The sequence below is a fragment of the Equus przewalskii genome, chromosome 1 (assembly GCF_037783145.1).
Source record: "Equus przewalskii isolate Varuska chromosome 1, EquPr2, whole genome shotgun sequence".
In the NCBI taxonomy this organism is placed as follows: Eukaryota; Metazoa; Chordata; class Mammalia; order Perissodactyla; family Equidae; genus Equus; species Equus przewalskii.
This window is the reverse complement of record NC_091831.1, coordinates 134988688-135058623: the sequence shown is the minus strand read 5'-3', so window position 1 is coordinate 135058623 and position 69936 is coordinate 134988688. Positions and strand designations below refer to the sequence as shown.

Here is a 69936-nt window from a genome sequence, read left to right as displayed (position 1 = left end):
ACATCATCCAGGCTAAGGGATTTATTCTGTTTGTTTGTTTGTTTATTTTGAGGAAAACTCCTGGGACTTGGATTCAGGTGAGTCTGTAGGATTAATGAGAGCACAATCTTACCTTTCTAGTCAGCCAGACTGGCCACCACAGATGGCTAAGAAACAATCCCAGGGGGCCAGCCCGGTGGCACAGTGGTTAACTTCGCACATTCTGCTTCTCTGCGGCCTGGGGTTCGTCAGTTCGGATCCCGGGTGTGGACATGGCACTGCTTGGCACACCATGCTGTGGTAGGCGTCCCACATATAAAGTAGAGGAAGATGGGCACGATGTTAGCTCAGGGCCAGGCTTCCTCAGCAAAAAGAGAAGGATTGGCAGTAGTTAGCTCAGGGCTAATCTTCCTCAAAAAAAAAAAGAAAGAAAGAAACAATCCCAGGACCCCGGCGCATCCTGTGACTGCTTCACAAAATGGTAAAGAATGACAATAACATTAAAAAAAGAAAAATCATATCATTTTAACATATGATTATAACACATGTTATGGATAGAAAAGTGAAAGTATTTCAGAAACACAACGTTAATAAGGAAAGATTCTTCAGCAGTAAAGCCAACTCAGCGGACACTCAGTATGTAATTTATCCAGCTGCCTTATAATAGATACGCAGAATAATGTTAGCAACCAAAAAGCAACATCAACACGAAAATACTAGGTGTAATGGATGCTGTGTCGTGTTGTCCAGATCTGTCTTCAGGTCTAAGAGCTTATTTTTCTCGATGCTGGGAGTGCTGTCAATAGACAGCCCTCAGCTATCAATCCTCTCCAGAAATTGCCCTTGGCTACAGAGCACCTGCTACAGAACTACTTTCCTCTGGATATAGGTAGGGCTGGTTGATTTACTGTGGTAGAAAAACAATCAGGAGGGACAGGAGCACTGGAGGTAGACTACCAAATTGTCAAGTCCTCATACTCAGGAAATTATACTGAGGATTGGGGACTGGAAATGGAAGTACATAGGGGAGAGAGAAATTAGGAAGTTGCTAGTCCCAATGGAATCCACACAGTTTTCCGTTAAGGCTGTAATCATCCAGCTTCCTATAGGCCTGATTTCCTCAAACGGCTCTGTCAAAGGCATTAGGGCATGGTGAAGAAAATGTAGTCTGACAATCATCTGCTTCCCTCTGCTTCTAGTCCCCTCTGCTCTTGGTCTGATCTCCCAGAAAATCTTTCTTCCCTAATCTCTCATTAGTCAATAGAGACATGCTGAGGGTATTTGAATTCAAGAGGGGGTGAAAACCTTTCAACCTAGAGGCATGAATCTGAATTACCAATGGAAGAATGTCAGACACTGTGAACTAGAGGAAGAAAGGAAGCTTAGGGCAGACAGCCTGCCCCGTGGCTAAGCCAGATACTGTCCCAGAACACCTTTAACAGGGTCTGTAATTAATCATGTTTCTGCTGAGATTATCCATCCACCTCTTGGTGACACCTTGGTAGTACAGTCTGCTTCACCATCAGTTTGAATTTCAACTCTGGATTTAACAATTCCTTCAACAGATAATTATTGAGAACCTACCAGGTGCCAGAGATCCAGCAGTAAACAAAGCAGACAAGGTCCCTGCCTGCTATGGGGCGGGGCGGAGCGGGGGGTCGGCGGGGGGGGGGGGGAGGGGGGAGACAGAGAAATAAACACAGAAACAAACATTACAATTTCACGTAATAACAAGAGCTGAGAGGAGAATAAAGCAAGGTTAGGACAGAGGACTGCTGAGGGGATAGGTGGTGGCCATTTTAGCTGTGAGAAGCCAGGTCAGTGAAGAATTTTGCGGAAAGGTAACATGAGCAGAGACCTGAATAGTAAGCATCAAACCCGTGAAGATTCAGGTGAAGAGCAGCCTAGGCAGAGCTGTACTCCACAAGCAGCAAAAGGATGTGTAGCAGGAGCAGAGCAAATGAAGGGGAGATGGAGAGCAGAGCTGGAGTAGCAGGAAGGGGCCAGATCATGAAGAATCCTGGAGGCCAGACGAAAGAGTTGGAACTTTGCTCTAAATATAATAGGAAGCCACTGGACAGATTTTTAAAGAGGGAGAAATGTGATATGATGCATGTTTTTAAGATTCCTCTATGAGCTGTGTGAAGAGAAGACTATAAGGGAGCAACAGCAGAGTCAGGGAGAACAGTTGGGAAGCCGTGGCTGCAGAGCAGGAGAAGGTTGAGCGGGGGTAGAGGTGATGGGGGAAGTGGTTGGGTCTAGAACATAACTTAGAAATAAAACTAATAGGACACGATAGTGGATTAGATGTGGGGAATGACAAAAAGAGGTGACTCAACGATAACTTCCAAGTTGTCTCTGCCAGCACAACTGGATGAACGATGATACCATCAACTGGGATGGGGAATACTGGTGAGGGATAGATTTAGAGGCCAGGAAATAACCAAGAATTCTATTTGGACCTTTTAAATTTGAGATGTCTCTATCCCACTGGAGATCTTCAAGAGGTAGTTGTATATGCAAGTCTATAGTTTAGAGAAGTTTGGGTTAGAAGTATAGATCTACATGTCACATGATAAGGATGCTATTGAAACCCATGGGAGTAGGAGCATAGCCAGCAATGGGAAGAGATGTAGGACTAAGCTCTGGGGAATGCTAATATTTGGAACAGTGGCTTACCACATCGGAAACATCGGAAAGGCTTTAAACAAACATTGAACCTGGACCCACTCCTCAAAGATTCTGATTTAATTGTCTGGGGTGCAGCTTGACTGTCAGGAGACTTAAAAGCTCCTGCTGATTCTAATGAGCAGCTAAGGTTGAGAACCATTGATTTAAAGATTGGGAACAGGAGGTTAAGCCAGAAAGAGTAGAATGAAAGAGGCCATCAGTGAGGTAGGAAGAAAACCAGGAGAGCAATGTCTTGGAAGTCAAATGAAGGGAGTGTTGCAAGAATGAAATGATCAACTGTGTCAAATGCTGAGGAGAAGTTAAGTAAAATGAGAGAGGGGAGACAAGGGCAAGAAGGGTAGGGGTGAGCTAAATGTGAAAAGTTCTACGAGGTTGTGGCAATGAAGGCCTACTCGGCATGCGTTAGAGATTCTAGATGGTGTGGAAGTAGAGACAGCCGCTGTCTCCTGTGTCCCCTCTGCCCCTGACCAGGGCCACCCAAGTGCTGGTCTCAGATGCAGAGAATCCAGCTGCCCCCTGTCCAGCAGCTTGGATATCCAGTGCCCCTCAAATATTACCATCTCAACTACTTACTCATAAAGCAAGTCAACATTTACTCCACAAACTCATTTAATACATGTTGAGCGCTCGTATGTGCTAGTGATTGTTAGGGGGTGGGGATTTAAAGTCAAATAAGATACACTTCTTGCTTTCATGGAATTTTCAGTCCATTGAGGAAGAGGATCACAAACAATTACGACAAAATAGTAATCCTGATTCTATATCCACAGTGTCAATCTACTTTCGATTCCCATTCCCACTAACCTAGTTTAGGGATTGGAAATGAATAATAGTGTGCTCACCAGTCTCCCTGTATCCAGTCTCTCCCTTCTTGCTGATCTGGTTTAAACCTTGCTGCCAGATTCCTCTTCCTACAGCACAGCTCTGTTCATGTCATTCATTAATTGAGGAAGCAGTAATTTAGCACCTAATGAATACGAAAAGAAATATAGTTTTCCCTCCTATGATGTAGGGTCAACTTCTGGTTCAAAAATCCACATGATTGTGTAATCTCAATCAGAAGTAACCTTAGCAGTTATCCAGTGAGTGCATGAATCCTCTTAAGAACCTCTAAAATCATAAGTGGATAGCTGGATAGCTGTATCCAATCGGTACTTAAAGCTCCAAGGATGGAGAATTCACTTTTTTAAAAGGAGTTCAATGTATGTTCAAGAAACTGGAGATTTTTGCAAGTTCTTCCTTCATAGTGCTTCCTGCTTTCCAGTTTGAGTGTGAGCTTCTTGGCTGGCATTCAAGGTCTGATATAATTTGAACCTAAGGCCTTCCAGTCGTAGCTTCTAATATTCTCCTTCACATTTCCTTCCCTGAATGTGCTTTCACACCACCACACTTTCCCCCTATGTCCCAATATCACATCCTTCAATATCGGATTCAGGTGCCACCCTCTCCATAAAACCACCAGGAGTCCCTCAGCTGACCCCCTCTCTCCCTCCCCTGAGATCCCTCAGGCTAATTTATGCCTTGCTTGTGGGTTTCCACCTTTGGTGACTGGGGCACACGCCCTGCTTTTCACTCCTCACTGAAAGGTCTGTGAGAGCTGGGCCCATCTCTCAGAGGCCTCTGTCTCTCCCACAGCACCCTGCACGGAAACTTGAAGTTTCACTAAGCGCCTGTGGAATGAATACAGCAGCAGTTCTCTGGATCTGTTTCCCGTTTTGCGAAAGGAGGAAGCTATATTGGCTTTTCCACTGACTCTCATACTCTGATTCTCAAATTTAAACTAAGTATTAGACTCTTATTGCATGCCTGATATTGCGTCTTTCCCATTTCAAAGTAAAGGACACAATTGTGATTTGGGGGGCGGTGGGGAGACAACACACATGAAACAATTATTTTATAAACTGAATATAATAAAATGTTAGTTGTAAGCAACAGCAAATATCAAAGGTGCTCATAGCGGGAGGAGATGCATGTGGTCAAGAGTCACCATGGAGGGTTTAGAGGAGGAGAAGTTAGCTGAACTGGGCTTTGAATCCCCATTTAACAGTTTTTAAGTCCGGGGCATGTGAAGCCTGAAACAAAGGCTGAGCCAGGGACACTAGAGGGAGCCAAGGCCCGCGAGCTGGAGAGAAAGGCTCAAACATTTGCTAAGTAGATTGAGAACAATACTCATTATCGCACATTCAAATGCATCCACAGATCAATTTCTAAAACGAAAAGTCTTTTTGAGTCTGTCTTCAGGTTTTACTTGTGGTAAGCCTCTTTTAAGGAGATAAATATTAAGAATTTAATGTCTGTATTTCAAGTTATTTTGCCAGGGAGTATCTCCTGAATCCGAACTGTGAGCTAATCTAAGACATTTAACAACCCCTCATGAGTGTGCTGGGGGTGAAGTGGAGAAGGGTCAGGCAGGACACTGTTCCAGGGATCTGCTGTCCACTCAGCCTGGCTGGAGCTGGCCGGCTCTATGACCACCGGTGCTGTCACATTGTCAGACTGGGAGTCCAGAGGTTGCTGCCTACACTTTCAAATACCAGGCCTCTGGGACTGATTACCTCACTGAGGTCACCGCTCTCGTCTTTTCATGTGGTCCAAAATCCACAGGAAGTCCTAAGGAAAGGAGTGTTTAAAAGTACCTGGAAGTTCTGGGGCAGCAGCGTGAGCTCCCTCCAGCCAACATCAGCACTGCCGGCACCTGCCTGACGGATGATGACCAAGGCCGAGGCTTCCATCCACAGGCAGGGGACAAGGGTGAGGAGTAGCTGAAGGTGGGAGAAAGTAAACCGGGTACAGCCCTGATCTATTGCCCCCCCTCACATAGGCTGACATTGAACAATGAGAAATTGCACATCTACTAAAGGATTAGAACTGGATCACCTATTTTCGCCATATATAAATGTTTACTTGTACTAAATTTGGGGATTCAGGAAGTTACAAAATAAAAGGTAAAAGGGATATCACAATTCTAAAGCAATAGTTAGAGCGTGCCCAGGCCTAAGGGAGAAGAAGCCTCAGGGCCAAGAGGAAGGACACTCCAGCTACCCTGGCTTTGAGGGTCTTTCCCGCACGACCTACCTCCTGTGCCACAGACAGAGCCTAAGGAATCAGAAGGCAGGAGGGTTTCACCAGCCGCTGGAGGGAACAAGAGGCCCCCTTTTCATTCAGATGTCCCTTTCAGAACTCCTATTTATGTGGCTGTCACCAGCTTCCAGTTAAATCGAGAGCAGGAGGCTGAAGACCCAGGTCTCGAGGGAAGAATTGTGGGGGCAGGCTTTTAGGAGGAGAGGCATGCCGTCCAGTCTCTCTCTGTGCCCCCTTCCCCATGCTGCTCTCCCGGCATCCTGATGCTTTCCCGCTCCCCCCACATTCAAAGGAAATAAGGAAAGGAAGACAAAAGCAAGCAAGCAGATGCGGAGGGTGGAGAATTGCTGTGGCCACTGGAGATGCCCAGTGAGAGTGAGCCAGCTGAGCAGAAGCAAGAACAAGGCTGAAGCTGCTACTCCTGTGGGTGGGGTAGGACAAAACCGAGTTCCAGGCAGGGTCAGGAGAGTGACCAAGAGAATCCTGACTTGGGCAAAGGACCCTTCTGTGAAGACAGGAGGGCTGTGGAGAGCCAACCTGCGGGAAGAGTGAGGGGGCAGGCGCGGGCCTGAGGGCAGAGGTCTAGAAACCCCTTGCCCATGAGGTCTGGGTTTGCTCAGCCACTCCTGGCCTCCCTCCGTGGGAGGTGCATACCAGGGAGCAGAGTGCAGGCAGAGCCGAGAGAGAAGTGGGCAGCTCTCTGTTCCGTCTCCAGGGGCGTGTTTGAACCCTGTGATAACCAGGGCCACGCCTGAGGCAGGGAGTGTAAATGCACACCGTGGGTGGGCAGTGAGGACCTGGGCCCCCAGGTGTGCCTTGCTCTAGCGTGCTGGGGTTGGTACCCACCAGATAGTGTCACAGCCACATCTCAGACCCGCCCTCTGCCAAAGGCGAGTCGAACTGCAAGCTTCCCTGCGCTTGACGGAGGGGGAGGGGAAGGAGGGGCAAGTAAAACTGAGAAGCAAGAGGAGAGAGACAGCCCTCTTTGCGTGTGGGGAGCTGGGGACGGTCACATCAATAGGAGCTCCGATTCTGGTGGGTGGAAGTGGCTCCTTCAGCAAACCTTCAGGAGGCTCTGCACGGATGGCAGCCACAATCACAGTTGTCCCAGCTGACTCCTGTGGTCTGGTTTGGAGTTGGATGCAGAGCTTGGTGAAGGGGAAATGCATTCACATCCGAGTACTCTTTCCCCCTTCCCGCAGAGCAAATCCTTCAAGTTGGGTTCAAGTGCCACCCTCGCTGACCCATTCTCCCCCTCCCCTGAGATCCCTCAGACTTTGTTTTTACCTTCCTTGTGGGCTTCCACCTTTGGGAACTGGGGCGCACATCCTGGTTTTCACACCTCACTGAAAGGTGCATGAAAGCTGGGTCCATGTCTTAGATGCTCTGTTTCCCTCTCAGCACCCAGCAAAGAAAGTTTGATTAGATACCTGCTGAAAGAATAAAGCGGCAATTCTGGATCTGTTTCCTATTCTGTGAAAGGAGGAAGCTCTACTAATGTTTCTACAAGTTCCTATTTTCCAATTCCCAATTAGATTTCGTATTGGACACTCGCTGCGTGTCTGATCCTGTGTGTCTCATTCCAAAGAAGGGAAAGGCCCAAATGTGACCTTGTGGTGGTAACACAACATACAAGGAACAATTAGATTCTGAGACTGAATATAATAAAATGCTAAACTGTACGTTGCAAGAGGAGCTCAGAGGAGCGAGAGACGCATGTGGTCCAGCAAGGAGGACCTATAGGGCTAAAACGGAGAGTCGTTGGTTGAACTAAGCTTTGAGGATGGGTGGATTTGCACAGGTCGGCAGCCCCACAGATGTTGCATCCCTTGCCCTTGATGTCCTGCCAGTGCAGGCTCTTCACTGCTGCTGTTATCACTGAGTAAACCAGAGGCAAGTTAGGAGCCCAGCAGAACAGGACACCATCTCCTCGGCTGTCCTGGCTTTTTGTTGATCTTCAAGCCTCCCAGGCAGAACTTGCAATCATTGTTGAGAAGGGCCAACCATCAGGACCCTTCTTGGATTTCTGCTACTCCAAACTTGGGAAAACACGGGTGAGGTGGCTGGGAGCCTTCCTTGACCTCATCCTCCTTCTCAGCTAGGTAGTCGTGAGCTTCGCTATAACACTTTCCGTATGGACCTTGCCCTGATCATCCAGGATGGAAGCCTCCGACTTCTTATGGGCTTTGCATACCCTTACCCTTGCAACAATGTAGGGGTGGGGCTGGGTGTGGGGGGTGAGGGCTTTTTCACAGTCCCATCTTCCAGGTATTGGGGAGTGCCTCTGATGCTCAGCTGGTGGTCACAGGAACACAGTTGTCCTCAGCTCAGGCATCTAAGATGCCTCTTAACCCCTGACCTGAGAGAGAAGCCTCTCCTTCGGCGTCTGGTCCGGGTCTGGTTTACCAGGTAGGAAGGAAGGTCGTGCACTTCAGGGTGCTTGTTGCCTTCTCTGTCAACATGAGACAGGGCAGGACAGAGCTGCCTAGAAGCCAGTCTTGGGCCCCAGTATTGCTTTTTCCTCCAGATATAACAATGGCTCCGGGATGACATGGTCTGCGAGTCCAACACACAGGCACACGCTAAATGCAGCACACGGGCTGGTGGTGTAACAGTGATGTGCTTTATGGCTTCCCCCAGAGCTTCACTACATTTCCTACCATGGCCGCCATTTTCCCTCCCTGTGTGTATCTTTAAGTCTCCAGTGCCTAGCACAGAGCCTGGCACTCAGAAGACTTCCTATAAATGATGCTGAATCCTGCAGGAGATGCTCAGCAGATGAATGACACTAGCTAATGCAGCCTTAAAGCTATGCTTTGACAAGATGATAAAAATAAATATCCTCTATCTCATTTTACAACAGTAAATCTGAAACCCCATCTTTCGAAAAAGCATTGTCTCCACCATGATGGCCACGTCAATGATCCTGCTTATCAAATTCTGTTGAGCGAGTGTGGAAGGAGCAGCTCTCTGTAATCTATTTACCTTAAGGAGCTCAGTCACGTGCTCAGCTCACAGCCCGTTTATCAGGATGAAGGATGCTCTCTGGAGAGAGCAGACAGCAGGACAGGCCGAGCTCGGATGACAGTCTGCCCTGTGGAGATTGACTTTAATGAAGCACAGAATAAACAGGAAGATTAAGAGGGTGCAAAAATCAGTGACAAGTTTTGAGCTCTCCTCTCTGCAGGAAATGAAAGGTTCTGCGTACAGCTGAGAGCTGTCTCTGGTTTATAGATGGTGGCATCTGTTTGGTCACTAATGATCCTATGCTATCTAAATCAGCCTCTGTGCAAGGAGAGAAAAGTTTTCCCTTAATTTACGGACCCACTTCTGTGCAATTTAAATTTACCCACAATGTAATTTGCTTTATAGTGACTAGAAAGATTGGAGTTATTAAAGGGTTTTAGAAATTATTTAATAGGCTAAAATGTTAGCCTGGTAAAGAGGGACTAAATATTTTTAGTATTTCTTTTTTTGGACAGTCCTTCCACTTTGTGTTGAGAAATCATGCTCTCTCAGAGGTTCGTGACTCAAAGATATGGTCAGTCCTGTGGGGGTGGCTCACCTTATGGAAGGGCTAAGTTCTTGGAAAAAGACAAAGACAAAAACTAGTCTTCCTCGTAAAACAGTGCCATTTCCATAGGAATTTAATGCCTTTCAGACATTTTATTGTGAATTGTTTCAATTCTTTATTTCATTTTGATTTTTTCAATAAATAGAAATAAGAGGTTACAAAATAGCCAGAAGACACAGTCTAGAATTCACACCCATCTTTTGGAGATGACAGTTTTATTTAGAGGATCCGAATGGGGATCTTTTTTTTATTTCATTGTCATTTATTTTTTGAAAAAATAGACCTTACTAAAGGTGGGAGCAAAGTGTTGATTTGATATAGCATATTCCTTATTCTTTAATCAAATTGTGAGAAATGTGTGTGTGTGTGTGTGTGTACGTGTATTGAAGGTGTTCGTTGGGAATGTGATCAGGTTGATAGTATTGTAGCACTTACACCAGTAGATGGCGCTCTGGTTCAAATTGCTATTCTAAGCTACCAGTTGTCCAGCCGTAACATTTATTGAGCGGTGACTGTGAGGAAGACGCTGTTCTAATCGGCTGGGATGTACCCAAGTGAAAATGCGTGGCAACACAAAAGTAACTCAAAACCATATTTGCAAACTATTTTAGGAAAGTTGACAGTACAAGGGTGTATGGCACAGTCATAATAGAGTGACCAGAATGGCTGGAACCCGATGGGATTAGTTGAGAACTCTCTGGATGGATTGAAGGACATGAGGCAGCAAGAAGCAGACATTCCAGGTGGGAGAAGTGGCCTGTAGAAAGGTTTCTTGGGAGCCAGAGAAGTGTGTACGAGGAATATGAAGCAGTTTGGGTCTACTTCGAGAAAGTAGTCTGGTGCAGGCGGTTAGCTAAGCTTCATATAACGAGAAGAAGGTGGCAGGGATGGGGGGTGGAGCAAGAGAAACATTCAGCTTTGCAAAAATAAACAAACAAAACATGGTCAGCCAAAGTTAGACTTGCATCCGATTTTCACTTTTGATTACTTTTCACAATAAATAAAATTCACATCAGCCGACTCAGCCAATACCTTTAATTTCTGGTTTTATATAAGCGTAAGTACTTACATTCGTATTTTATATTATGAATTCTGGAGATGGTGGAACTTGTACTGGTCAAATGTAAATGTTGAATTTGGTACCTAAATGTAGGAGTCTGAACTGTGTGTCTCCAGCACTTCCGAAAAGCCATCCATTAGACTGACTTTTTGTTACTTTAATAATTTACTGGGGCTGGCCCTGTGGCCAAGTGCTTAAGTTCATGCGCTTAGCTTAGGTGGCCCAGGGTTTTGCCAGTTCGTATTCTGGGCACAGACATGGCACCGCTCATCAGGCCATGCTGAGGCGGCGTCCCACATAGCACAACCAGAAGCACTCACAACTAGAATATACAACTAGGTACTGGGGGGCTTTGGGGAGGAGAAGAAGAAGAAAAAAAAGGGGGGGGGGAAGATTGGCAACAGATGTTAGCTCAGGTGCCAATGTTTAAAATAATAATATTGATAATAGTTTCCTGACCTGGCTGTCTCTTTCTGCATGTTTTTGTACGTTGTTTGTTTATTTGCCTAAGCTTAGGATAACAGAAAGGTCATAGGGTAAAGAGAGAGATGTATTTGTGGTTGGGATTTAGCTTGTATTTATTTTTAGAGCGTTTGAAGCAATGGAGGAATCTTAATTGGCGTTGTACATTCTAATGGAAATTCAAAGTTAAAGCAGTAAGGAGGTATTTTAAATAATTCAGCAGAAACTGCACCAAATGAACAGTTAGTTAAATCTCTTTAAGGTCTCGAGTATAGTAAACCATTAATGGGAACTATGTTGCTTAATCTACAGAAAGTGTTTGCCATTCACCATATGTCACCAGGACTATCTTTAAAATAGTAATTTATCATGAGGATGAGTCTTTAAAATGCTGTGCTGAGGCCCCGAGTTCTGGAACCACCGGCTAGGTCAGCACTTTGTGGTTTTAAGCAGTGGTGTGCCTTGGGTAAGAAAAAGAGAATGAGGCTCATAAATTCTTGATGTTTTTAAACACAGAAATACTATGCTTTTTTTTTTTTTCCTAGAAGGGGAAAGACCACCCTTAAACAAATAGGTTATTAAATACTCTGGTTGGTTAGTTCTCCTCAAGATTAATAATGTCTCCCCTCCAATGTGAACGAATGTTCCCGACAGGCTGTCATGGGGACAAGGCTTTGCAGTTGGCTGAAAGGAGGCAGGATTCGTGTGGTCCCTGCTGTGATCAGCATTCTGACCAAGGACCCAGTCTGCAGGAGGAGTAGGTGAAGTCTGCAGTCTGAGGAAATGCGGCCGGCATGCTGGGGGTCATGACCTGAGCCTGGTTAGCCCACCGCTCCCTTTAGCTCAGCCAGTCAGTCCCAGTCCGGCTGAGCTTCTCGGTGCTGCCGCCATTGTACTGCAGGTTTGCTGGCCTTGCTGTTGGAAGATACTCCACGGGTTCTAGTCCTTGAATGTGAAAATGCTTGTCCTGTTCAAGTAAGTTGTGTGACTGGAGGGAGGTGTGGAGCTGAATGAAGCAGGGTGAGTGGTAAAAGATTAATCTAGAAAGATAGGAAGGGAGAGGGCCGCATTGTGGAGGGGCTAGGACACCCAGCATCGGGTCTTTTAGAAGCAGTTCTGGGACTGAGGCCACACACGCTCTTACATTTAGTCCCAGTCGTTTATGAGACATTTGCCAATGCAGTTGCAACTTAAATTTTTTATTTCTAACCGTAACCCATGAAAAGAATCTTATAGCCCCTAAAATATTCATGTGATTGCGGCTGCATGTTCATGCTAGAATTGGAGGGCTTGCCTTCAGCTATACCTTAGCATAAAAGAAATCGTAGTAAAAATAATTGGCATAAAGCCATCAACTTGCTCATTTGCTCTCTTTCACTGTAAGACAATAAAGGAGTTAAATGATGTCTCATTTGGCTTTATACATTTGCATACTTAAATGTTTGGATACTTCCTTGCTAAGTAAATTGGGTGCGATCAGACAAGCTAGTAGTGGCTGAATACCTAAAATTTTCAAATGTATTAGTTCTTTCTTTGTGTGGATTACTAGTAATATTTTTATCGACTATTATACTATATCAATGACATATTGTTGCATGAATGAAGCATGTTAACAAAGCTGTATGCCACTTGTGAAAAAAATTATATACACGCTATATATGTTTTTCTAAATACGTATAATACAAACAAAAACACACACACATAGGAAAACCAGTATATCACCATTCTGTGAATACAAATTAAGTCATATTAACACAATTGGCAAAATACAATGGCCTGAGTCCTTCTCTTACTTGATTATCCAGTCTTTTAGGAAGTCTACTTCCGAAATATTTCTGAGAATCCCCAGGGGAGTTCATACGCATAAGAAAATATTAGTCTCAGGTCTGATGACCCCGTTAATGTGCAACCCCATCTACATTTCTGTTAAATTTGAGATTTGTTCACACAAGCAAGAACTATGAACAAAACTGGTTCCAATGTGATTCATTTAGGGGGGGCTTTTAAAAAAAAAACAGAATTACAAATATAAAATTAAGTATAAAAGGGAATATTTATTTAGAATAGAAAAAATCACAACAAATTACTGAAGATTTAGAGATTCTAGTCCCTTTCTTCCGAGATCTCTTTAGGCAATTTACCAGAAACACATACACAGTAGTCTCCCGTCATCTGTGGTTTTACTTTCCCCTGTTCTGGTTACCTGTGGTCAACCATAGTCTGGAAGCGGATAACCTTCTGACAATAGTAGCCTAATGCTACCTCACAATGCCAGCCACAACACACAGCTTTCTTGTTTCATCCAGGAAGCAGCAGTTTGAAGGTAACGGCAAAGTGTTCTCTCTCTTTGTGTTTCCCTACCATCCAAGATGTCCCAAAAGCAGTTTGGTGCCCAAGTGTTCCAGTTCATGAAAGGTACGCACATTCACGTACACGTGCACACATACACACATTACCTTTCTCCAGGCTGTAAGGCGTCCACAGGGCCCAAGTTGGAGCAGCGTTCTTTAATTCCCCCTCCACTGCAAGGAGGCAGTCAGCCAAACCTCATTTATTCCCTTCCTTCATTCCTCACTTCCACTCTTCTTACAACAGCTGTAAAAAAAAATACATGTCTCTCTAAGGATAAGTTATCATCATAGTACCCTCAAATTGGATACAGCGGGTAAAAAAAAAAATTCCTTCCCCATCACTCAGGTCATCTTATCTTGCTTCACTGACACTCACTGGACTCTGGATTAGGAGATTTTAAGTCCGTATGGCCAACTTTTGCTCAGATTTTTAAAAATCCCAAATATAAAGAAGATTTAAATAACAAACTTAAGAACTTGAGTCTATCTACCTGTCTATCATGTATCTATCATCTTTAAGAGAGAATACACTTCTTTTACAGCACCTATGAAACCTTTACACAAATCAACTGTGTAACAGGACACAGAGGAAGCCACAATAAATTCCAAAGGATCAAGTGATACAGTATTATCTGACCATATGCAATGAAACAAATCTGTAATCCATTAAAATGTACATGTCTGGAAACTAAAAAAGGTACCAAAACTGTTTGCTTAAAGACAAAACTCAAATGGTATTAAAAAGATAACAGTTGAGGGCCTGCCCCATGGCTCAGTGGTTGAGTTCGCATGTTCTGCTTGGGAAGCCCGGGGTTCACCAGTTCGAATCTTGGCTGGGGACCCACCCACCGCTTGTCAAGCCTTGCTGTGGCAGGCATCCCACATAAAAAAAAATAGAGGAAAATGGGCACGGATGTTAGCTCAGGACTAGTCTTCTTCAGCAATAAGAGGAGGATTGGCAGCAGATGTTAGCTCAGGGCTAATCTTCCTCAAGAAAAAGAAAAAAAAATATATCACAGTCAAAATTCATAAGACTCACTAAATCATTACTTAGAAGTAAATTTATAGATTTAATAAACTTATATTTATCAGAAAACAAGAAAGAATTAAAACTGCTGTGCTAAGTGCTTACCTCAGGAAGTTGGCAAATGAAGAGAAAAGCCCAAAGAAATACATAGGAAGAAAATTATAAATATCAGATGAGAAAGCAATAAAATACTGAACAACAGCAACACTAAAAAACAAAGAAATTTAGTTAAAACAAGACCTGAATATATATATATATATATATATATATATATAATTTTTTTTTTTTCCTGAGGAAGATTAGCCCTGAGCCAACATCTGCTGCCAACCCTCCTCTTTTTGCTGAGGAAGACTGGCCCTGAGCTAACATCCGCGCCCATCTTCCTCTACTTTACATGTGGGATGCCTGCCACAGCATGGCTGGCCAAGCAGTGCATAGGTCTGCACCTGGGATCTGAACCGGCAAAACCTGGGCCGCCGAAGTGGAATGTACAAACTTAACCACTGCGCCACTGGGCTGGCCCCTGAATATTTTTTTTTATAGAGCAATAAAATAGACAGTCATCTGGCAAGAATGATAAAGGGGGAAAAAGCGAGAGAGAGAAATTGCAAATAAACAAAATAGAGAAAGAAATTGGAAATTTAAAATCATACACACAGATGTACACACACACCAATATATTTGAAAACATAGACAAAATGAATAAATGTCTATAAAAATACACAAATGCCAAAACTGATGCAAGATGAAATCTAAAATGTGAATAGACTAAAACCATTAATGAAATTGTAAAAATAATGAAAAAATTCACCTCTCTGTAAAAAGAATAAAATTCATCCAGCCTCTTACTTTATACAAATAAATTCTACCGAATTTTCTAAAAATATGCAATTCCTACTACATACAAGTTGTTCCAGAAAGTAGGAAAAGAGAGAAAGTAACTGAACTCACTTTATGAAGTCAGTATAACCTGGATTCTAATACAAAATAATGGTAGTAAGAGAAAATTATACCCATTTCATGTATGGAAATGGATGTAAAATCCTAAAAAAGCAATAGCTAACTGAATCTAGCAGTGTTTTTCAAAAATAATATATCATAATAAAATAGGATTTATCCTGGGCATGAAAATTTGTTTAATAACAGAAAATCTGCCCATATTAATGAACTAAAAAGAAAAAAATTACACAGCTGTCTCATAGAAGCCTAAAAAGCATTTGAAAAACTTCAACAACTGTTGGTAATGTGAAAATATAAACTCTCAGATAACTAGGACAGGAAGGGGACTTGTGGAACTGGTTAAGGGCCCCACAGTGCCCTCTGCATCGAAGATCATCCTCACTAGAGAAACTTGAAGTGCAGCCGTTTTAAGATCAGGAACAAGGCAAGGAAACAGCAAGCACCACTACTGTTGGGCATAATTTTGGAAGTGCTGGCCAGGGCAGTAATACAGAAAAAGAAACAAGAAGTGTAAGTATTGAAGGGGAGGAGAATTTATTGTATCATTATTTGCTAATAACATGATTACCTACATGGAAAATTCTCAGAATCAACAACCTGTCAGAGCAAGAGGGGTAGTGTTTCATTACATTAACAACAACAAAGAGAAAATAGAATTTTAAAAATGACGCTATTCACAATAACAACAATGGCTATATAATTTCTAGGAATGAAATAATAAAGCATGCATAAAATCTCTCTGAAGAAAAATCTAAAACTTTTAAAGCTTATATAAAAAAGAATCTGAATAAATATAAAGATTTTTCGCATTAATGGAAGAAGTGATTTACATGTTTGAAAATATCAGTTCTGCTCAAATTAATTCACAAATGCAAAGGAATCCCAATTTAAATTTCAGTAGCAATTTGAGGAGCTTGACAAACAATCCAAAAGTTATATGGAAGAACACAAGTTTGTAGATAACATCATCAATTTTAAAAAAGAAGGACAGCATTAGGGGACATTTACCCTGTCAGAAACAAGAGATATCATAAAGCATTGAGATAATGCTATAGAAATAGGTAAATAGAACCGTGGAACAAAAGAGAGTCCTCAGAAATAGACCCATGGATGTATGGGTATTTGATAAATGAAAAAGCTGACACTAAATATCAGTGGGAAGAAATGGATTCTTTAGTAGATGGAGTTGGGGTAACATTCTCACTATTTAGAGAAAAACAAATCTAGATTCCTACCTTACACCGTACACAAAAGTGAACTTCAGATCAATGAGTCCTAAATATAAGTGAGTAAAACCATACAGGCAAAAGAAGAAAATGTAAGAGTGTCTTTTTCCATTTGGGACTTGCAGAGAACTTTTTTTTTTTTTTTTAAAGATTTTTATTTTTTCCTTTTTCTCCCCAAAGCCCCCCGGTACATAGTTGTGCATTCTTCGTTGTGGGTTCCTCCAGCTGTGGCATGTGGGACGCTGCCTCAGCGTGGTCTGACGAGCAGTGCCGTGTCCGCGCCCAGGATTCGAACCGACGAAACACTGGGCCGCCTGCAGCAGAGCGCGAACTTAACCACTCGGCCACGGGGCCAGCCCCGAGAACTTTTTTTTTTAATAGTTTTTTTGTTGGTTTGTTGGGTTTTTTTGAGGAAGATTAGTCCTGAGCTAACATCTGCCACCAATCCTCCTCTTTCTCCTCCTCTTTTCTGAGGAAGATTGGCCCTGAGCTAACATGTGTGCCCATCTTCCTCTATTTTATACGTGGGATGCCTGCCACAACATGACTTCATAAGTGGTGCGTAGGTCCACACCCAGGATCCGAACCAGCAAAGCCCAGGCCGCCAAAGCAGAGCATGCGAACTTAACCACTGCACCACAGGGCCCACCCCACCAGAGAACTTCTTAAACAAAACTTAAAAGGTATACGTCATAAGGTAAAGGAAAAAAACCTGATGATTTGGACTATCAAAATTGAGTATTTCCGTTTGATGAAGAAACTATGGATAGAATTAACAGGTGATACCCTGGGAAAAGATGTTTGCAATGATTAAAGAAGCCAAGGAATTAATATCTAAACACACAAGGACTATTGGCAAATAAATAAGAAAAATAAAGGAAACTCAACAGAAAAAATAGGAAAAGAATATAAATGAGAAATTCACATAAAGGGTAATCTGAACAGTTACGAAATCATTGAAGAGATGTTCAACCACATTAGCAGTCAGAGATATATGTATTAAAATGAGGTGCTGCTTGACGTACATAAGTTTGGTAAAATTACAAAGTCAGAAAACCCCATATGTTAGTGGGAATGAAGGGACTTGGTGCTTTCCTGTATTATTAGTTGGGATGTAAAGTGGTACAGCTGTTCTGGAGAGCAATCTGCCAGTAACTGGTAAACCAAGGAGTCACACAGCTCATAGCTGCAGCCCCAGTCTTGATTACATATCCTAAAGAAGTTCCTACCCAGATCCATAAGGGTACATACACGAGGATGTTGATTGCTACATTGTTCCAAAGGGTAGTGAACCTCTTGATCAACTTTAGGAGAAAGAACCAGAAAATCTGAATAGAGTCTGTGGAATATTACAAAGGAGTAGGAAGCAATAAATTAAATATACATAGAGCCACAAGATAGATCATCAAACATAGAGTTGAATGGAAAAAAGTTACATCACAATACTGTTTGTGTGAATTAAAAACACATACATGTGCAAAAGAGCACAGTTCAAGTAACAAGGACACATAAATATCTGAGGATATCTGCCAAATTCATCAGAGTGGATGCCTCTGTGGGGAGGAAGGGATAGGTGGGGGGATCATGGTTGAAGGGGGAAAATGAAATAAAATTAAAATATAATGACATAAATGAGGGGCTGTGCATAGACCCATGTCAATAGGGTGCCATGAAACAGAAGCGGGATTAACTCAGCTCTTGGCACCTGAGAAGCGAGCCCATAGAAAGGAAGAAAGGCAGAGAGCAGAGCGCTAACTTCACCTGAGATGAATCTCTATTGCTTCGCAGTCAAAAGGTGTCAGGAATTCCTCAGCCTCCCCATCACCTATAAAATAATACCCAAGCTCCTTAGCAATACCTTCAGAACTCTTCATCATCTGACCCCTGCTCCTTTCAACTTCATTGAACTTTTATCCATCTGCCCCCGAAGGAGGCACTAGACTGTCATTCCTCTGGGTCTTTGCACCTGCTACTTCCACTGCTTGGGATGCTTTTTTCCCCTCTTGTCCAGCCGGCAAACTCCTACTCATTCAACGCGGCCACCTCTGTGAACACCTTCCTTGACCTTTCCTCCTTCACCTGCTCTTTCCCCCATATACACGTCTGTCAGGGCATTCATCACATGGCATTGCAATTACTTGTTCACTTATCTCTCTCCTGAACTAGATCATGAACTCCTTGAGGACATGATTCTGTCTTATTTTGGCACCCTTAGGACATGCCTAGAATATACTGGTTGCCTGTATCTATTAACTGAATGAATGAACGCATGCTCAGTCATGAGAATTTGTAGAAATTTTTAATGAGTATCTCTTTATGCCCTCAGAACCTCTTAAAGAAGTGTTGGGAAAAACAGCTATGTGTAGTAATATGGAGACTGGAGTAGTGAGAGACGGAGGATCGTGAGGTTAAAGATGTAGGGAAGTTCCAACTTGTCAATGATCCTGCCGCCTCCCCCTCCTTTTTGTGGAATTCCATCTCTGTCACTCTATAAATCACAGCAGGCACAGAATTAGGAGCTACACTTTCTTAGCATGTATGGCCTCTCGATTTTCCCTCAGTGGGCTTTTGCTATGACTGCTGTCACCTTTGTGCCCTCGCACCCTGCCATTTTCCCTCAGTCGTGCAACTTTATCCTCATTAAACTTAAACTTGATATGTTGATACGCATGACCTGGGCTGGCTCATGACTTAGTCTAAGCAGGTATGATGTGAGGGGCTCTGACCTTTCAGTGCAGCTTTCTGCCCACCATGATCTCCCCCTGCTTCCATGATTGGATTTCTCTCCATTAGAGTGAGACAAGTCCCAGACTACCCAAACCCTCATTCTAGACGTTAAAGATAGTGCCTTATAGACACCAACATCTTTACGCCCATCTCAGATCATCACACTAGCATACCCACTACCTGGGCCAGGCATCCAGGAGAAATACATCCTAATGAAGATTAAGGAAATGGCAGACGGGAAAGGAAGGTTAGGGAAGGTGTCCCTGCACCAAGCATATTCTGGAGAATAGTAGAGGAAATGCCAAATGGGCAAAGGAAAGAGAGAGTGGGCATAGGATGGACCAAGGATGTATTCCCCACTTCTCAAATGTATTTCCTGTTTTCCACGGTTCTTCCATTGTTATTGTTCAGTTCTTACCTGGGCAGCCTTTGTGGGTATAATTTTTTCTTCTCTTTGGTCTACTTCCTCATTTTCGTAGACAAAGATTCTCCCCAAGGACGTCTTTTTACCTCTGTGCATGAGTTTTCATCATGAAACTCACTCTTCTCCCCACCTCCTCTATCTCCAATAAACTCTCCATGTAAAGTTAAACTGATTAGGCTAAAGGTCAGTCATGTTACATTTAAATAAGCATGGAGAATGTCAAAAACATCAGGAAACACGGTACAGATGTCTGCAGCTACACTTTGATAAGCCCAGCAGCTGTGGCCATTTGGACTCTCTCATGGGAATCAAGAAACTAAAATCCATAAAACAATCTTCAGGCAATAACATTGAGTCTGCCTCTCCACAGAGAACAGAAATCAGTGGAATAAGACTCAGCATCAGTGAGCGTGGTACCAAATTTAATTACTTTCTGGTGTGAGTTTGTTGTGGGAAATCAAACAATTGGTACTGACTTTTAAAGAGTTATGAACTTATTTATTATTTGACCTCGTTTAACAATGCATTTCCCAGTAAATATTATTGAGAATGAAGCCAAAAGTGGGGAAGGAGGGGGCAAGTTTTTTCTTGTCTGTTCGTTGCAAAAGGGACAAATGGAACTAACCTAAAACTATTGAATTGCTTATACATATCTGAAACCCACTTCTTTCTTGACGTGAATGATAGGGTCTAAATGGCAGTTTGGTCAATTAAAGTGGTGTGTTCTGCTGGTGTATTTATTCTTTGTCAACCGAGAATTATGATTTAAAAAATGGAAAGGCAAAAAAAAAAAAAGACAACTATATGTAATTCTTACCATAAATTGTACTTGAAGTCCAGTCCCAGCCAACCTATCACTGCTTTCCTCTGCTGGAGGTCACTTGGAAGGAGTGAAGAAACACAGACTAAGGTAGTGGAGACTTACGTAGGCACTGCCCGATTCAATCCAAGTTCAATTCTACTCGCTAAAACCCTCTACAAGAACACAGAGTTTACAAAACAGAGTTGTGACTATCCACTAATTTGACTGAAATAAAGACATTTTAGACTTCTGATCATCGCTTTAGCTATCAAAGTCCATTTATTGAGCATCTACTATATATCAGGCCCCATTCTAGGCAGTTGGATTTACATTACATATTATAAAGCTAATTTTAGAAATAATGAACATGAGACTCAGAAACGGTAAAGAACAAGTCCATGATTTCACAGCAGTTGAGAGGCAAAGCAGAGACGGGACTATGGTTCTGTAAGACCCTAAAGCATAAGTTCTTTCCTCTGCTCCACATGCTCTCTTTCAGAAGTGCCTCAGAGCCACCAGCACATGATTCTGACATCCTTGGGTAGGAAACTTTGTATTTTCAAAGGATATTGGATAGTAGCTACCCAGAGTCATTTGGAGCCCCATCTGTTGAGTAAGATGAGTGATCAATCCTGATTTGAATAAAAGATAAAAATAACTATTTAGGAAAGGGGCTGCCTTTCCAGTGTATCTTATAAAGCTGCCGCATTTTGCTTCTCTTTCCAATTGTAACAGGGGTAGTATTTTAAAAAAACAAATTAATGTGCTTTTCTCATTTGCTTCCCTGAATACAAACTTTCTCCCTAGTCTTGTACTTCCACTATAGGCGTTTGTGTGTGTTAGGCGGTGGTGGTGTCTCCAGAGGCATGTAAAAAGTGTGGGAGAGTCACTACTCAGCTTTGGATACTCAAAATAGAATTTTGCAGAAAGATGTTAGTCCCCAAACCAGATTATTTTCTGGAGACAAGGTTTTCAAAATTCCTTTATTTCCCATGGAACATATTAAGAACTAAGTCTAGAAGTACCAACTCAGTGAGTTCTCTCATGTTACAGAGAAGATACTCCTTCCACTATTGCAGCTAGGCCCTGAAGCTTCCTGTTCTATGGTAGGAGTAAGACTATGGTAGAAAAGAATAAAGGTCAGGAAAAAAAATCTGACCCTTCTGACCCTAAGGGGTAGCAAGAAGAAATAACCAGACACAGTGGGCTGCAGTTATTTTTTCTCTCTCTTCTTCAGGCAGAGCTTTAAGAAAACAGGATAGTTATGAAAACACCAACTAAACTGAGGGGCACACACAATGCAGGGAGAGGTACAATAGAAAGAAACGAGAGCCTTTGTTCCCCTGTGCCTTGGTTCTGAGTTTGGGGGCTTCAGGTTTTACCCTGGAATCGGGGGGTGATCTCACAGCTGATGCTGGGGGTGGACCTCTCAGACACGGCTCCAGATGGAGCCAGGTGGAGACCTGCATGGTAAGGATGCAGGAAGCAGGGCCTATGTAAGTGAGAGTGAGGGGAAGCTGAGTCAGCCAAGGAGTCTCTAGACCAGGGGTCAGCAAACTATGGTCCATGGGTCAAATCCAGCCCAGTGGCCTATTTTGTAAATAAAGTAAACACCCACTTGCTTACATGTTGTCTGTGGCTGTTTTCAGCTTCAGAGTTGAGTAACTGCAACAAAGACTGTAGGGTCCTCAAAGCCTGAAATGTTTACTATCTGGCCCTTTATGGACAAAGTTTGCCAACCTCCACCTTATGAAGCTGCAGGACAGGCTGCAATGAGGCAAACAAGAGCTGGTGCCTTAGAAAGCAGAGGAGCCAGGGGACACCAAAAAAATCCAAGGAGCTGGACTCCTTTCCTTAGTCATGAAGTCACGTAACATAAACCAGTCCCCTCCCTCCATACACCCAGAAGCTATCCTGGGGGAATCTGAAAAGGGGACTAAAGACTGAACTCAGAAATTCAAGAGGTTGAGTGTTTTTACATGGAAAAACTGAATATGATCTAAAGGGATAGTTCTAATAGTTCATTAGATTGGCCGGAATATAGTTTCTTTCCCCAAAGGGTTGAGATCCATGAGGAAGTCCAGATCAGTCATAGATAAAGAAATTATGTTCCTCTGAACATCACCTAATGTGACTTTACAACCCACCTACTGATTTAGAGATCATGAGACTTGATGGAAACCTTAGAGATACTTTAAACCTCTTCTCTCATTGTACAGAGAAGGAAACAGTGTCCCAGAAAGACCAGGTTCCTGTAATTAGGTAGAGGATGAACTGAGATGGGAACCCAAGACCCTGGATTCAGTGGTTCCAAATACCAGGTTTTCTGGGGGATTATTAGTGCTGTATCTTCAAGGTCTTGGTTGGAAAGAGCATAGTCAAATATCAAGGAAATGAAGAGAGTTTGATGGAGAAACTCCTTACAAAACTGTGGCCAGGGTTTAGGTATACCAACAGGGAGAGTGCAGTATGCCAGGGCTAGCAAGAGTGGGGAGCTCTTACCGTCCAGGGACTGGGGCCAGCGGAGGGGGCTACTCCAACAGAGAGTAGCTTAGGAGGGGAACATCATCAGGAGAGGAGGCATGAAGCTGACTCAAGGAAGCCACTGGGGAAAAGTCCAAGGAAATAAGTCTCCTGACTATACTCTCTGCACTTTCATCTTCCTGCTAGTATATTCCGTTAGCTGAATTCAGAACGTGCAGAATCCCTATAGAGACGTTCATAAAATTCAGCCTCCCAACACACAGGAAAGCGAGAAGATAGCATCTAGAGGAGAAAATAGAAAAAATGAGCACCATCATACAAAACAGTGCCTGGAAGTACACCTGGCATATGGTAGGCACTCAAATATTTTTTGAATGAATGAATTGATGAGTTAATTAACTGATTTTACTGTTGATCATGCCATCTTTATGAACTCTTGTGTGATTCTTGCCAAGTACAACATCCAGCCAACAAACCCTCCATCCCAGCAGGAAAGTTCTAGAGACATCTCTTCCCCACAACAGAACATGGAGTTCCCATAGCCGTGAGGGTTATCAGAGGTAGGCTGTGGATTTGTGGTTGTATTCATTTTCTGTTGCTGCGTAACAAATTACCACCAACTTAGTAGTTTAAAACAAGACACATTTATTCTCTCATAGTTTCTGTGGGTTAGGAGTCAAGGCATGGGTGAATGGAATTCTTTGCTCAGGATTTCACTGGGCTGAAATCAAGGTGTTGGCCGGGACTGGGTCTCCTCTGGAGGTTGGGGGCCTCTTCCAAGCTCATTCAGATCGTCAGCAGGACTTATTTCCTCACAACTGTAGGACGGAGGTTCCTGTTTCTTGTTGGCTCTCAGCTCCTAGAGGCTGCCCTCAGGTTTAGCTATAGAGCTCCCTCGTAAGCCTTCTCACACTTCGATCTCTCAGGTCGACCCACATAAACTCCTTTTCGATTAACTAAAAGTGGATTTATTAGTAAGCTAATATGTGATCTCCTGTGTTCACGAGTTCTGCCTGCACTCAAAGGGAGTGGATAGACAGGGTGCGCACTTGGGGGGCGGGGGCCCTGGGGGTCACTGGAGAATTCTGCCTGCCTCCGTGATTCAGGTTCTAGTGCTCTTCAGAGTTCCTAGGATTTTTTCAAGTCAACAATCGGTTTATTTTTGTTCTTCCGACCCAGAATCTTTAAAGTCTAGAGAGTTTTGTTTTGTTTTAACTTGGGAATATTACCAGGCCATTTGTATTTTCAGAGATGCATGTTGAGGAGGCTGGAGTATCAGTGGCATTTTAGAGCCATTTCTGACGAGGGAGTCTGGTGGATCGGATGCATTCACAAAAGAAAAAGGAATAGAGAATGGTGGCTTTACAGTGTGGAAATATGATTATTTGAAACTCCCTACAGGCTCTGATCATATTTCTTTGCATACTGAGCCACATTCATTTGGCTTCAAACCTTCACAAGCATGGTAGCCAGAGTCTACAAGAATTTGTAGACAAAACTATGAAGAGTTACGCCAACTGCGGACCATTTATAACCAAATCAAGATAGCACTAATAGATGGAATAATGTTTCCACTTAAACCAAAAATAAAAGTATTTTATATGCTTTCCTGATTGATGTCTGTGAAATGAAAGTATTCATGCAAATGGCCACATTAGAATTTTTTAAAGAAAGATTTTTTTCATTTAAAAATGAAGAAAAATTCCAATCAGTGAACACTTACAGGAATTCAGCTGCAGAATTTTGCCTTCTTTGTATCTTAAAAATCAACATGGGTCTTGGGTGAGACTCACTCAACAAGGTGAGATCATATTTGATTCTAGACTTTTTAGGACTGTAAGGAGGAATGTATATGGAAGACATATTATCTTCCATAAAAACTTTGCACATTCTCTTTGCTTTTTGTTTGGATATTATCAGAAAAGATTAGGAATTCTAATGTCCACTTAAGATTTTCTTTTAGAATCTTTGCTGTCCTGGTGAAGCTCAGGGAAGGAAGCAGAGGGGGCCGTGGGATGGTTTTGGAGTGTCCCCACTGGATCTACCATTGTGGCATGGGCCAACCTTGTTACTGCAATGATCACATTTTGAGAAAAGTCCACTAATGGATGCAGTTTGATCAGGGTGTGATGAGGTGAGGGGAGAAATTGCTCGATTATTTTATGAACTCCCTGCTCCTCCCATTTTCCAAATCTCTCACTACCTCTGTTCTCTGTAGTATCAAGCATGGGACCTGCAGCAGAGAGAAGAGAAGAGAAGAGGGAAAAGGGAGTGGAGAGGTACTTCAGGAAGAGCTGTGGAAATCAGTCAGAAATGGATTTTACCTCCTCATAAATGGAATCAAAAGAAAGTCTTCAAATACAGAACTGGAGAGTATTCTACTTGGTTCCACCTCTTCTCACATCCTAAGTTCAATCGTATTTCACCTGCCAAGTCAGAGAGTTACCATCACATAACGCTACCACAGACCACTAGGTTTAGCTAACATATTTAAGGATGTATGTGTACCAGAAAGGTAGATGACTTTTAGGCAGGAGATTCAGGGAGATTTCCCCTTACAATCTAGACAAACAATAGTTTTCCTGGAGGCCCCACCCTGTTCACTTTCTTGTGCATCTCATTAGGCAGAGCTGGACCACATGGCTACCCCTAGCTGCAAGAAACCGATATTTTAAAACACTGGCACATGGCTATCACAATCAAAATGGGGTTCTGTTAATATAAGATGGGGATCAGCAAACTTTATCTATAAAGGGCCATGGGGTAAACATCTTAGGCTTTGTAGGTCAGAAGGTGTGTGTTGCATCTGCTCACTTCTGCCCTTGGGCATGACAGCAGCCACAGGCCGTGCACGGCGAGGCGGTGTTCCTGTAACAGTTTATTTACACAAACAGGCAGCAGGCTGGATTTGGCCTGCAGACCGTAGTTTGCCCACTCTTGGCGTAGGAGAAAGATCTTAGGTGGCAACTAGCAGGGTCTCCAATCCCACCTGATTTTTCTTTTTTGGTTTTTTTTTTTTTTAGCAAATGAAAATTTATTTCAAGTGTACATGTCTTTTTTTTATACATAAAACAAACACTTCATTACCATCTGCAACCATAAATGATAATACACATGCTGTATAATACAATGCACCATTTAGGTGTACATCCAACTGAGTCTTGAAATGGCAGCCACCCACTGAAAATGGCCTTCCCATTCACAGACAAAAAGCACAATAGACAGATTTTTTTCAAGGTCTTATACTACTTTATACATGTAACTGTGTTTTGGCAATTTTATGCAAAACATATAATTGATATAGCTCATATACTTGTGGCAAGTGTTAATTCAATGGGAACACTATTTAGGCCATTTGCAAAGGGCCTGGTAATGGCTTAAACCTACCTTCTAGTTCAGATTCTTCATCCTTTCATTATAATACTAACTGTATACAGAGATATTACAGATTTGCATAAACATGAGATACTATTATCAGCATGACTAAAGTTCCACAAAAGTAGAAACATGTTCCTTTGGACACCATACCACCATTGCCACACAAGAACTGGTTTAGGCCTGTGACACTAATACTTCCAACCAGGTCCCAAGAGCTAATGGTCCTAGACATTCATACTAATCCAAACAAAGAAAAAGCCAGATTATTACTCTCCAGTGATCTTAGCATCAACAAAAATCATTCTAGAAATGGCTTTAACTGGTACAAAAAGGAAGGATGGGAAAGTGTCAAAACTCTGGTATAGAAAATGAAAATGTGTCATTAAGCCAACCCAAATGATACTTGGTATTAAAGAAAAAGCCGAGTGCAGCAACTGTGTTTCAATGCTGTGGTACAGCTAGCACATGACATAGGCAACCCTGTTTACTAAGGCATGGGGAAAGCATGGAAACCAGTGCACCAACTGTTAGAGTCTCACCAGTCTGTTTCTAAGAATCGCTCCTCACACCCCTTTCCCATCCTGCATTCTAGTTCTTGAACACACCAAGGATGCCTGTATGATCCGTAGATCAGCAAACATGGCATTTCACATTTGCAAAGGTCCAGCTTCTGGGCTGTCATAGGACTTGGTTTCTAATCCTCTCCTGACATAAGTGTCTGTGATTGTATGCAAAGTAGAAGACAGCTACTCTGGGATCTTAGTCATGTCATTTACTCAAGTGCAGTGGGGCCCCACAGCACCAGAGTCTAGAAGTTACAAGTAAAAGTGAAGAAGTGGCTGTCACAAGATGATGAATGGCCACCCTCTGAAGTTCTGATTTGGATTCTAAGTGACAAAACCAGACCAACCAAGGAAACTTGGTAATTTTCTCTGCTGCAGAGCAGCCACCTGGCGAATAGCACATTGCAACCACCAACCCTTGGCAGAGGTTTGAACAGCAGCTATAATTATAAAGAGCAGGGAGGAGACTAAAAATCCCTTCTGAGTGGCAAAAATTCTGAAAATCAAGATAATTACAACACTAGCTCATCCTGATTTGCGGGGCTATTTATAGATGAGGGAGAAGCTGATGCACTAAGAGCTTTCTCTCTTTTTTCTTCTTTTCTGTTTGCATTAAATCCTGTGTGGCTCCTCCTGAAATGTGTGCATATGCTGAGTCCATGTGAGGTGCCACCACTGGCACTTGTCATAAGAATTAAATCCCTCTCAAGCTTGTTTACAGCTCAGCACTTGTCATACTGCTCCCTTGAGCTTCATGGCTGGTTGGGTTCTTTTTTTCCCCAGCTCTGCGGAAGATTTAATTTCTTTATTGTTTATATGTGTACTTACCCTTGCAGGTGCAGGGAAGAAAAAATTGCTGTGCCCAGATGTTTCAAAGCTGCGGTAGCATACATACAACTCAGATTAAATAGAAAAATTGCATAGAATAAGGCAGGCACTTCAAGTACATTATTCTATAGGGTATTTAATAAACCTATCGTGTTTTCTTGACAATAAGATACTTGAATATAACTTTAGGATCGGAGGAATATTTCAGGGCATCACCAGCTCAATTCATTTATAGATGACTTTACAATGAGATTTGTCATTTTTGAGTGGGGCCTATTGCATTCACCCTATTTTCAACTTAGAAAATATCTTTCCAGAACGGAACAGTCTGGGAATTGGGTGGAACATCGCCTATCAAGCTGTCTCAGTTCATTACTGGATTAGTTAGACCTCAGGGATCTGAGGCCAGATTTCACCTCGGTTTTGGAACACAGCAAACATAAGCCAAGCACAAACAGCCCTCTTGCTGCTCGTTGAGCTCTGTGCTAATATGTGAAAGCCCTGCCCACATTGCAGACGGATAATGCTTCTGTGGCCCCTAGTTTGGATTGGCCCGTACCCAAGGCAATGGGTTAACCTGCTTTGTACATAGCAACTGTCAAATGAGGGGAGGAGTTTAGCTCAGGAGAAGAGACAATGCTCAAAATTCTCCAGACTCCACTTCACCAGCCTCCAACAATTGTTCACCATCACAGCGTGGAGGTAGCAACTAGCGGTTTTTAATATTCCCTCGCAGCCAAAGCCTAGGCTGTGATGCTTGTCGTGAAGGCCTGTGCAATGCACCCACCCATGCTTTGTGACATCGTCCCCTTGAGGGTCCCGGGAGCATGTTACTGTTTTTACCTTTCCCGGGAGGCGTAGAAGAGTTCCCAGCTGACCTGCTTAAGTTGTTGGTTTAAAAGAAAACCTCCATCTCCCTTTGCTCATGAAGCTAAAGACCCTCAGTAGGCTTAGGAAAGAGTGCCATAGGCCTCTGCTCGTTGCAGGGAGAAAAGAGGTCATGCAAAAAAGAGAAGCTCTCACATTTTAATTTGAATGCCAGTCCTGGATCCCCAGTAGGCAAAGCCTTTTATAGTCAATTCTTGGCCCAGCATTCTGCATCTGCAAGATCAGAACTTATTAGTATCTTCTCTTACTTCTGCCTCCCAACGCTGCCACCAGAGACTGTAAAATGCTTAGAAGATACACAGTGCAAGGCAAATGGCTCTTCCTTAACTGCCATAACGCAGGTTTTTGCTTGCACTGAATGACTTACACTCTCTTTATCCCAATATCCTCTAGAACCCCCACTTAGAACATAGAGGATATATTAGAAATCTGTTTCTCCTATAATGGTCTGTGTGAGAAAGATGGAACAGTAGGATCCAGGAAGCATCTTGGGTTTCAGAGACGATGACAGTGATGCTTCTGCTTGTAGGTCATTGATCACTTCTGGGAACAAAACCATCATATAATTTATAGCCTTGTCTATTTTTGTTTTCTCTCTTTAATTTGTTCAAAGCATTCCATTAAACACCAATTATTCTAAAGCAGGAAGCCTACAGATTCATCAAGATATAGTGGGACTTTGTGAATGAAATCTATGGTTGTGGTGGTTTTGTTAGTGTAAATACTTTACTACATCTTTAACAGGTGATGATTATAAATATTTTAAACATATGAACCTTGTCCATTAAAGCTCCATTCAAGCCCACCACCAGGCTACAGGTGATAGGACCACAACTACACCAGCCAATAAGATGGTAGTGGTTAGATGTGGCCAGCTCCTTACTCTCAGTGAAGTGTGAATACAAGTGATGACTTGAGCAGCCCCTAGAGCATCCACTCTCCTTCTCCCCCACAACCTTCACAAACACATGCACAAACACACATGCACCTACTTTCCAGACCCAAAAATTAATTTGTATAAAACATGGAACACGTCTGCTAAGAGTCAGGTGTATTGTGTTAAGAAGCTGGGGCTGGCCTGGTGGCGCAGCGACTAAGTGTGCATGTTCCGCTTCTCAGAGGCCTGGGGTTCACCGGTTCGGATCCCGGATGCGGACATGGCACCACTTGGCAAAAGCCATGCTGTGGTAGGCATCCCACGTATAAAGTAGAGGAAGATGGGAATGGATGTTAGCTCAGGGCCAGTCTTCCTCAGCAAAAAGAGGAAGATTGGCAGCAGTTAGCTCAGGGCTAGTCTTCGTAAAAATAAAGAAAAAAAAAACAAGAAGAAGTAGCACACTGAAGCTACTGTGTTTTTAATGTGTTTATCAGATTTCTTTGAACTGGAACAAAGTCATGAGGAAGGGCGTTTCTAGCTGGAGACTCTGTTAGATTACCAGAATGAAAGAAGCTGGAAAGGAATCTGGAGAGAGAGGGTATTCTTGAGAAGGATGGAGGGAAAGCAGAAGGGGAACAGAGGTTAAAATGGCCATCATCAAAAAGACAAATTTATCTGCTAGCTCAGTCATCTCTAAGGCAAAGTTTTGAAGCAAACGCAGTGCATACAGAATGTCCCTCTTGTTTTTGTTTCTTTTCCTTTTTTTCAGTTTTATTGAGAAATAATTGACATACATCATTGTATAAGTTTAAGATGTACAGCATGATGGTTTGATTTTACATATACTGTGAAAAGTTGACCACAACAGGTTCAGTTAGCATCCATCATACCATATAAATACAATGAAAAGAAAAAAATTTCCCCTTGCGATGAGAACTCTTAGGATCTACTCTCATAACAGCTGTCCTATATATCCTACAGCAGTGTTAACTTAGTCATCATGTTGTGTGTACATCCACCATATTTATTTATCTTATGACTGGAAGTTTGTACCTTTTGATTATCTTCCCCCAATTCCCCCTCCCTCACTCCCTGCCTCTGGTAACCATAAATCTGACCTCTTTTTCTATGAGTTTGGTGTTATGTTTTGTTCAGATTCCACATATAAGTGAAATCATACAGTATTTGTCTTTCTCTGTCTGACTTATTTCACTTAGCATAGTTCCTTCAAGGTCCATCAGTGTTTTTGCAAATGGCAGGATTTCCTCGTGTTTTAATGGCTAAAACACATTTCACTGTACTTATGTACCACAACTTCTTTATCCATTCATCCATCGATGGACACTGAGGCTGTTTCCATGTCTTGGCTATTTTGAAGAATGCTGCTGTGAACATGGAGAAGCAGATCTCTTTTTGAGTTAGCATTTTTGTTTCCTGTGGATATATTCCCAGAAGTGAGATTGCTGGATCATATGGTAGTTCCATTTTTAATGTTTTGAGGAACCTCCATACTATTTTCCATAGTGGTTGTACCAATTTACATTCCCAGCAGCAGTGCACAAGGGTTCCTTATCTGCACATCCATACCAGGTGGAAGCCAAGGTAGGGTTAACTAGAGGCAACCCCATTATCTCTGAACCCATAAGTTCAGAGGGGCTAAAGCTTTTAATGCAATTATTTGTTTCCTCTTTTCTATGTAGTACTCCCAACAGACCTTTCCAGTTCATCTCCTGCCACTCTAATCCTTACCTAGAGCTGGTCATCTTTCTTAAGTATTTCATGCAATTCTGCGCCTTTGTGTGTTGGCTCAAGCTATTTGCTCTGTTTGGAAAGCTCTTGGCCACCTTTCTCCATTTGAAAACTCCTGCCCATCTTTTAGAACCAAGCTCAAAGTTGTCATCTACTGTGACATCTTTCTCGGGCAGATCAGTCATTCCTCCACTGTTTCCAGTGTACGTCTTACGCATTTATTATTGCCTTGTATTGGGATTGTTTGAATGCTGCCCTCTCATCAGGATTGAACTCCCAGAGAGCAGTGATGGCATTTGATCATTATGCATCCTTAATGTTTAACCCACAGTAGGCACTCGAAATATGTTGAACGAATGAATGGGTGAATGAACAAACAACGCATTGCAATTTTTAAGAGAAGAAGAAAAGAGCATGAGGAATTAGCAGGTGAGAAACTTCCAAATGAGGTGCTACACAAAACTCCAGCCGCTTTCTTACATAGGTTCATCTTTCACTTCCAAACATTTGCTTCTCGATACTTCCATCCTTTCCAAATTGGAGCTGTAATCCACACAAGTATCAAGGCTTAGAAAAACCATGGGGAAAGTCTTGGGAGTCTGATAATTTGAAGACAGGTTTAAACTTCAGTGAAGCACCGACATTGCCTGCTTGTGTTATTTTTTTTACGCATTTAATAGAGTGCTTACCTCTCAAAACCCGGCTGTGGCTTGATCTTACATTTTCTTCATACTTGCTTCAACACCTGTTAACCACAACACTGAGGCTGCCGGTCCTGGCTTCATCTTGCTCTCTGACTGTTGCTATGACGGTGTAACCGCGGCTCTGCAGCTGTTAGGTTGGCAGCCATTCCAGGCACTGGGGGTGGCCTCTGGCCCCCGGGGTGCTTTAACAGTTACACGGGTTCTTGGTGCAATAAATGCCTCCCTCCTTCTTCTGGCTCCCACAGTCCTTTGCTCATCCTGCCCTTGTAAAGCCCATCACTTCAATGCAATCAGCTTATATGTATCTATCGGCCTCACTGGACCGCAAGTTCTGTAAGAGAAGGACCATGTCCTACTCATTACTGTTTCTCTCACACTTACTGGGGCCTAGCATTGGAAGGAAAGAATGAATAGTAAACAATGAGCGAACGAATGAATGAATGAATGAATGAAAATGTTCTCATTAAAATTCTTTGTTGGCACTTTAATTAAATCACTCATCATTCCCATCCGTTATTATTCCCCCCAAATGATACTTCTGATTTAGTGTAATTGGTTGCTTTTTTCTTCACCCTGGAAACAAGTAATCTTTCTTGATTATCAACAGCTATGCTGTAATACAAAAATAGAAAAGAAAAATCTAGACATGATGTAAACTTGCTAATGGCTTCCTCTCAGAGCTATCTTTGTACAGCTCTGAATCACACTTAATAATATTTGATTTCCTCAACCTCTCAGGCCAGTTGGACATGGTGTGCCCTGCTTATGTGGCTGAGTGTATCTGATTCCATTAGCGCCACAGATGCAATGACGCTGCATCTTAAAAATACTACTTATAATTTTTTCATTTGAAGAATAGGATATTTCTCCCTTTTTAGGTTTTGAGAGACGGGTCTCTTTGGAATCTTTGGGAAATTAAGCAATACACGGAAACTTTATCACACCTTCTGGTAATAACAATGCCAAACAGATGATTCTTCCCACTTGAATTATCTATGTTGACTCACCTAAATTTAATCTCTGTTTCTAAGTCAGAGAGCACTTATGGGCGTGGCGAAGTGGGAAATGAGGGCCTGGGCTCAGGATGGACTGAAGCTGACTGGTCAGCTCGGCCACAAATTATCAAAATCCTTTCTCTTCATGTCTGTAAAATAGGGATAATAATATTGACTGCACAAGGTTCTCGTGAAAAGTAAAGGAAAACATTGCCCGCATAATGCTCTCGGCCAAATTTTGTGCAGCAGCTCTTCCTCCATTGATGTTAGCAGCCTTCCTTGTCCAGCTGTCTACTCTCCACCAGTGCTTCTTTCCCAACAGAGTGCACTGTGGTGCCAATATACAGACATAGCTTCCTGCAGCAGACAGGAATCTGGAGGTGCGTGCTTCATACGGTTGTACAGTTGAAGCGAACGGCAAGAACAATTTTGCAATGTTTTGATTAAGGCACTCTGGGACCTTTCGGCTCTTCCCTAGTGACAGCGCCTTTTTTTCAGTCCAGAGATTTCTTTTCCAGGCCTAAGCTTTTGGGATGACTCATCTTCCTACTTCACCCACATTCCGTTTCTCCTGACCCTCCAAACCTCAGGAGCAGGGTCTTTGCTTCTCCATCAGCTGTGCCGGAAGTTACCTTTGTTGCCAGCTCGGCCCGAGTCTTCCCCGGGTTCTCCTCACAGGAAAATGCTCCAGCTTTTCTAGCCCAGACTCCGCTTCTCTGATCTGGGGCCTCCCCTCCAGGAGCACACCCCGAGTGCCATTCCTGTCAGCGCTGCCTGAGCAAACACTTCTGTCCTCAGATTTTAAGGCTCTTCTTCAAAGGGTATTCCTCCAACTTCTCTGGGTCATTTTGTTTAATTCTTTTCTGGACCTTCAGTTATCCTAAAAACACATCTTAGCTTGTCATAGTCACTCTTGTTCACCATTTCAGTCTTCTTAGACAAGTGGAAAAATCCCTGTCCTTCACAGGGGTAACAGAGATGACCACAATCAAAGGCACGTTTACAGCTGAAGAACACTCTTGCCTCTCGAAGTTGTTTGTCATCTTCCTCTATAAAAGTAAAACCAGTTCAGAGCGCATACTTATGTTTTGTTACATCTACCACTTCCACCTTCCACTAACTAGTTTCCTTTCAACTATCAGTTTGGCAGAAAAGAAGATTTTTAAATGTACACTGTTAGTTTTTCTTTTCTTTAAAAGTTTTTTATTGTCAAAAATGCAAAAAGTACAAATAAACAAAAAGAAGTTATAAGATACTATATAATCCCAAAACCCACACCTAACCACTGCCAACTGTTTTGATTCATACATCTTTCATATGTATCTGTGTATCTGTATCTATGCTACAAAATCTCCACACAAATTGGCTTTTGAAAATCTTTCAGATACTGAAAATGCCTGCCTTATGTTCAACTAAGTTTATCCCTTGACCACCTCTTGTCAGAGTGATTTCAAGAGATTTCTTTAAATAATGTGATAATGTGCATATAATAGTTGCTTAATTTATATAATCTCATTCATAATCAAACTAGATTAGGATTGGGGCCGAGTGGTTATGTTTGCGCGCTCAGCTTCGCCAGCCCAGGGTTTCGCCGGTTGGAATCCTGGGCGCGGACATGGCACTGCTCATCAAGCCACGCTGAGGGGGCGTCCCACATGCCACAACTAGAGGGACCCACAACTAAAAATACACAACTATGTATCGGGGGCCTTTGGGGAGAAAAAGGAAAAATAAAATCTTTAAAAACTAGATTGGGGGGGCTGGCCCTGTGGCCGAGAGGTTAAGTCCGCGTGCTCCGCTGCAGGCGGCCCAGTGTTTCGTTGGTTCGAATCCTGGGCGCGGACATGGCACTGCTCATCAAACCATGCTGAGGCAGTGTCCCACACGCCACAACTAGAAGGACCCACAACGAAGAATATGCAACTATGTACTGGGGGACTTTGGGGAGAAAAAGGAAAAAAATAAAAAATCTTCAAAAAAAAAACTAGATTGGGATTATATGACTTAATAAAATGGCTTTAATTGTGTTAAGGGTGCAACTTCAATGCAGTAGGTTTGTAGAAATGCAAACTATGCTATTAAGAAGCACTTAACAAAAGGTTCCACTCTTGCCATCATCATGTTTATTTTCATAGCCTTTATCCCTAAACTGGCTCATACTCATCAGTGATTAATGTAGCAGCACATTGTGTTAGTTTAACTATTTCAAACCTTAGCTTACGAATATACTTATCCTTTTTGAAAATAAGAAAAAACAGCTTCCCCAAGGAAGTTTCTACCCCATGTCCTTTATTGTCTCTTCAAGCGTTGGTCCCTCTCTCACTCTCGTCTTTTTACTGACTAATACTGATAAGGACTGTCCACACGAGCTGCCTTCACACCCTGACTCCCTAATCCCCCTTAACCTTGGACACTCTGGATTCCTCCCACACTGCTCTACTGACACTAGGTTCCTTATTGGTTAGGACAGAGGTTTTGGCTATTTTTAATTGGGTTGTTTATTCTTTTTCGATTGAGTTGTATGCCTTCTTTATATAATTTGAATATTAACCTCCTATCAGACATATGAGTTAAAAAATATTTTCTCCCATTCTGTAGGTTGCCTTTTCACTTTGTTGATGGTTTCCTTTGTGTTTGGAAGCTTTTTAGTTTGATGTAATCCCACTTGCTTATTTTTGTTTCTGTTACCTTTGCTTTTGGTGTCAGATCCAAAAAAAAATCATCATCAAGACCAAGGTCAAGGGGCTTACCCTCTATGTATTCTTCTAGGAGTTTTATGGCTTCAGGTCTTATGTTCAAGTCTTTAATCCATTTTGAGTTGATTTTTGTGTATGATGTACATATGTCCATTTTTAGATATATGATTTAAAAATATTTGTCCCAGTCTGTGGTTTGTCTTTTCATCTTTAAATGGTACCTTTTGAAGAGGAAAAGTTTTTAATTTTGGCAAAGGCCAATACACCATTTTTTAAATGGATTGTGCTTGTGGTGTAATATCTAATAAAACTTTGCCTAACCCAAAGTCATAACAATTTTTGCCTATATTTTTTTCTAGAAGTTTCACAGTTTTAGATTTTACACTTATGTCTATGATCCATTTTGAGCTAATTTTTGTGTATGGTGTGAGGTAAGGGTCTATGTTTTTTTTTCAAATGGATATACAATTATTCCAGCTTCATTTTTTAAAAAAAGACTATACTTTCCCACATTGAATTGTTTTAGAATCTTTGTCAAGAATTGACTGACCATAAATTCGTACATTTATTTTGGGATTTGCTGTTCTTTTACATTGATTTGAATGTCCATCTTAACAATGTTAACTCTTCCAGTTTATGAACATGGTATAATATCCCCGTTTATTTAGGCCTTTAATTTCTTCCAACGATGTGTAGTTCTTAGGGTATAGGTCTTGCCCTTTTATTAACTTTATTCCTAAGAAGTTTATTCTTTTCTGTGCTATTATGAGTGGTAATGTTTTCTTAATTTCATTATTGGATTGCTGTATTGATCTTGTATCATGTGGCCTTACTTTAAGTCTTTGGTTTGGTTTTGTTTTCAGTAGATTCCCTAGCGATCTTGCAGGGTGGAGGGCAGGAGACTCAGGCTTCTCCCTGGGAAAAAAGTCCCTCTCTCTCTCCCCAGGTCAGCCACAGCTCTGGTTCCATCTTTTTGATATGTTGAGGTTCAGCTTAAAAAACACTTGAATACAAATAATCTATTTTATTCCTCTTTCATTTTGCAGCTGGGGAAACTGATCTCAGAATCGCTGAGTGAATTGGACGCGTAGTTTAAAATGAAGTAAAAAATTACAAAGGAAAAATAATGTGTGACATGGATATAAAAAAGAATTGAATCCGTAAAACTGCAGCCAGTTTTGTTCCTAATGAAATATTTTATTCTCTCATTATAAATATTAATTCACGGCAGATACACCTCTTCAGCTTTATGCAAATTTCATAGAAGAAAAATATGTAGACTTGTCATTTTTCTTATCTTGAATTGAAGCTGCATTTGAAAAGGTTAAAAGGCTGCATAATTACACTGTTATTAAATGTCACGTGGACTGATATCGTGCAGGTTAGGCCAAGTGGCTCTGTAACTTGTGTGTTAATTCTTTGCAAACCTGCATATGGGAGGCCCCCAACGATATTGTTACTGAAGAAGCAGTCCTTCTCCCGACTTCGTTGCTGGTAGTGTCAGCAAAGCCGGTGAATCTCTGCCATGTCTTTCCTGTTTATTCATGGAGGGTATAGTGGTATTGCAGCAAGCTTCTTGCTTTTCATATATAATTGTTTCTCCTTTTAAATTTATATCTCATGTAACATTTTAATAATTCTCTTTATATGCATAGCTCACTTAAATTGTATAATAGCCAACTTGTTATTAACTCTTTTTGACAGAAAATAGTTAGTGAGAGCTGAACACTAACAAGCAGAGAAAGAAAGCCACTGAGACTCTCGATTATTAATAGAAGCAGGAGTTATACTCTGAGACTTTTTGACACAAGATACAGGTAGTTAAAGGTCTTATTTAAAAATGGCACGGGACTCTGACAGCAGAAATGCTCTGAAAATCCCAATGATGGAAACAAGAAAAGAGAATAATGAATACATTTTTAAAAATATTTAGAGAAGTCTGCCACTTAACCTTGGTAGAAAAACTAATCAAAGTTGTTGTACAGTAATTACAAACCATTACACTTTTGTCATTTACTTAACTATATTTACATACCATAAGCATTAAGTGTCTTCAGTCAGATAAGAACAGGACAAAATAGCTACTTGTTATGAAGTATAAAGTGAAGACTGCTGCCTTTAAATCTACCACTTTTTGTTGTTATGATCTCAGGAGGGTATCAGGGAGAAGCTGGAAAGGAGAAATTGGGTCGTTGCTATACAATGAGATACTAGAAATTTTCACACAGCATGACTATTTTCACTTAGAAACAGCTTTATGATTGGGGATTTGTATGCCTGGCAATATATAAAACTGTAACTCTCCATTGTATCTTAAAACAGAAAATGAATGCTCCAAGACCCAAAGATATTTTTATAAACATATTGCTCACACAGAGAATTACAACATATCTTAAAGTACAAATGTAGCATGTAAGGAATATAAATATAACTACATATTTTAAATTGATTGCAAAAAAATAATATTACCAGTCTTTTTTTAATTCAGAAGCTTTTTGGTAGTATTTGATGGCTCAGGGGTCATTTAATATCTATTGAGGTCATGTGCGCCTATGCCTTCCTTTTCTTCTGATCCATTTCCATACAGCAAGGAAAAGGTATACAAGATGGTTCCCTTGACCCTAAAGCTATGTTGAAAATTTATTTTATGACAACGGTGTTTTACTTATTAGTAAGCATTTTTTAAAGTATCTATTGTCTTTTGGTACCTGCCGTGGTAGAGAGGGCCACTGCCAAGCATTATACATTCACAATGGTGCCACCTCTGAAAAACAGCATGCTCCATCTCAGGGAGGTCAGGTGTCTGGGCCTGGGGGTCAGATCTTGGCTCTGTCTTTTATTAACATGTGAACTTGGGCGATTTACTTAATCTCCCCTAAACTTAGTTTCATTAGTTTCACTGGGATAACAACAGCAACCACAAGAGATTGCTTTGAGGATTAAAATGGATGTACATAAACGTAAGTCCTGGCTCCTAATAGCCACTAAAATGATAGCTATGTAGTAACAATGTTTTGCTCAGCCCTACCTCTGGACCAGGAGGTAAAAGCTTTGGTGGGAAGAGTAAAGAAATAATGAAAACCTTCTTCCTCTCTGTTTCTTGCTTGCCCTCTGTCCTCTTTGTATTTCTCTACTGTAGTAAGTAGTAGCACGGGGTAGAGAAGGCTCTGGAATGTTGAGAAGGGCCGGAGCCAGACTCCAGGCTTACCTGAGTGTTGGTTCCAGGATTTCAGTGGAAAGGGTGAAGCAGATCATTGAGTTTACTGTGCAGGTAAGCTCACCAGGGTTATACAGCAGACAAAGATGGAGCCTGAAGCTTTAGTGAGGAGTGTAGACCATGCCCTGGGCTGTAGTCTTTTGTGTTACATTTCTTAAGGAGTCTGAGAACAGCAATCTATGACAAGATGGGCTGCAGGTGCAGAATCCTAAACAACTCTTGTACCTATTAAATTAGCAAAGGTAATTTTTAAAAATTAAACGTCAAAAAAATTTTAAGTTGATACCCTCCTGATATCATAACAACAAAAATTGGTAGATGTAAAGACAGCAGTCTTCACTTTATACTTCATAACAAGTAGCTATTTTGTTCTGTTCTTATCTGACTGAAGACACTTAATGCTTACAATATGTAAATATATTTAAGTAAATGACAAAAGTGCAATGGTTTGTAATTACTAACATTATTAAAGATCGAGCTCTTGACCATTCAAGGCCCACATCCTACATTTCAAGATCCAGAGGAAAAAGAAAACTATCTTTCCCTCTTCAACTTGGGCATTGATTGGACGGACTTGGGTCACATGTCCTCCCACCAACAAACCAGTCACCGCCCAGAGGATTAGCAGACATTTGGTCCTGTCCAAAATGTCCATAAGACATTTGGTTTTGGACAGGACAAATCTCAAGGACCTTTTGTCATGGACCAAATGTCTTACGGATGTTTTGGACAGGACCAGATGTTCTGCAAAGGCCCAGAGGAATACAGAACAATGAGAGACTTACCAGTGAAGGTGGATACCATGAACAATCATGCTCTTCAGACTACTCTCCTCATGCATTCTCCAAAGGAAAGGGGATGATGGTACCAGATAATGGACAATGGGAAGATGTCCTAGACAAAATAAATAAAAGTCACTAGAATCCAATATTCTGATCATGCCCTTTGCTATGACAATATTATTCCTGAGAATATATCTCAAGAAGTAAGTTGAAATGAGGGTAGGGGATGGGAGCCAACATATCATAGCTGTCCACATTTTTAACTTAAAATCAAAACAACACCCAATCTGGAAATGGCCCAAATGCTCCAATACTGAGAAATGGTAAAGGTACTTTGGTGCATTGTAATAATAAGCCATCTTATCCAATTCAATTTATTAAAGATTGAGAGTGTACTTTGTTCAACAGTTAGATAGTGGGAACGCAAGGATGGATAAGACATGGTCCCTCCGTGCCCTTAACTGGTCACATTGTCGTGTTAGTGATAACAGTAATGAGCATTTTTGAGCACTTACCAGTTGACAGGCAGTGTGTCAAATGCTGTATTCTTACAAATTCAATCCTCTGAACAATATTTTGAGACAGGCACTTTTGTTATATCCATTTTGTAGATGACGAAACTGATTTTAACTTCCCTCAAGTCACGCAGCTAATAAATGATGGAAATGGCACTCCATCTGAAGGCTTCTAACTCCAAAGTTCACATTGTAATAGAAGTTTAAAACAAAGCTGCAGGAACACAGCAAGAACGATTTTTTTACAGCATTACTGAGTTATAATTTGACATGCAATAAGCTGCACACATTTAAAGTAACAATTTGATAATCACTGAAATGCACCTATGAAGCAGTCTGTTCTCTTCTCTCTGACTATAGAGTCATGCGCATTTCTAGGATTTTGTATTTGTTTGACTTCTTTGAGTCAGCCTAATGATATTGAGATTCATCCATATTGTTGCATGTATCAAAAGAACTGAACAAAAGTTCAGTTGAGTAGTATTGCTGAGTAGTATTCCATTATTTGGACAAAAACGGGAATTTTGATTGTAGTTATGGTTATATTACTGTTATGTGTTTGTCACAGTTCATCAAATCATACACTACACTTAAAACAATGTATCTGTTGTATGTAAATTAGGCGAAATTACATATTTAGCCAAATTTTGCTATATCGGTTACAACTAATTTAAACTTACATGAGAGCACGTGTTCCTCTACATTCTGCCAACAGGGATAATACTAAACAAATTTTTAATCTCTGTTAAGCTTATAGATAAATAGTAATATACCATTGCTTTTTTTACTTGCAACTTTTAAAGTATGTTCTGGATGAACATTTATTTTTACTCAGTATTTTTTATATATGAAATGACTTTTCATATTATTTCCCATATTTCTATGTCTGGTGTTCATCTTTTCCTACTGAGTTGTAAAAATTCAATGTAGATTTTTAAATGGCACTTTGCAACCTACATTCAAATGTTTTTTGCCAATATGTTGTTTTTAACTTTACAATATATAGTTTTCATGGAAATGCTACTAATTTTATTTTTTTTAAAGATTGGCACCTGAGCTAACATCTGTTACCAATCTTCCTTTTTTTTTCTTCTTCTTCTTCTTCTCCCCAAAGCCTCCCAGTACACAGCTGTATATTCTAGCTGTAGGTCCTTCTGGCTGTGCAATTCAGGATGCCGCCTCAGCATGGCTTGATGAGCGGTGCCATGTCCACACCCAGGATCCAAACCAGCGAAACCTGGGGCCGCTGAAGCAGAATGTGCAAACTTCACCAGTAGGCCACAGGCCAGCCCCAAAATGTTACTAATTTTTACATAGTCAAATTTATTCTTCTATTCTCTTCCTTTATATAGTTCTGGTTTTATATCATACTAAGAAAGGCCATTCCTACTCCAAAATTATATACAGTAATCTATGTTTTCTTCTAGTACCTTATGGAGTCTTTTTTTTTTGTGAGGAAGATTCGCCCTGAGCTTACATCTGCGCCAATCCTGCTTTACTTTGCATGTGGAATGCATCCACAGCACGGCTGATGAGTGGAGTAGGTCTGCGCCCAGGACTGAGCCACTGAACCTGGGCTGCCAAAGTGGCGTGAGTGGAACTTTCACCACACAGCCACGGGGTCAGACCCCTGGAGTCATTTTGGTTATCAAATTTTGCTTCATGCAGAGTTTATTTTGGTATAAGTTGTCTGAACATGACTTATTCGAAAAATCTGGCTTTTTCCCACTAATGCCACATTTATCATATACTAAATTGCCATATCTATTGGACTTTATTTATGGATTGTATTCTGTTCAATTAATCTTTCTAGTCATATGTTCTATATTTTTAAGTGTTGATAATATTCACAATCTTACCCTGAGAAATGAGTGTGCATCTATCTGTTTTCTAGCTGCATCTTATCATGAGAAAGATAATAAGTAATTGCTCAGCTTAGTATTTTAATAAACCCAATGCAAAGTATCAATCTTTCAAATACACTACTTAATACCTATTACTGAGTGTTATATTTAGATTAGATCAAAATAATAACTCTAAAAGTAAAAATGTAACAACATAGGATACTAGGAAAATTTTTAGTCTTTTAGCATCAGTGAATGACCCTACAGTACTATATTTAGTTACCTTATTTAAGAACTCTAACATAGCAAAATCTTTTTGTAGTTTTATGGTCTTCTCCAAGGAGTGATTGGTACTGATGTTTAGTGCAGCAAACAGTGATTTTCTGATTGCACTAGTTCATTAGGACCGAGCTAGAATGAGCTTGCACATTTTGAATTAGACTACGGAAGGGTGAAAGTAGTAAATGAACCTTAACTCCATTTCCAGATTGGCACGTGGAAACCCAAAAGGTGCCCTTTGTCCATAGTCATTTCTTCATACACTGAAGAATTAATAATGCTTCTGCTCTAAATGAATGTGTTAAAACTGGAAGACTAGAGAACAAATCTTTTTCAATAACAGGGTCAGTAAACGTGAATCATCATTTATCTACCGATCCAGTAGGTTGTAAGAATAGACTGAGGTTTCCATGGCTTCCCCAGCCTGGGTACAAATGGGGTCATGGCCACAGCAACAACCTCAAGTCCTCCTCTTTTTTGTGTCATGATATTTTAGATGAGTTCTAGTTATAAAACAGATAGCTAGGTTGTATTTTGAAACCCTGTTTGACAATCTTCATGTTTCAAAAGACTAGTTTAACCCATTTTCATTTATTATGATCACTCATATATTTGGATTCACTCCTACCATATTATATTGTGTTTTCTACTTCTCTGCTTTATATCTATTCCTCCTCCTTTTGCTTATCTATTCATTTATTTATTTATTGGATTGATTGAGTTTTCTTTACTCACTTTCTCCCCCTTTAATAATTTGAGAGTTACTGATTGCACTTGACCAAAAATCTAAAATTAGTCAATATCCCTTCCTCCTTAAAACACAAGGACTCTGATGACAACAATCTCTTCCCACGCGCGCTCCTCCGTGTTAATCTGGACTGTTTCTTAGCTTCCCCTTATTTTTTCCAGTTCCACAGTAGTGATTCTTCACTTTCTTTTTCTTTCTTATGTAAACTGCTATTAACCTGATCTAGCCTCATCATTTTGCTCATAATATTCTTACAGTCCACACCTTGCTCTGGTTTAAATTTCCTGAAGTATATGCTTTTATAAATCTTTCTTCAGGGATCTGAGTGCAAAAAATTTATTCTTTCTTTGTTTAGAGGGATTTTATTTTTCCTTACTCTTGAAGACAATTTCTCTGGTTATAGATTTATAGACTGAGAATTATTTTCCTTCAACATTTTGAAATTATTATTCTATCATCTTATGACTGTTGACAGACAAGTCTACAGTCAGTCAGTTGAACTTTTTCCATCATAAATACACTGTCTTTTCCTCTTTGATGTCTTCTAAAATTTTCTTTCTGTCTTTGGTATTCTGTACTTCGGTGACAGTGTGTCTACTTCTGCCTTTCATGTGACTTATCCAGCAGAGGACTCCGTGTACCTTTAGTCTGAAGATTCATGTCTTTTCTTTTTTTTTCCATGTCTTTTAATTCTAGAAAATTTGCATTCATTTTCTCTTCAAATATTGATGCTCTTCTATTCTTTCCTTGTAGAACTGTTCTCAGATGTATGTTTGACTTTCTAATTAAACCCTTCATATCCTATAACCTCTCTTTTGTGCTTTCCATATCTTTCTGCTTTCTGTGTAAGATCCAGAAATCTATCTTCCAGATCACTAATTATATTTTTTACTATTTAAACATTTATTTAGTTTTGAATTCCAATGACTGCAATGACTATATTAATTTATAAAAATATACTTGGTTCTTTTAAAATTTTGCCTCCTTTTTTTCAGTGGCTTATTCATCATTGTGATTGCTATTAATTCTTTCATCTCTTTGATCATTTAAAAAAATTTATTTTGTAGACTTTTTGAGATTGTCCTGTTACCTGATGTTCTTAGCCTGCCAATTCTTTAGTTTGTTATGTCTGATGACTTTTATTCATGCTAGGTCATCTTCTGTTGTTTGTAAATTTTTATGGCTAGCTTAACTTTATTGGGGGTTTGCTTTATATGCGTGAATAAATGCATCCTAGAAAGGTCTCCATGAAGCAATTTTGTGGTTCTTTTTTCCCTGCTAGATGCCCTAAACTATTTCAATAGTCATGGATAATTTTCAAATTAAGGTCTTACCCACCATGGGGTAGAATAAATTCAAATGGTCTACACCACTCACAGTGCTGATGGAATAGTCTCAAGGCTTTAATTTCTTAGGGGATACCCCTTTCCCTAGCTGTCACAAAATCAGGCAGATGACTGGTTACTTTGCATCTTCTCAAAACTTCATGGGTGAAGTTTTCTAGTCTCCTTTTTGTAGAAATAGCAATGCTTTGGTGGATCCTAGCTTAATCGGGGGCTCAGTTCCAGTTCCTTATTTGGGGTCAAGGCTCTATGACAAAGTTAGCCAAGTCTCTATAAAGACATTAAAACCCCAATTCCTAGTCATTAGTCCTGATTAGGACTTCTCCTTCTGGTGGTGGTGGACTAGGTAATTTGGACCAATCCTCTTATTGAAGACAACTAAAAAGGTGTTAGAGGGACCGGCCCGGTGGCAGAATAAGTTCACATGCTCCACTTCAGCAGCCCGGGGTTCGCTGGTTTGGATCCCAGGTGCGGACCTATGCACCACTCATCAAGCTGTGCTGTGGCAGGCACCCCACACATAAAATAGAGGAAGATGGGCACAGATGGGCCAATCTTCCTCAGGAAAAAAGAGGAGGATTGGCACCAGATGTTAGCTCAGGGCTAATCTTCCTCACCAAAAAAAGAAAGTGTTAGAATACAACAATCATATTCTTAAAAGCATCAAAAAAATTTAAAATATATTGAGGAACTACTGGAGCTATATGAAGAGTAGAGGGCGACAAGTCAAAGATTTGCTTTCACCCTGGGGTCATTTGCTGATTCATAAAAGATAGCTGAGAGGACACTGAGAGATGTAGAACACCCAGATCCCCCATCAAGGAAGTACTGGGTGCTCCAGCTGCTGAGAGCACTGTCAACAGAGAGCCTTCAGTTATTATCTTTTTCGGGGATTGTCTTAGCTGTAGAGAGCCACCTGGCCAAGATTACGCCATTCCTAGGATGACCCACATCCAACAGTTGAGATAGGGGTAGAAAAGCTTGGTCCTTTTGGTTCTACTTAGGACTACACTAATAGGCCATTTCAACTTAGCTCTTATTGAGCCTGCATCACAGCTTGACTTTCCTTCTACTGAGTTCTTGCTTCCTTCCCCACTCTTTCAAAATTGTTGATCTCGATGGCACTCACAAATGAACATCTTAAACACTAAACTCCATCTAGCTCCACAGAATTATCAAAGGCATTTCTGTTGCAGGTTGGGTTTTCCGTGAAGCAGAGCTTTTCATAGTTTTGAAGAGTTAGTGTGGAAAACTTAGGAGTCCAGGACTTAACTAAAGGTCATCTGTGACCCAGAAAATCTGAAGTCCTGAGATTGGAGTACAATGATTTGAGATGACTGGTGCATTCATTCAAGCACTTGACAGCAGCAACATAATTCATCTTGGACAACTACAAATCAGTAAGAAAAAAGAGAAATAACCAAGTAGAAAAATCGACAAAGACTTGGATAGGTGCTCAACTCAGTAGTCATTAGGAAAATGCAGACTAAACTAATAGATACTACTGGTTGCCCACCAGAATGGCTAAAATTTAAGACTAACAATACTAAAAGTTGGCAAGGATGTGGAGGAAGAGAAACTGTCATGAACTTCTAAGGCAAGCATAATTGGTAGAACCACTTCAGAAAATAGTTTGATATCATCCACTAAATTTTAAGATATGCATACTTCATGATCCACCAATTTCACTGCTATGTATGTTCATACTCTAAGTAATTGCATGTGCATATGGATCAAGAGACATATATAAGGATGTTCACTACAGTCAAGGAATTGCTATTGATAGTACTACTATTTATAGTAGCAAAAAAACCCTGGAAAATATCCAAGTATCCATCAACAAGAAATGTAGGAATTGTGTCCCTTAACTATAGAATGTAAAATACACATTACACAATGAAATAACATTAATGAAAAGAAACAAACTAAAGATACAATTCAGATGCAACAACATAGATAAGCTAACGTAATGTTAAATACAAGAAGCCAGACACAAAATAACACACTTTATGTGATTCAATGCACATTAAGTACAAAACCAGGCACAACTAAGTATACTGTTTAGAGATACATGTTTTAGGTGGTCAAATATAAAGAAAAACAAGGACATGTCAGTACTAGAAACCCTAAAGATTATGCACGCCACACACAAAATTGTTAGAACTAATGAATAAATTCAGCAAAGTTGCAGGATACAAAATCAACACACAAAAATTAGTTGCATTTCTGTATACTAATAGTGAACAATGAAAATGGAATTAAGAAAACAATTCAATTTACATCAAAAAGAATAAAATACTCAGGAATAAACTTAACCAAGGAAGCAAAAGACTTGTATACTGATAACTACAAAACATTGTTGAAAGAAATTTAAAAAGACACAAATAAGTGGAAAGAAATCCCATGTTCATGAGTTGGAAGACTTACTATGGCTATATTGTCAATACCTTAGGTTAAGTGATTTACAAATTCAATGCAATCCCTACAAAAATCTTAATGGCATTTTTGCAGAAACAGAAAATTTATATGGAATCTCAAGGGACCCCAAACAACCAAAACAATCTTTTTTTTTTTTTTTTTTTTTAAGATTGGCACCTGAGCTAACAACTGTTGACAATCTTTTTTTTTTCTTTCTGCTTTTATCTCCCTAAATACCCCTGGTACATAGTTGTATAGTTTTAGTTGTGGCATGTGGGATGCCGCCTCAGCATGGCCTGATGAGTGACGCCATGTCCACGCCCAGGATCCAAACCGGCGAAACCCTGGGCCACCGAAGTAGAGTGCGTGAACTTAACCACTCTGCCACAGGGGCTAGCCCCAGCCAAAACAGTCTTGAAAGGAAAAACAGAGTTTGATGTCTCACACTTCCTGATTTCAAACTTACTACAAAGTTATATTTATCGAAATGGGTGGTACTGGCATAAAGAGAGACATATAGTCCAATGGGATAGAAGAGGGAGCCCAGAAATAAAAATTTGCATATATGGTCAAATGATTTTCAACAAGGGTGCCAAAACAAATTAATTGGAAAGAATAGCCTTTTCAATTATTGGTTTCAGGACAACTGGATATCTACACACAGAATAATGAAGTTGGATCATTTCCTATCACCATATACAAAAATTAAATCAAAATGGATCAAACATCTAAATATAAGAGCTAAAATTCTAAAACTCTTAGAAAAAAACATGGGGGAAGCTTTTGATACTGTATTTGACAATGATTTCTTGGATATGGCACCAAAAATGAAGCAACAAAAGAAAAAGTAGACAAATAGGACTACATCAAAATTTTAATATTTTATCAAAAGGTACTATCAACACAGTAAAAAGGCAATGCACAGAATGGAAGAAAATATTTGCAAATTATATGTCTGAGAAAGAGTAAATATCAAGAATATATGAACAACTCCTAAAACTCAACAACAAAAAAACGAAACAACTCAATTCAAAAATGGGCAAAGGACTTGAATAGACTTTTCTCTAAGGAAGATGGAAAATGGTCAAGAAGAACACGAAAGGATGTTCAACCTCACTAATCATTAGGGAAATGCAACTCAAAACCACAATAACAGCTGACATCCATTAGGGTATGTAATGTCAAAAAAACAAAATAGAATGTGTTGACAAGGATATAGAGAAATTAAAACCCTTGTGCACTGTTGGTAGGATTGTAAAATGGTACTGCCACTGTGGAAAATAGTAGGTGCTTCCTTAAAAAATGAAAATTAGAATTATCATATGATCCAGCAATTCCATATCTGGGCATATACCCAAAATAATTAATAGCAGGGTCTTGAAGAGATATCTGTACACCCAAATTCATAATAGCACTATTCATCATAGCCAAAAGGTAGAAGCAACCCAAGTGTCCATCAATGGATGAATGGATAAGCAAAATATAGTATATACGTACAGTGGAATATTATTCACCCTTAAAAAGGAATGAAACTCTGACACATGGTACAACATGGGTGAAAGTTGAGGACGTTATGCTAAGTGAAATAAACCAGTTACAAAAAGACAAATACTGCATGATTCCACTTATATTTGGTACTTAGAGTAGTCAAAATCATAGAGACAGAAAGTAGAATGGTGGTTGCTAAAAGCTATGGAGAGGAGATAATGAGGAGTTATTTTTTGATGGATATAGAGTTTTCATTTTGCAAGATGAAAGAATTCTGGAGATGGATAGTGGCGATGGTTACACAACAATATGAATATGAATGTACTTAATATCACTGATCTGTACACTTAAAGATAATTAAGATGGCAAATTTTATGCTATGCATATTGTACCACAATAAAAAAAATTGAAAAAAAATTCATTGGTCATAGATATGTAGTTTATTTCTGAACTCTCTATTCTATTCCACTGATCTATATGTCTGTCCTTAAGCCAGTACCACATTGTTGTGATTATGTAGCTTTGTAGTAAGTTTTCTTTTCTATTGAGATATAATTTACATATAACTTTATATTAATTCAAGTGTACAACACAATGATTTGGTATTTGTATACACAGTGAAATAATCACCACAATAAGTCTAGTTACCATCCATCACCACACAAAGTTACAAAATTATTTTTCTTGTAATGCGAACAGTTAAGATTTACTCTCTTAGCAACTTTCAGATATGCAATACAATATTATTGACTGTATTCACCATGCTGCACATTACATCCCCATGACTTATTTATTTTATAACTGTAAATTTGTACCTCTTGACCCCCTTCACCCATTTTGCCCACTCCGTTAACACCCCTCCCCTCTGGCAACCACCAATCTGTTCTCCCTATCTATGAGTTTTGTTTGTTCATTTGGGGTTTTTTTTAGATTCCATATATAAGTGAAATCATATGGTATTTGTCTTTCTCTGTCTGACTTATTTTAACTTAGCATAATACCCTCAAGATCCATCCATGTTGTTGCAAATGGCAAAATTTCATTCTTTTTTATGGCTGAGTAGTATTTCATTGTATATGTATCTATATATATATATATATACCACATCTTCTTTATCCACTCATCCATCAGTGGACACTTAGGTTGTTTCCATATCTTGACTATTGTAAATAATGTTACAATGAACATGATGGTGCATATGTCTTTGAAAATTATTGTTCTCATTTACTTCAGATAAATACTCAGCAGTGGAATTGCTGGATCATATGGTAGTTTTATTTTTAATTTTTTGAGGAACTTCCATACTGTTTTCCGTAGTGACTATACCAATTTACATTCCCACCAACAGTGCACAAGTGCTCCCTTTTGTCCACATCCTCACCAGCACTTGTTATTTTTTGTCTTTTTGATAATAGCCATTCTAACAGGTGTGAGTTGATATCTCATTGTGGTTTTGATTTGCATTTCTCTGATTATTGATGTCGAGCATCTTTTCATGTACCTGTTGGCCATCCATATATCTTCTTTGGAAAAATGTCTATTCAGACCCTCTGCCCATTTTTTAATTGGATTGCTTGTTTATCTGCTATTGAGTTGTATGAGTTCTTCCTATATTTTGGATATTAACCCCATATGGAATATATGATATACAAATTTTTCTCCATTCAGTGTTTCTTTTTACTTTTTTGATGGTTTCCTTTGCTATGCAGAAGGTTTTCAGTTTGATGGAGCTCCACTTGTTTATTTTTGCTTTAGTTGCCTTTGCTTTTGCTGTCAATCAAAAAATCATTACCAAGACCAATGTCAAAGAGCTTACTGCCTATGTTTTCTTCTACGAGTTTAATGGTTTCAGGTCTTACATTCAAGTCTTTAATTTATTTTGAGTTGATAGTGGTCCAGTTTCATTCTTTGCTTGTGGCACTCTGTTTTTTCCAATACCATTTATTGAAGAGATTGTCCTTTCCTTGTCGTATATTCTTGGCTCCTTTGTTGTAAATTAATTGACCATATATATGTAGGTTCATTTCTTGGCTCTTTATTCTGTTCCATTGATCTGTGTGTCTGTTTTTATGCCAATATCATACTATTTTGATTACTATAGCTTTGTAATATAGTTTTAAATCAGGGAGCATGATGCCTCCAGCTTTATTCTTCTTTCTCAAGATTGCTGTAGCTATTTGGTGTCTTTTGTGGTTCCATACAAATTTTGGGATTGTTTGCTCTATGTCTGTGAAAAATGCCATTGGAAGTTTGAATGCAATTGCATTGAACTGTATATTGCTTTGGTACTATGGACATTTTAACAATATTGTTTCTTCCAATTTGTGAGCACACAATATCTTTCTATTTATTTGTGTCTTCAATTTCTTTCGTCAGAGTCTTGTAGTTTCAGTGCATGGATCTTTTGCTTCCTTGGTTAAATTTATTTCTAGGTATTTAAATCTTTTTAATGTAATTGTAAATGGGATCGATCTCTTAATTTTTCTTTCTAATAGTTCATTGATAGTGTATAGAAATGCAACCAATTTTTTGTATGTTGATTTTGTACGCTACAACTTTACTGAATTTGCATATTAGTATTACTTCTAACAGGTTTTTGGTGGGGTCTTTGGGTTTTCTATATATAAAGTCACGTTGTTCACAAATGGTGATAGTTTATATATTCCTTTCCAATTTGGATGCCTTTTATATCTTTTTCTTGCCTAATTGCTCTGGCTACTTCCAATAATATTTTGAATAAAAGTGGCAAGAGTAGACATCCTTTTCTTGTTCCTAATCTTAGAAGGAAAGCTTTCAGCTTTTCATTGTTGACTATGATCTTAGCTGTGGTTTTGTCATATATGGCCTTTATTATGTTGAGGTACATTCCTTCTATGACTGCTTTGTTGAGAATTTTTATCAAAAATCCATTATGAATGTTGTCAAATGCTTTCTATCCATCTATTGACATGATCATATGATTTTTGCCCTTCACTTTGTTAATGTGGTGTATCATGTTGATTGATATGTGAATGTGGAACCATCCTTGCATCTCTGAAATAAATCCCACTTGATCATAGCGTATGATCCTTTTGGTATATTATTGAATTCAATTTGCTAATATTTTGATGAGGAGTTTTGCACCTATTTTCCTTTTTAATGTTGTCTGGTTTTGGTATCAGGGTAATGCTAACCTTGTAAAATGAATTTAGAAGCATTCCCTCCTCCTGATTTTTTTGGAAAAGTTTGAGAAGGAAAGGTATTAGGTCTTCTTTGAATGTTTGATACAATTCACCAGTGACACCATCTTGACTTTTGTTTGTTGGGAGGTTTTTGATTATGGATTCAATCTCTTTACTAGTAATCAGTCTATTCATATTTTCTATTTATTCATGATTCATTCTTGGAAGATTGTATGTTCTAGGAATTTATCCCTTTCTTCTAGGTTATCCAATTTGTTGGAGTATAATTGTTCATAGTAGCCTCTTACGATCCTTTGTATTTCTGAGGTACCAATTGTAACTTCTCCTCTTTCATTTTTGACTTTGCTTGAACCCTCTCTTTTTTTCTTGGTGAGTCTAGCTAAAGGTTAGTCAATTTTGTTTATCTTTTCAAAGAACTAGCTCTTAGTTTCATTGCTCTTATCTATTATTTTTCTAGTCTCTATTTCATTTATTTCCAGTCTGATCTTTATTATTTCTTCCTTCTACTAACTTTGGGCTTCATTTATTCTTCTTTTTCTAGTTCCTTTAGGTGTAAAATTAGATTGTTTATTTGAGATTTTTCTTGTTTCTTGAGGTAGGGCTGTATTGCTAAGAATTTCCCTCTTAGAATTGTTTTTGCTGCATCCCACAGATTTTGATATGTTGTATTTCCATTTTCATTTGTCTCAAGGTATTTTTTGATTTCTCCTTTGATTTCTTTGTTGACCCATTGGTTTTTTAGTAGCATGTTATTTAATCTCCACATATTTGTGATTTTTCTAGTTCTCCTTGTAACTAATTTCTAGTTTCATACCATTGTGATCAGAAAAGATGTCTGATATTATTTCAATATTCATAAATTAGTTAGACTTGTTTTGTGACCTAACATACAATCTTTCCTGGAGAATGTTCCACGTGTACTTGAGAAGAATATGTATTCGGCTTTTGGATGGAATGTTCTGTATATATCTACTAAGTTCATCTGGTCTAATATGTCCTTTAAAGCTGATGTTTTCTTATTGTTCTTCTGTCTGGATGATCTATCCATTGATGTAAGTGGGGTATTAAAGTCTTCTACTATTATTGTATTGCTGTCAATTTCTCCCTTTAGGTCTGTTAAAATTTGCTTTATATATTTAGGTGCTCCTATATTGAGTCCATAAATATTTTAAAATGTTATATCTTCTTGTTGGATTGACCCCTTTATCATTATGTAATGTCCATCTTTGTCTTTAATTACAGCCTTTGTTTTAAAGCCTATTTTGGCTGATATAAGTATAGCTATATTAGATTTCTTTTGGTTTCCATTTGCAAGAAACATCTTTTTCCATCCCTTCACTTTCATTTTGTCTGTATCCTTACACCTTAAGTAAGTCTCTTGTAAGCAGCATATAGACAGGTCTTGCTTTTTTAATCCATTCAGCCAATCTATGTCTTTTGATTGGAGAATTTAGTCCATTTATATTTAAAGTAATTATTGATAGGTATGTACTTGTGCCAATCTGTTAATTGTTTTATGGCTGTTTTGTAGTTCTTCTGTGTTCCTTTCTCTTCTCTTGCTGTCTTATAGTAAGTTTTGAAATCAGAAAGTGTGAGTCCTCCAACTTTGTTCTTCTTTTTCAAGATTGTTTTGGTTAATTGGGGCCTTTTGAATTTCTATATGAATTTGAGAATTCGCTTTTCCAATTCTGGAAAAAAGGCCCTTGGAGTTTTGCTAGGGATTGCAGTGGATCTATAGATCACTTGGATAGTATTTCCATCTTAATAATATTATGCCTTCCAATCCATAAACACAGGATGCTGTTCCATTTATATAGGGCCTCTGTATTAGTCTGTGTTCTCCAGATAAACAGAACCAATAGGATAGAACTGAGAAACAAAGAGAGAGAAAGAGAGAGAGAGTGAAATAGAATAAGAGAGAGAGAGAGATTTACTAAAAGGAATTGGCTTATGCCATTATGGAGGCTGAGAAGTCCAAGATCTGCAATTGGCAAGCTGGAGACCCAGGAGAGCTGAATGTATTGTTCCAATTTGAGTACAAAGGGCTAAGAACCAGAACCAATAAAGTAAATTCCAGTCGAAGTCCATATCTGAAGAAAGGAGAAGACAAATGTACCAGTTCTGAGACAATCAGAGAGAAAGAGTTCTTTCTTGTTCAGTCTGTTATTCTATTCAGGCCTTCAACAGATTGGAAGAGGCCCACGCACATTGGGGAGGGCAATCTGCTTAATCAAATGTTAATCTCATCTAGAAAGATCCTCACAGACACACTCAGAAATAATGTTTAACCAAATATCTGGGCACCATTGCCTAGTCAAGATGACACATAAATTTAACCATTATAATTGGTTCTTACCTGCAGCCAAGATTGAGAACCACTGCTCTGGGTAGTTGAAAGAATGAAATTTAAAGTCTGGAACTGTCTTCAAGGAGTTAATAGTCATCTCAATGGTCAGGCGTTTCTCACAATAAGTAGGAGCACAAGATTAGAGAATGCAAAATAGGTCAGCTTGGGATGGAGAAATTGGAAGAAATGCTATTCTAACAAAGGTTTGCTTTATGTAGATCTAGAAACATGTTCATTTTTCTCTGTATCCCCATACAAGTAAAACAGATGCTAAACACATAAACAGGGATTTTGATCTCTTTTAAGCAACAAACTACTTCAAAATTCTAATACAGGTTTGTTGCATTAAACAAGAAAGATGACTTTAATTTTCTAGCATAATTTGAAAACTTGCCATTCAATTACTAAATATTTAAAAACTTTTCAGTATGTTCTCTCTTGTATTCTTATAATCATTTTATGAGTTGGGGGAAAAGTCAGTGTAGCATTCATGAATAAGTAAGCATAAAGCCTGCACTGATGCAAATTCAGTGATGATCACTATTGTGTTTTGTCATTTGGCAGCAAGAATAGACTCAAGATCTAAACAAAATTGGCATTGAATTTGTGATGTTTTATTCTACAGCTCCAAGTTTCAAAATACAGAATTTGAACCTGTTTATCCTCTTGCAGCATATTTAGTACCAAAGACAAACTACTGAGTGTGAATCTCGTTTCCTATTGGCAAAGTGTGGACCTGTTCTCCATTTAATGAACCATCTGTCACAGCAAGTGGGAAAAGGTGCATGGAGAAATTGGAAAAGCCAGTGATGTATTCTTATCTCAATCAAAGGCTGATTTCTGACTTCTTTCTGGTAATAATTGAGCTAAACTCAGAGTTAACCGTCTTTGGCAGGACAGAAAACAATTCAGAATACACTTAGACCATCTGAGCTCTGAACTCTATTTTCTTATTCTGTGTGACAGTTAGCTTTGAGAATGTTATCAAAGCTCTCCAAGTCTCTTTCTGTTAATTTATGCAACAGATAATGATAATATATACCTCATAGGGTTGTCATAAATATTAAAAGACATGACCTATTTAAAATCAATAGCACAGTTTTAGAGATGTACTCAATAGGTGTTGGTTCCCTCCTTCTGTCTTTCAGTTTTCCACTACCTTTCCTCTTCCCCAGGTAGGAAGTACCCAGACTTGACTTGTCGTCTGTCTAAACCTATACTTTGGATGATACCATGTACTAGTCGGAGACTGAGGTTGAGCTAAACTAGGAGGAAGAAAATAATCCATGCCAAATTCCAATATTTGATAGAAGTGAAGCTGAAGGGTAGAGCGAATCCAGATAAATTGGAGCCTCTTGAGAACCACAGTAACGTGAGCATACTGAAATGGCTATTGTTTGAATCGGGTTTTTGGTGTATTGTGTCAGTCCTCGAGGTACTGGAAGAGAGGGAAAGAGATTTACTTGATAAATAATTTGAAAATACTTTTAGAGTCTATATGACCCTATCAGCTAACTCCAATCTATCCTAAAAGCTGGAGTCCACCTACAATAATAACAACAGCAACAATGGAATATAGCAAGTGCTAGTGAGGAGGTAGAGAAACTGGAAACCTTGCACACTGCTGTTAGTGGAGTAAAATGGTCCAGTCACTGTGGAAAACAGTGCAGTGATTCCTCAAAAAGTTAAAAATAGAATTACCAGCTGACTCCACAATTCTACTTCTAGATATATACCCCGAAAGATTTGAAAACACATACTTCAACAAGTATATGTACATGCATGTTCACAGCAACACTAATCCTAACAGCCAAAAGGTAGAAACAACCCAAATGTCCATCAACGGATGACTGATAAACAAATTACGGTATATATATATATATATATATAATTGAATATTAATTAGCAACAAAAAGGAATGAAATATTGATACATGCTACAATGTGGATGAACCTCAAAAATGTTACGCTAAGTTAAAGAAGCCAGACATATAGTCACATATTGTATGATTTTATATATATATATGAAATATCCAGAATAGATAAATCCACAGAGAGAGAATACAAATTGGTGGTTGCCAGGGGCCGGTGGGGAGGGGACAATGGGGAGAAACTACTTAGTGGGGTGGGTATTTTACTTTGGAATGACGGAAATGTTTTGGAACTAGATAGAGGTGGTGGTTGCACACATTGTGAATATAGTATATGCCACTGAATTGTTCACTTTAAAATGGTTATTTTTATGTTATGTGATTTGACCTCAAAACATTTTTTTTTAAAAAGGATATTATATGTGGCTCACAGAATTGCCAGAAAAGTTGGAGAACTAGGCTGAGAAAATTGACCAGAAAAAAAAGGAGGCCAGACAGTCAGAATTACATGAAATTCATGCCACAGTATCGGTCTAGGGGGCCACTGCTGCTCTGAGCTTGAGGATATATACCAAGCTGGCATAGAAGCTTCATTTATTCAATTATGGATAGTGCCACGGGCACTGTTACCCCTGGAAATAGAACGTTGCACCATTGTCGAAAAATGAATTCTTGATTGGTCCTGCGTCTTTGCTTCATTATCTCAGGGTCCTAATGGGGCAAATCTGATTAGTTGAGTCTAATTCAAGCGCCAACATCCTAGCTCAAGGCAGTTGGACAGGAAAGTATTTAGCTTTTTCTGCTCATATAGTAAGAGGCAGGCCTTATCTGATTCACTGGGCAAGAAATTCCTCAACAAAGAAATGGTTCAGATGTTAGGTAGCCTTTTCCCTCCAAATGGTAAATTTCTACTGCATATTTAACCTTGTTTTGGAAGTTCTAGGTCATGTGATAAGAAAATATTGGTAAAGGAGAAAAACATCTCTATTTGCAGATGACACCCCAGTGAAAAACTGGAAATGCCAGTGAAAAACTACAAGAACTAACTGAAAAAAATTGTTAAAATGGCCAGATACAAGATGAATATACAAATGCCAATAGCTTTTCTAACGCATTAGAATGGAAATTGGAAATTTTCCCATCATAGTATCAAAAAATAGTAAATACTTAAGAAAACTTATGATAAAGAATTCTGTCATCTTGCTGAAAGACGTAAAACAAAACTTGAACTAATAGACATATCACATGTATCATGAATGGGAAGAGTTAATATTATAAAAACTTCAGTCCTCCCCAAATTAATACTTAAAGTGAATATAATCAAATCAGAAGGGTTCTTCATGGAACTAGATAAAAAGGTTCATTTGAAAAAGTTCCCAGGGAAAAGTTCATATGGAAGTGAAAAAAATCTCCAAGCATATCCAAAATATCGTGAAAGACAATAGAGAGTAGCCAAAATATCATGAAAAACAATTGCCTTCAGATATTAAACCTTACCACAAAGCTACTGTAATCAAAGCAGTCTAAGATAAGCACTGAAGTAGACAATTACAGTAATAGAACAAATACAGAGGCAGAAACCAACCCTTGTTATAAAGGTGACTTTTCAATTTTGTTATAAAATGGTGGTTTATTTAATAAGTTGTATTTTCTTATAGTTGACTAAAGAACAATGCATACAATGTGATTCTGTTTGACTAACACATAAGTGTGTGTATGTCTGTGTATGTATAGGTCTATCTACACACACACATAGCCTGGGAGCATACGTGTCAAATTGTAAGTGATTAATTCTAGGAATTAGGATTTGGAAAGGGAATAGGGAGAAAAGGGGCTTTCATTTTTTATTTTACGTGCTTCTGTATTATGAGTTTAGGTTGTTTTGGTTGGTTGGTTGGTTAGTTTACAAAGAGAGTAAAACCACAGTTTGATAGAATCGATAGCAGATACAGCAACAAGCATTGAATAACTTTCACATGTGCCACAGTGGGCCTAATTTATTTTTTCAATATCTACCTTCTGAGTGTTGCTTCTTTAACAAAGACTTTAGAAATTCTGGGATCTCATCAATAGTCTCCAATATAACCTTTCCCTTGGACCAATATATAATTTTAGGCTCATTCTTTTCAGTACTCAACAATTTTAACTAATTTCAGACAATCAATTGGTTTTAGATTACTTGGTACAATCAATGCACTATATTTTTAGCCACTGTTTGTTTTCTCTGTCAATAAAGTCTTAATATATATGACATGCCTTCTCTAACAGGTCACCCAATGTTTCTCAATTTAGAATTTGGTTCCAGCTGCCCATGAAAACACACTCATTTTGGACCTCAGCTTCAGCTATTCTGAGTTGTTTAACCTAAGTCTTACTTTCCTCCTCTCCAAATGATTATGAGAGTTGTACTTCCAAATAAAATTGTGAGAGATAAAGGACATGAAATACTTAGAATCGTGCTTGGCACACAATAACTAGGTTGTGAATATTTTCTGTTTTCCAACACCTGACAAAAAAAAAACTATTTTTTCTTTGGAATCCTCCCAAAGAAAAATCTATTTATTAGAAGGACAAAATGAATTAAGTGGTAGGTACAAAATAGTAATACATAGTATGAGGTAAAAATTACAAGATAGGTGCCAACACTGCCTTGCAAGAACTTTTTTTCATTCTCTCATTCATTTATTCATGCTTCTTAGCACCTCTGCTATCTCCAGGCACTCTCTTATGTATGGGGGATCCAGAGAGAAAGTTACTTGATCAAAGTTGTTAGCTGGCATAGTAGACTATTAATTATCCCCAGCAATACCTCTTCTCTTTCTTTCTGGTAGGCACACGGCAGCCAACATTAAAAATTACATTTCCTGGGGCTGGCCCCGTGGCCGAGTGGTTAAGTTCGCGCGCTCCGCTACAGATGGCCCAGTGTTTCGTTGGTTCGAATCCTGGGCGCGGACATAGCACTGCTCATCAAACCACGCTGAGGCAGCGTCCCACATGCCACAACTAGAAGGACCCACAACTAAGAATATACAACTATGTACCGGGGGGCCTTGGGGAGAAAAAGGAAAAAAATAAAATCTTTAAAAAAAAAAAAATTACATTTCCTCAGGCTGGCCCAGCGGCTCAGTGCTTAAATGCGCACGTTCTGCTTGGAGGCCCGGGTTCGCTGGTTTGGATTCCGGGTGCAGACATGGCACCGCTTGGCAAGCCATGCTGTGGTAGGCGTCCCACATATAAAGTAGACGAAGATAGGCATGGATGTTAACTCAGGCCCAGTCTTCCTCAGCAAAAAGAGGAAGATTGGCAGCAGTTAGCTCAGGGCTAATCTTCCTCAAAAAAAAAAAAAGAAAAAAAAATTACATTTCCTAGCCTCTGACACCACTATGCATGGTCATGCGGCCAAGTTGCAGGCAATAGGCTGTAAGATGTGAATTTCCCTAAAAAGGGAGTGTGCTTCTTCAGCTGTTTTTTTTTTTAAGAATTTATTTTTTAGAGCACTTTAAGTTCACAGCAAAATTGAGGGGGAGGTATAGGGATTTCCCATGTACTTCCTGCTGAAGGACTTCTTATAAAGCTTTTTTTTGGCATGAAGAATTAGGTTACATAAAGGAAATTTGGGTGACTAATACTCTACCCCTGAGATGATTCTTTTTAGTAGTTATATTTGAAAGCCATGGAATTGTTTAATTGAGCCACATAATATGTGTCTGTTGGACTCTCTTGCTGAGTTTGAAAAATAACTTCAAAATTTTGTTTTCATAGTTTTTATTGAGCAAAACTGGTCACATTTAAACTGCTAATGGTTCCTATATTTACCACATGTAGGAAAGGATAGAAAAACATTTCACTGTGAAATGTGTCATCCTCCAGAAGTTTCATTAAATTGTTTTTTCCCATCGGCTACAATAGAGCTAATGCATGTACTGACATAAAATAGTGCACTGGTTTTGTTGAAGTTTATTTACCAGTCTAATGATTATTTCAGTAAAGCCAGGGCTCTAAATGACAACCACATGGATAATTGCATTGTAATGTGTTTTCTTTTCAGTTTATTCAGGTTCAATTCTGTATCTAACAGAACCAGTGTCTTGCAAATCTTGTGGTTGGTATAACATGAATGAGAAACAAATAATTTACTTGTAAAATGTTTGAACATGTTAGTTCTAATACCATCTACTGTATTCTTTTCAAAGTACTGCTTAATAGTATTAATATCAAGTCATTTATTACTTATTTGACAAACTAACTTTTATTTTTGAGGATGAGTATTATAAATTGATTATACATTTTTGTGACTAGGAAAGGTAAGATTGTTAGCTCTTTTTTCCACAAACTTTGAGCTCTGTGATGACTATCCTTTTGAGATCAAACAATACATACAAGGGTCACTTAATTGAACTCTTGGTTCTCATGGAATTGGCCATTTAAATTCTTGCCTTATCATTCTCTTTGTGGTATCTTTTGATGAATAGATGATCTTAACTGTGAGTCAGATTTATCAGTTTTCCATTATGGTTAGTGCTTTTGTATTTGGTTTAAGAAAACTTTCCATACATCAAAGTTATGATGTCATCTTCTATATTATCTTTCAAAGTTTTATTATTTGGTCTTTCACACTTAGATTTATAATACACCTTGAATTATTTTCTTGTACAATGTGAGGTAAGGTCTATAATACACCTTGAATTATTTTCTTGTACAATGTGAGGTAAGGTCAAGTTCACGTCTTTTCAGCTGGATGGGGCTTTCTTTTCCCTCTGATCTGCAATACCATCTTCATCATAAATCATGGGTCCATTACAGCACAGCTATAATGTCATTGCATGATAAATACAATGATTTGCCATGTAATTGGACAACAAAATATTCCATACGCCACTGTGCCTTAAAAACATGACATCCAGGGGCTGGCCCCGTGGCCAAGTGGTTAAGTTCGCGCGCTCCGCTGCAGGCGGCCCAGTGTTTCGTTGGTTCGAATCCTGGGCGGGGACATGGCACTGCTCATCAGATCACACTGAGGCAGCGTCCCACATGCCACAACTAGAAGAACCCACAACGAAGACTGTGTGATGTCACTTATATGAGGCAGAGCAGTCAAAGTCAAGACAGAAAGTGGCATGGTGGTTGTCAGAAGCTGGGGGGAGGGGAAAATAAGGAGCTATTGTTTAATGGGTATAGAAGTTTGATTTTGCAAGATGGAAAGAGATCTGGAGATGGATGGTGGTGATGGTTACACAACAATATGAATGTACTTAATACCACTGAATTGTACATTTAAAGATGATTAATATGGTAATATGAGAGTGCTATGTATGATCTCTGTTGCATCTATTCACCTGTGCTTTTCTAGTGTAAAAGCAGCCATTGGCAATATGTAAGCAAATGAATGTGCTTGTGTTTCAATAAAATTTTATTCAAGGTCAATGAAATTTAAATTTCACATAATTTTCAGGTGTCATAAAACATTATCCTTTTGATTTTTTTCCAACCATTAAAAAATGTAGGGGCTGGCCCAGTGGCATAGTGGTTAAGTTTTGTGAGCCTGGGGTCCACAAGTTCACATCCTGGGCACAGACCTACCCACCACTCATCAAGCCATGCTGTCGCTGTGTCCCACATACAAAATAGAGGAAGACAGATGTTAGCTCAGTGACAATCTTCTTCAAGCAAAAAGAGGAATATTGGTAACAGACGTTAGCTCAGGGCCAATCTTGCTTACCAAAAAAAAATCATTCCTAGCTCCTAGCTCACAGGCTGTACAAAAACAAGCAGCATGACCAATCTGGCCACTGGACCATAGTTTGTCAATTTCTAACCTAGATGGTCATTTAGAATAGTATTTATCAAAATGTGCTTTGAGGAACTCCACCCCTAGGAAATCTTTCTCAAAAATAAAAAGTCAAATAATTTTACTATATTTCCCAGTTGTAGATTCACGTTGTGCATATTAAACACTCTGAAAACTTCTGCAATGAAGAAAATTGTCTATTTTTGTCTATATAGCTGTAATGAACATATTTATTTGCCAGAGAACTCTTATTTACACAACACTCCTACTGACATGCCTTAGAACCAAGGTGTGCTATATATTTTGAAAAATGTTGATATGGTCTGGTCTACTTATTTTACAAATGAGTGAAATGAAATAACAAAGTGCTGAGAATAAAAAAAGTTCTTATTCTTCTGGAAAAGAGCTGACCATTTATTGGCCCTAACAACAGTAACAACCAGAACCAGTTTTAAATCCATCCTAATCTATCAGTAATAACTTCACATGAGTAACCAGCCAATCAATGGGAGCCTCCTCAGAAAGTCAGCCAGTCATCAACAGCCTCACTCCAAAATACATGCTTCTGAAAGTCAGCCAATCAGCAATAGTTTCATTTAAGTAACTACACTTAAGCGGCTAAAGGTTAGCCAATCCCCAAGGACTTATTTCAAATCTTCGTCTATATATAATGAACCAAATATTAAGAGAAGGTTCATGGGAAAAGGTGACTGTGTAAATGAATTCATTAGTTTGAAACAACTAATTTTCCATTAGAATCTAGTGTGTTCCACTACACTTCCAGGTGAAAAGCTTGTGGGAAACCTAAGGAAGGCTGGCTGAGAGTAAACTGCCTACTGTCAAAGCCTCATGGATGTGCAGTAATACAGATATTTTGAGGAGACATCACCTCTTCCTCATCCTGAAGGAGTTTTTGGCATTTAGGGTAAAAATAAGTTCCAGAGGCAGCATGTTTGGTACAGAAATTTAATCTCTGGGCTTAATCCAGACATTCATAGGTCTTTATCTTTTCTCTACTGGTTCTTTAAACCTGAAACTAGCTTTAGAAGCCTAGCCGTTATTCTGCCAATAAAATTTTGGTGGGTTGCTAAACTGCTGAGAATAAAAAGGTTCTCACCCTCATCCTCTGAAAGCAGGTTTTAAACCTGTCCCAATCTGTCAATGACAACTTTGCATCAGCAACTATGCTTCTGAAAGCCAGAAGCAAAGTCACCAAACTGATACTTTCAGCACGTCCTTATTGTCTTTCTCAAGTTACCAGTTAGTTAATCATTCAGCTCTTTATTGAATGCCTGTTATGTGCTATGATCCTCTAGGTCAGTTCTCAATTTTGACCACATATAGATCAAATATAAAGATTTAAAATCATGATGCCTGGGCCCTACTCATAGTAATTCCTCTGTCTAGAATGTAGCCTGAGCACTGAGTTTTTTAATAAAGCTTGACTGGTTCTGACCTGTAAGAACTGAAAGCAGGGTCTCGAACAGATAATTTGCACATCTCCGTTCATAGCAGCATTATTCATAATAGTTAAAACATGGAAGCAACTCAAGTGTCCATCTATAGACGAATGGATAAACAAAATGTAGTCTGTACATACAATGGAATATTATTCAGCCTTAAAAAGGGATGAAATTCTGACACATGCTACATTGGATGAACCTTGAAGACATTATGCTAAGTGAAATAAACCAGTTACAAAAAGACAAATACTGTGTGATGTCACTTATATGAGGCAGAGCAGTCAAAGTCAAGACAGAAAGTGGCATGGTGGTTGTCAGAAGCTGGGGGGAGGGGAAAATAAGGAGCTATTGTTTAATGGGTATAGAAGTTTGATTTTGCAAGATGGAAAGAGATCTGGAGATGGATGGTGGTGATGGTTACACAACAATATGAATGTACTTAATACCACTGAATTGTACATTTAAAGATGATTAATATGGTAAATTTAGTTACGTGTATTTTACCACAACAAAAAAATTGAAAAAAAATAATTGATCATAAATATATGGTTTATTTCTGGTCCCTCAATTCTATTCCATTAATCTATATGTCTGTCCTTATGCCAGTACCACATTGTTGTGATTATGTAGCTTTGTAGTAAGTTTTGAAATCAGAAAGTGTGAATTCTCCAACTTCGTTCTTCTTTTTCAGATTGTTTTGGCTATTTGGGACCCTTGAAATTCCATATGAATTTGAGGATTCACCTCCCCAGTTCTGCAAAAGAGGCCATTGGAATGTTGCTAGGAATTGCATTGAATCTGTAGATCACTTTGGGTAGTATCGCCATCTTAACAATATTAAGTCTTCTAATCCATATACATAGGATGTCTTTCCCTTTATTTAGGTCCTCTTTAATTTCTTTCAACAAAGTTTTCAGCATACAAATCTTTCACCTTCTTGGTTTAATTTATTCCTAGGTATTTTATTCTTTTGGATAGTATTATACATGAAATTTTCTTAATTTCCTTTTGGATTGTTCATGGGCAGTGTATAAAAACACTACTGAGTTTTGCATGTTGAGCTTGTATACTGCAACTTTGCTGAATTTGTTTATTAGCTCTAGTAGCTTTCTTGTGGATTCTTTAGGATTTTTAATATATAAGATCATGTCATCTGTGAACAGACACAGTTTTACTTCTCCCTTTCTACTTCAGCGCCTTCTATTTATTTTTCTTGCCTAATTGCTCTGGCTAGAACTTCCAAAACAATGTTGAATAGCAGTTGTGAGAGCAGGCAACCTTGTCTTGTTCCTGATCTTAGGGGGAAAGCTTTCAGTCTCTCACCATTGAGTATGATTTTTGCTGTGGGTTTTTGATCATTATCCTTTATCATGTTGAGGAAGTGCCCTTTTATTCTTGGTTTTCTGAGATTTTGTCATGAAAGGGTGTTGGATTTTGTCAAATTTTTTTCTGCATCAGTTGAGATGATTATGTGGGATTTTTCCTTCATTCTATCAGTGTGATATATTACACTGGTTTATTTTCTCATGTTGAAACACTCTTGCATAACTAAGATAAATTCTATTTGGTCAGAGAATTTAATTATTAATATGCTGTTGGATTTGGCTTGCTAATATTTTGGTGAGGACTTTTGCATCTATATTCAGAAAAGATATTGATCTGTAGTTTTCTTGTGATGTCTTCACACGACTTTGCTCTCAGGGTAGTGTTGACTTCACAGAATGAGGGAGGAAGTGTTTCTTCCTTGTCTATGTTTTGGAAGAGTTTGAGAAGGATTAGTGTTAATTCTTCTTTAAACGTTTGGTAGAATTCATCAGGGAAGCCTTCTGGCCCTGGACTTTTCTTTGTTGAGAGATTTTTTATTACTGATTCAGTCTCCTCACTTGTTATAGCTCTGTTCAGATTTTCTACTTCTTTTTGATTCAGTTTTGTTAATTTGTGATGTTTCTAAGAATCTGTCAACATTATCCAAATTATCTAACTTTTTTTTTTTAAGATTTTATTCTTTTCCTTTTTCTCCCCAAAGCCCCCCAGTACGTAGTAGTATATTCTTCGTTGTGGGTCCTTCTAGTTGTGGCATGTGGGACGCCGCCTCAGCGTGGTTTGATGAGCAGTGCCATGTCCGCACCCAGGATTTGAACCAACGAAACACTGGGCCGCCTGCAGCAGAGAGCGCGAACTTAACCACTCAGCCACGGGGCCAGCCCCTAAATTATCTAACTTTTTAACATACAATTGTTCATAGTATTCTCTTACTTTTTATTTCTTTAAGATCAGGAGTAATTCCCCACTTTCATTTCTGATTTTGTTATTTTTGTCTTCTTATAACACTTGTTTTATAAGCTATTTTTCATCTTAAATCAGACAGTATAGCTTTTCTGCGATATGTAACTAAGAAGCCTGATGAACACAGCAGGCATCCCTGACTTACTCTTGGTTTGGTGAAATTTTAAAGTTGGTGTCTACCTGAAATTTTCCTTAGGTTCAATTTCTACAGAAAGTTTCAAGAAAACTTTGGTCTGGTATTGCAAATGCTTCATGTCAAGTTTTTTTATTTGGTTTATCTTTTATGAACAAACAAATCTCCCTTACTATTGCTGTTTTAATTACAAAATTATTATAAGGATTCAGTTCTGGGTAAGCTGGAGTAAGTACACTCCTCTCTGACTCTCCCACTGAATGCAGCTATAAGACCTGGACAGAACGCATGGAATAGCTTTTGAGGACTCTGAAAAGTAATTAGTAGCAGGTGGACTGCAAAAGGACAGAATTCGAAGTATTATTAATCAGTGTTGAGTAAACTATGTTTTCCCCCTCTAGTATCCCTCAGTCTGGACTTAGGCAGCCTGAAATGAGATGGGCATTGGTGTGGCCAGAAAGAGATTCTGGAGAAGCCTGCTAGCTCAACCTCGAAGAGCAAGATAGAGGTCCTCAACAACCACCAAAAACTGAGGGAAGGAAACTTCCCAATTAGAGGGTTATAGTCTCAAGAGGGTGAGGTCATCCCTCTTGCTTTTTAACTCTCACTGACCTCCCTCCACTTAGCCCTAGACATAGGGGCAGCTATGGTAACTGTGTGGCAGAAGGAAGTAAATAAAGCCCCAGCATTATAGATGGAAGATCAAAATGGAGCCCCAGGGAATTGGTAAGTACTGAAGAGAGTACTTAAAGGGAGAAGCTTTTGACAACTACCTGATAAAACTGTTTATGAACTCCTGGTTTGACTTCTGAGGAATGCACATGTGGCTCTGATCATAAACAACATACCAAAGACTGAGAAGTGAACTAAGAGAGAGAACACTGCCCAGAACTCAGAACGGCCATGGAGCAGCATACATGTGAGACAGATTTGAATAAAACTGGGAAGCCTTTGAAAATGGAACTGACATTAAAACCACAACCCGCAGATGGCTGGTTGGAACTTGCAGCCTGAACCCAACCAGGTTAATTGCCGGCTAAAACAAAAATATCAACATTCTCCATAGGATTTAAACAAAACCCAGAGTCTCATAATGCTTGTGGGGGACCTCTATCTTGCTCTTTGAGGCTGAACCACAAGACTTCTCTGGAACCTCTCTCTGGTCACACCAATGCCCATCTCCTCATTTCAGGCTGTCTAAATCCAGGCTGAGGGATACCAGAGGGGGAAAACATAGTTTACTCAGCATCTAGGATACAATCCAGAATTACTCAGCATGTGAAGAACCAGACAGATCTGAATTCACATGAGAAAAAGACAGTCAACACATACAAATTATGCTTTGATACTGTTTGAATTATCTGACAAGGCACTAAAGAAGCTATTATAAAAGGGTTTCGGGAAGTAAGGGCAAACACTCTTAATATGAATGGAAAGTTATAAAGTGTTAGCAAAGAAATGGAAGATATAAAGAAGCATTAAATAAAAATTTACAATGTAAAAATACAATAAACTTTAAAAAAGAAAACTCACTGGATGGGCTCAATAAAAGAAGTGAGATGGCAAAAAGAGTGAGTTAATTAGCAGATAGATCAATAGAAATGATCTGGTCTGAAAACAGAGATAAAAATATTTCTTAAAAAGTACAGAGCATATGGAACCCATGAGACAATACCAAAAGGGCTAATGTTTGTATTGTCAGAGTCCTAGACAAAGAGAGAAAGAAATAATAGCTGATACCATTTACTAAGATGGCTAGTATCAAAACCCCTGAAATTAACATGTATTGACGAAGATATGGCGAAACTGGGACATTCCTGCATCGCTAGAGGGAATGTAAAATGGTGCAGCCACTGCGGAAAAGTTAGGCAATTTCTCAAAATGTTAAATATAGAATTACAATATGAGTAAGCAATTCCACTCCTAGGTGGAATTTTCTGTTCCAAAAGAACAGAAAATAGGACTCAGATACTTGTACACAAATATTCACAGAAGCATTATTCACAATAGCTAAAAAGTAGAAACAACCCAAGTGTTCATCAACAGATGAATGGATAGACAAAATGACTGTATTCAGTCATATACAAGAATAAAGGTCTGAGATACGCTGCAACATAGATGAAACTTCAAAACACTACACTAAGAGAAATAATACAGACAAAATAATACAAACAAATAGTGTATGATCCCATTTACATGAGGTATTTAGAACATACAAATTCACAGAGACAGAAAGTAGATTAGAAGTTACCCGAGGCTAGGGGAGGGGGAATGGGGAGTTATGCTCAATGGGTACAGAGTTTCTGTTTGGGATGATGAAAAAGTTCTGGAACTAGATAGCAGTCATGGTTGTATAGCATTATGAAGGTACTGAACGCCACTGTATTGTAAAAAATGTTAAAATAGTAAATTTTATGTTTTACTACAATAAAAGAAGCATTCCTCCTGGCTGAAAACTTCCCAAATTTGGCAAAAGACGGAAGCTTACAGATTTAAGTTCAGTGAATCCCAAATAGAATAATCCCAAAGAAATTCACACACAAACACACCATAGTCAAACTGCTGAAAACTAAAGACTAAGAAAGTAAATTGAAAGCAGTCAAAGAAAAACAACGCATCATCATATATTATAACAATGATTCAAATGACTGCTGACTTCTCACCAGAAACCACAGAGACCCACATGAAGCGGCACAAGACTTTTTAAAGTGCAGAAAGGAAAAAAAAATCTGTCTGTCTAAAATTCTATATCCAGTTAAAACATTATTTAAGAATTAAGGTTAAATAAAGACATTTGCAGATGAAGAAAAACTAAGAGAATTTGTTGTCATCAGACCTAAAAAAATTACTACAGAAATTTCTTCAGACAAACGGGAAATGGTACCTGAAAGAAACTTGGCACATTGTTAATAAAGGATGAGCGAAAGAAATGGTAAATTTCTGAGTAAATATGATAGGCTATTCTCTCTTGAGTTCTTTAAAATATATTTGATGTTTGAGAGCAAAAATTATAACATTATCTAATGGAGTTTTAAATTAATGTAGACGTAATATGTATGACAATTACAACATAAAACAAGGAGGATAAAGGGACATATAGTGTTAAGGTGTCTACATTTCACTTTAAGAGGTAAAATATTTATTTTAAGTAAAACGTGAAAAGTTAGGTATGCAAATTATGCAGATACTCTGGAAAACAGTTTGTTAGCTTCTTATGAAGTTAAACATACAATTACGATGTGACCCAGCAATCCTTCTCTTTGGTATTTACTTAGAGAAACCAAAATGTATAGTCCTACAAAAATATGTATGTGAATGTTTATACCAACTCTATTTATAATCACCAAACAAGAAACAACTCATATGTGCTTTAATGGGTAAATAGATAAACTTGGTTTTTCCATATAAGGGATTGCTTATACTACTCAGTAATAAAAAGGAATGAACCATCAACATACGCAGTAGCTTGTATGAATCTTACAGGCATTATACCAAGTGAAAGAAGCCAGTCTCAAAAGGTTACACAAGGTATTATTCTATTTATATGACATCCTCAAAAAGACAAAACTATAGTAACAGAGACCATATCAGTGGTTGCAATACAGCAAAAACTGAAGAACTGAAAGGAGCAACAGGTGAATCAGTGCGAGATTTTAACTCCCATTACCTAGTGAAAGACAGAACAGAATCAGTTAGGACATAAAGACTTGAATTATAAAATTAAGAAAATTGACCCAATGGATATAAATAGAACACTGGATCCAACTGCAGAATATACACAGCTTTCAAGTGCACAATAAACATTAACCAAAATTGACATTTACTCAACCATATAGACAATCTGAATACATTTCAAAGGTTGAAATAACACAAAGTACATTCTTTGTATATCACTACAAACCCACTAGAATGGATAAAATTAAAAAGACTGACCATACCAAGTGTTGGTGACAATTTCAAACGGCTAGAACTCTCATGTAATACTGAAGAGAATATAAAACAATGTAGCCCCTTTAGAAAACAGTTAAACAGCTTCTTAAAGAATTAAACATACACTTAACCAAATGGCCTAGTCATTCTACTCCTAGCTATTCACCAAAGGTAAATGACAACGCATGTCCATACAAAGACTTGTATATGATGTTCATAGCAGCTTTAATAGCTAAAAACTTGAAACAACCTGTACTGATTTTCTGTACTGCATAACAAATTAATACAAATTTGGTGGTTTAAAATAGGTATTTTATTTAAATTTATTTTTGAATAGGCAATTCACTAATATAGTTCAAAATGCCAAAGGTATATAGGGTATAATTGAATAGGCAATTCACTAATATAGTTCAAAATGCCAAAGGTATATAGGGTATAAAGCGAAAAGTCTTCATCACACCCCAGACCTCCAGGCATCTACCTCCCCTCCCTACCGCAATCCTTGTTTAAAGAGCTGTTTAGTGTATATAAAAACAAATCTGTATGTGTGTGTTTGTGCATGTGCACATATGCATGCACACGTGTGCATTTATATGTCTGTATGAGTACCAAGAAAGGAATGGTACACACCAGATTATTACCATTGGTTACTTCGGGTGTGTTGGGTAAGGGGAAAGAAACTGAGAAATGAAGAAAACCTATTAACTCTTTCTTTATACATATTTGCATCATTTTACTGGTTGATCTAATTCTAGTCAACAGCTCGAGCTTTTGAGA

At 39.1% G+C, this 69936-nt stretch overlaps 1 long non-coding RNA gene across 1 annotated transcript; it reads right to left on the bottom strand.

The window, feature by feature from the left end:
• Positions 1-37561: 37561 nt before the first annotated feature.
• Positions 37562-55127, bottom strand: LOC103548476 (uncharacterized). Its single transcript, XR_011528303.1, has 5 exons — positions 53699-55127; positions 40041-40254; positions 39529-39637; positions 38735-38968; positions 37562-37696 (listed from the first exon to the last, which is right to left on the bottom strand). It is a non-coding gene; the product is annotated as an uncharacterized lncRNA (long non-coding RNA).
• Between the last annotated feature and the right edge of the window lie 14809 nt (positions 55128-69936).